General features: G+C 41.9%; 1 protein-coding gene across 3 annotated transcripts; it reads left to right on the forward strand.

The window, feature by feature from the left end:
• The first annotated feature begins 16,600 nt into the window (after window positions 1-16,600).
• ARHGAP11A (Rho GTPase activating protein 11A) lies at window positions 16,601-60,233 on the forward strand. Of its 3 annotated transcripts, none has more exons than XM_075844425.1 (12): window positions 16,601-17,289; window positions 24,222-24,292; window positions 26,987-27,083; window positions 31,029-31,285; window positions 39,307-39,467; window positions 41,070-41,213; window positions 44,083-44,157; window positions 45,059-45,229; window positions 46,281-46,389; window positions 46,500-46,608; window positions 55,587-55,719; window positions 57,486-60,233. In XM_075844425.1, exons 1-12 carry the CDS (start codon window positions 17,158-17,160, stop codon window positions 58,841-58,843), a joined length of 2,817 nt encoding a protein of 938 aa, XP_075700540.1. In that variant the 5' UTR covers window positions 16,601-17,157; the 3' UTR covers window positions 58,844-60,233. The 3 variants fall into 3 exon arrangements, with proteins under 3 accessions (XP_075700540.1, XP_075700541.1, XP_075700542.1); XM_075844426.1 differs by having other exon boundaries at window positions 46,320-46,389; XM_075844427.1 differs by lacking the exon at window positions 44,083-44,157.
• Window positions 60,234-64,980: the final 4,747 nt, after the last annotated feature.

Consider the following 64,980-nt stretch of genomic DNA (forward strand, 5'->3'; position numbering starts at 1 on the left):
AAACTCCTCTAAGGGTATGTTCACACGGCCAAATTTCAGACGTATACGAGGCGTATTATGCCTCGTTTTACGTCTGAAAATAGGGCTACAATACGTCGGCAAACATCTGCCCATTCATTTGAATGGGTTTGCCGACGTACTGTGCAGACGACCTGTTATTTACGCGTCGTCGTTTGACAGCTGTCAAACGACGACGCGTAAAAATACAGCCTCGTCAAAAGAAGTGCAGGACACTTCTTTGGACGTTTTTGGAGCTGTTTTCTCATAGACTCCAATGAAAACAGCTCCAAAAACGGACGTAAAAAACGCCGCGAAAACGGCGCGAAAAACGCAGCGAAAAATGCGAGTTGGTAAAAAAACGTCTGAAAAGCAGGGTCTGTTTTCCCTTGAAAACAGCTCTGGATTTTCAGACGTTTTTGTTGACTACGTGTGAACATACCCTAAGTGTAATGTGTAGGTGTACCAATACTTTTGTGCATGTAGTGTATATTGGATATTCATGAGATCATGCTGGCATCGAAGAGATCTGCCAACAATTATCTAATGTCTATATCCATAAATAATGTATCAAAGAGAAACCAATGACTACTGCCAATAACTACACTTTTCCCCTCATCTTGTCAGGATTCGAGCACATATACTCCGGTGTCCCAGGCAGCAACTCTTCTCATTGAGCTACTGTTGCTGTTTGACAGCACCACTCCTGAGTCTATTGTCTAGGTTCTTTTGATTCTTGACTCCTAAGATTCCTTGCCTTGATTTCCTGATTAGTCTCACCCTTTTGGCTTCCTATATAAGCCTGGCCCTTGCACGGCTATTGAGATTCCTATCTGTAGTCATGCCTCATGCTACCACCTGTTGCTGCTTATCTGTGTACTTGTAATGGCCACCGCCACTACCCGCCACCGTATACTTACCTCTTCACGGCATTCTCAGGCTCCTGGACACATTCCTGCCTCTTTCTTTGCTGTTTGTGGCCTTCCTCGCCACCGCTCTCCTCCTGTGTCTCGGGCACTTCCTAGTGCGTGCACTGAGTCCCCTGTTCTTAAAGGGCCAGAGCAAGCCTACTACCACATTTCCCAGGGTGTAAAAGGGACCATCCCCTGTCCACCATTGCCTGAGCAATTAGGGTTTCTCCTAGCTTGTCTAAAGGATCTGCCAGACACAGCTTCTGTGTCGACGCCCGTGGGTAATTTGTCTGTACCTGCTCCTAAGTCTGAGAGAGTGACTCCATCTTTTACCACTCAGGCTGGCAGGCTTAGGAGTGGGAGAGCCTATCACAGCCTGGCCAGACGGAGCTAGCTCCCGCCCTCTGTCTATTTATACCTGCATTTCCTGCTCCTCCTTTGCCTGTGATTCTGCCTGTTTCCTGGCTCTGCTGCTGCTGCTTGAACTATTTGTCCCTGCTTCATATTGACCCTGGCTTACTGACTACTCTCCTGCTCTGCGTTTGGTACCTCGTACACTCCTGGTTTGACTCTGCTCGTTCACTACTCTCCTGCTCTGCATTTGGTACCTCGTACACTCCTGGTTTGACTCGGCTCGTTCACTACTCTTGTTGTCACGGTGTTGCCGTGGGCAACTGCCTTTTCCCTTAGCTTCTGTGTACCCTTGTCTGTCGTGCACTTATTGAGCGTAGGGACCGTTGCCCAGTTGTACGCCGTCGCCTAGGACGGGCCGTTGCAAGTAGGCAGGGACTGAGTGGTGGGTAGATTAGGGCTCACCTGTCTGTCCCCGCCATTACAGCTTGCTAGTGATACCCTGCATTATACTTTGCCACGAGAGGGGGGCTCTGTGCAAGAGATGGAATAACAGAAAATAGCATAAACCAATGCTATTTGTATAAGTAGTCAGTAGAGCAAAAGAACAATATTCTTTGAAGAAGTTTTTCTACAAAGTTTAAAAATTGTTTGCTATTAAGTTTCAGCATGTATTTTATTGAAATTTGTGCTCGTGCCCTTCTCTCATGCAATGTAAAATGCTGTGTAATAGGTTTACCCTTATGAATAAAGGGTAATTATAATTAGAACAACTTGAAGCACATAATTGGCCGGTGTAAAAAGGCCTTATCGGGCAAACGAGCATTTACAGAACGCTCGTTCTTGAAAATTGCCCATTCGTAAATAGAGCAATAATCAGCCAATGAACGAGCAAACACTCGTTGATCTGCTGATCGTATCGTTTTAAATACTGAAAATATTATCGATGTCGGCAGAACATCTCCCTGTATAAACAGGTAGGTGTGCTGCCGACATGATAACGTATGGGGACGAGCGATAGGAGTAACTTGTGATCGTCCCCATACAAGCTCCTTGTGAAAGGAGCACACGAACGCTGATCAATGAGCTGTCTCGTTGATTAGCGCTCGTTCACACGGCCCAGGTCGGGCCGTGTAATAGGACCTTAATACATACATGATCTAGATTTCATTTAGTGTGCTCTGACAACCAAAGTTTATTTTACAAATGAGTAGTACTATTATCCTTAGTTTTCTAATTGCTTTTTTTAACAGATGGTAATTTAAAAAAAATGTATTGACTGATATTTTTTATTTCCAAGAATTTGGATTATGTTGGCATCTTGGTCACTATACTAGGCCTTTCTTTTAATTCAGCACCAGGGCTACTAAGAAAAAACTATTAACAGAGTGTCCAAGATGAAGAACCTGCAAAGAGAGTTGTATGCACCCCACATCTGTGGACAAAGACTGCCCATGTACAAAAAAAAAGTCTATTCATTTCAACAAACTCTTTTTGAACTTTATAGAAAAACTTCTTCAATGTGTATGTTTCTTCTGCTCTACTGACTACTTCTACAAATAGCAATGGTTTATGCTATGTTCTATTATTCCATCTCTTGCACTGACCCGCCCTCTGGTGGCATAGACATAAAGCCAAGAATTGTAAATATGGTAAATTTAAAATTTTGACGTTTTCCTTAATTTAACATTTCAGGTATGTTAATAGAGGCCCAATAGAAACGAAAATGTGTTTCACTCACGTTTACAGCAACTAGAATTTGTATTTGAGCATAAAAAGTGTTATTAGCGTTGAGCTACTGGAAAATCGGAAAAGGGTCTAGTCTCGGGAGAATAAAGGGTTAACCCACTTTACTTGTATAGCCTATGTTGGATTCTCAATTAGGTTCAATTTAAGTGGTTGTCTGGTTTAGAAAATATCTATCTACATGTCTATATGGGCATATGGATGTAATAGAGGGGGAAGTACCTGCTCGTGACTCCCTTCTATTACTTAGAGCACATCCCTCTAGTTATCGGACAGGAAAGTCTTCTGCCATTTGCCATTATGTTACTTTGTCTACAATCTTTTAACCCCTTGGCAAAATTTGACACAGGGTTACGTCATAGCCGACAAGGGAAGCACAGAGGGGCTCACTAGCTGAGTTGACTTCATACTCAGCGGGTGTCGACTGTATATTACAGACAACACCTCACTGCAACAGCCTGGATCAAAAATGATTCCGGCTGTTTAACCACTTCCGGTTGTTAGCTGTCTGCCATCCTTTTGATCCGGCAGGGCTTAATAGGAGCTGGTAAAAAACATAATACACTGCAACACATAAGTATTGCTGTATATTGTGCAAGCGATCCAACTATCGCTAGTTCAAATCCCCTAGGGGACTAATAAAAAAAAGTATAATAACGGGAAAAAAATAACAAAAACCTTTTCTCATTTACCCCCAAAAGTAATGTAAAAAAAATAAAAAAATCGTAATGGGATTCTCTACATCCGTAAAAGTTTGAACTATTACAATATAACATTATTTAACCCGCACACTGAATGCCAGAAAAATAAAAAATTTAAAGACGGCAGAATTGCTGTTTTTAGTCACCTCGTCTACAACAAAAAATGGAATACAAAGTGATCAAAATGTATGTACCAATCAATAAGGGTATGTGCACACACACCAATTACATCCGTAATTGACGGACGTATTTCGGCCGCAAGTACCGGACCGAACACAGTGCAGGGAGCCGGGCTCCTAGCATCATACTTATGTACGATGCTAGGAGTCCCTGCCTCGCTGCCGGACAACTGTCCCGTACTGTAAACATGATTACAGTACGGGACAGTTGTCCGGCAGCGAGGCAGGGACTCCTAGCATCGTACATAAGTATGATGCTAGGAGCCCGGCTCCCTGCACTGTGTTCGGTCCGGTACTTGCGGCCGAAATACGTCCGTCAATTACGGACGTAATTAGTGTGTGTGCACATACCCTAACAGCTACAGCTCGCCCGACAAAAAACAAGCCCTCACATTACTCAATTGATGAAAAAATAAAAAAGTTATGGTTCTCGGAATATTGCGACACAAAAAACTATTTTTTTAACAATTCGATTTTTCTTTGTAAAAGTCGTTAAACAGAAAAAAAATCAAATATATTTTTTATATTGCCCTAATTGTACTGACCCGTAGAATAAAGTTATCTTCTTTCTTTTTTACTGCATGGTGAACGCAGTAAAAACAAAACCCAAAAAACAGTGGCGTAAACCCAAAAGCTTTCAGAAAGTCAGAGGGGGCACTGTGGCACTATCTACAGGAGGGTGTGTGACAATACCTACAGGGGTGGGTATGGCACTATCTATAGGGGGATGTGTGCCACTATCTACAGGAGGGTGTAATACTACACACAAGGTGTGTGTGTGTGTGTGTGTGTGTGCCACAATCTGCAGGTGTGTGATTGGCGCTATCTACAAAGGGTGTGGCACTCTCTACATGGGGCACTGTCTACAGGCGGTGTGTGGCATTATCTACAGAGAGCACAGTATGGCACTATTTACAGGGGGCACAGTGTGGTACTATCTACAGGGGGTGTGTGGCACTATCTAAATCGGGTTGTGCGCCACTATCTACAGGGTGTCACACGGGGCGGTGTGTGGACCCACTGGGCCGTACCGCGTAGCGGGATGGCAGCTGGCCAAACAGGTATGGTACAAAGTCTATAGTCCAGAAAAGGGTACCTGAGGCAATGTAGACAGCAGCAAGGCAGGCTCGGCTGGGACCAGGCAGCAGGTAGACGTCAGGCGTGGAGCAGCAGAACAGGCGTGGAGATGAAGCACAACATGACAACAGCTCAGCACGGCAGTAGACCAGGATGGTACAGATAGCACGGGAAACAGGATACAGGTATGGGGAACACTGAGAAGCTGGAAGACACTTAGGAGACCTTTCGCAAGACAAACTAAGGGAAACAACAACACTCAGGCATAGAAGCAGGGGGCTGGACCCCTCTTATAGTCCAGGGTACTCACGGGTCAAAGTTCATCACAAGTTCCGGTGCGCGCACCCCTTTAAGAGCGGGCACGAGCGTGCGCCCTACTGGATCCGGCTGATGTGAGTGGACGCGAGCGCTGAGTTCTCCTGAGGAGGAGGCTGGGGCCAGCACTTGCCGACTCGTGGCTGCGGCTGTCAGGGGGAGGTTGGTGCTGGCGGCCAGCAGCCACAGACATTACACAGGGGGCACTGTGTGTGGCCCAATCTACAAAAGGATCTGTGTGTGGCACTATCTACAGGGGATGTGGCACTACCTACAGGAGGGTGTGTGACACTGACACTACCTACTGGGGTGGCAGGGCTTAACAGAAGTCGGTAAAAATGACAATATACTGCAATGCATTAGTATTGCAGTGTATTGTACCAGTGATCCAATGATCGCTGGTTCAAGTCCTTTAGGGGGACTAATAGATTGTATAAATAAAAGTTAAATAAAATAAAAATGAAGTTAAAAAAAAACAAAAACATTTTTCCTTTTAACCCCTTAATGACCGGGCATGTTTGTACCTTAAAGGGGTTGTCCCAAGTTGATAAATGGAGCTATAAAGCTCCCCCATGTAAAAATAAGAAGAATTCTAATTACCTGTCCGTCGTCCAGCGATGTCGTTTTCATGATATCGTTGATTGAAGTTGCGGTCGGTCCCTCTTTGTATCCTGCTCGTTGCCTAGGTTCCCGGCCACCGCTATTTACCTTTAGCGGTGGCCGCGCATGCGTAATGACATCCTCTGCGCCCTGAGCCGAGGATGTCATTTGCTCGTGAACGCGCATCTCGGCGCATGCGCAGAAGATGCAGTGGAAGGCACCCGTCGCAAGGAGAAGTCTGCGCTCCGCTAAAGGTAAGTGTGTATGTGTGTGTCTGTGTATATATGGGTGTGTTTGTGTATATGTGTTTGTGTGTTTATGTGTGAGTGTATATATGGGTGTATTTGTGTGTTTGTGTATATTTTTGTGTATATGTGTGTGTGTGTATATATGGGTGTGTTTGTGTATATGTTTGTGTGTATATGTTTGTGTGCGTGTGTGTGTTTTTGTATGTGTGGGTTTGTGTATATATGGGTGTGTTTGTGTACATGTTTGTGTGTATATATGTATATGTTTGTGTGTATATGTGTGTGTTTGTGTGTATATATGGGTGTGTTTGTGCATATGTGTATAGGTTTGTGTGTATGTTTGTGTGTGTTTTTGTATACGTGTGTGTTTGTGTATATGTGTTTGTGTATATGTGTGTTTGTGTATATGTGTTTGTGTATATATGGGTGTGTTTGTGTATATATGGGCGTGTTTGTGTATGTGTGTGTGTGTATATTTGGGTGTGTTTGTGTACATGTGTTTGTGTATATGTGTGTGTGTGTGTATATGTTTGTGTGTGTGTGTTTTAGTATATGTGTGGGTTTGCATTTGTGTATATATGGGTGTGTTTGTGTACATATGTTTGTGTGTATGTGTATATGCTTGCGTGTATATGTGTGTGTTTGTGTATATATGGGTGTGTTTGTGCATATGTGTATATGTTTGTGTGTGTGTGTTTTTGTATATGTGTGGGTTTGCGTTTGTGTATATATGGGTGTGTTTGTGTACATATGTTTGTGTGTATATGTGTATATGCTTGCGTGTATATGTGTGTGTTTGTGTATATATGGGTGTGTTTGTGCATATGTGTATAGGTTTGTGTGTATGTTTGTGTGTGTTTGTGTATATATGTGTGTGTTTGTGTATATATGGACGTGTTTGTGTATATATGGTTGTGTTTGTGTATATATGGGTGTGTTTGTGTATATGTTTGTGTGTGTGTGTGTTTGTGTATATTTGGGTGTGTTTGTGTACGTGTGTTTGTGTATATGTTTGTGTGTGTATGTGTTTGTGTGTGTGTGTGTGTATATGGGTGTGTTTGTGTATATGTTTGTGTGTATATGTTTGTGTATTTTTGTATATGTATATTTGTGTGTTTGTGTACATGTGTTTGTGTATAGGTTTGTGTGTATATGTGTTTTTTGGAGTTTATGTGTGTGTGTTTGTGTATATATGGGTGTGTTTGTGCATGTGTATATGTTTGTGTGTTTTTGTATATGTGTGTGTTTGTGTATATGTGTTTGTGTATATGTGTTTGTGTATGTGTTTGTGTATGTTTGTGTGTTTGTGTATATATGGGTGTTTGTGTACATGTGTTTGTGTGTATATGTGTGTGTGTTTGTGTATGTGTGTGTTTGTGTAATATATGGGTGTGTGTTTATATGTGTTTGTGTATATGTTTGTGTGTGGTTGTTTGTGTGTGTAGGTGAGTATAAGTATCGGTATTGTTAGGTTTGTGTGTATATGTGTGTTTTTTGGAGTTTATGTGTGTGTGTTTGTGTATATATGGGTGTGTTTGTGCATGTGTATATGTTTGTGTGTTTTTTTATGTGTGTGTTTGTGTATATATGGGTGTTTGTGTATATGTGTGTGTTTGTGTATATGTGTTTGTGTATATGTGTTTGTGTATGTGTGTGTGTGTTTGTGTATATGTTTGTGTGTTTGTGTATATATGGGTGTTTGTGTACATGTGTTTGTGTGTATATGTGTGTGTGTGTGTGTTTGTGTATATGTTTGTGTGTATGTGTGTGTTTGTGTAATATATGGGTGTGTGTTTATATGTGTTTGTGTATATGTTTGTGTGTGTGTGCGTGTATATATGTGTGTAGGTGAGTATAAGTATCGGTATTGTTCACATTGATAACTTTTTTTTAATGTTGTTGCAGATTTTGATGTACCAATTGGACTACGTCTTCGATTCGTTGGACTACTGCGTAGATCTACGTTTTTTGAAAATTTTAATAAAATGGTTAACGAGGGTTTTGTTGGGGATTTCTTATTTCAATAAAAAAAAATTGTCTTTGTGTTTTTTTTTCAAACTTTATTAGTGCCTAGATAATGGTAGTTGGCTGATTGACAGCGTCCATTATTAAGGCGGGGCTTAGTGTTAGCCGGTGCAGAGGCTAGCACTAACCACCCATTATTACCCCGGTACCCACCACCACCAGGGGTGCCGGGAAGAGCTTGGTACGATCCAGTACCCGACCATCTGTTGTGATGGTCGGGTACTGGGGCGGCCGTAGGCTGGTATTATGAGGCTGGGAAGGGCCAAAAACAGTGGACCTTCCCACCCTTGTAATGCTAGGCTGCTGCTGCTGTGTTGTATCGGGCTGGTTATAAAAATGTGGGGGACCCCCACGTCGTTTTTTTTTTAAATTTAACAATAGGCGTTGGGTCCCCCACATTTTTAATAACCAGCCATATACAAGGCCGCAGCAGCCTGGCATTACACGGGTGGGAGGGGCCACTGGTTTAGTACATTCCCAGGCTAATAACACTGTGTTGTTTGTGGCTGGTTATGATAAATTGGGTGGAACCCCATGTCTTTTTAATAAAAAGAATAAATAAATAATAAAAAAAAATGACGTGGGGTCCCCCCCATTTTTATAACCAGCCAGATACAACACAGCAGCAGCAGCCTAGCATTACAAGGGTGGGAAGGTCCACTGTTTTTGGCCCTTCCCAGCCTCATAATACCAGCCTGCGGCCGCCCCAGAGCCCGACCATCACAACAGATGGTCGGGTACTGGATCGTACCAAGCTCTTCCCGGCACCCCTGGTGGTGGTGGGTACCGGGGGTAATAATGGTGTTTAGTGTTAGCCTCTGTACCGGCTAACACTAAGCCTCCCCTTAGTAATGGACCTTGTCACTCAGACAGCAGCCATTACTAAAGTGGTAGTAATAAAACTTTAAAATAAAACACAAAGATATAGATAAAATATTTTATTGAAATAAAGCACCCCCAACACAACCCTCATTAACCATTTTATTGATGAAAAAAAAAGCGTTATCTAAGTAGTCCTCGAAACCGACGTAGTCCAAACACCAAACCTGTAAAAAATCAAAAATATATAAAAAAAAAATGAAATAAAACATGTCGTAGGCTTAGTTTCACTTTCATGTGTGATACTGACTGTTATACCATGTATAGAAGCCTGCGGCAAAGTTGGCTTAGATACAGGGCGCCAGCAGACAGTATCATACATGGCCATACAGACATTTATACAAACATACATACATGCAAACATACATGCACATATACACATACAAACATGACAACATACATACATACAAGCAAACATACATACATACAAGCATACATACATACATGCAAACATACATACATGCAAACATACATACATGCAAACATACATACATACATACAAGCAAACATACATACATACAAGCAAACATACATACCTACATGCAAACATGCCTACATGCAAACATACATACATGCAAACATACATACATGCAAACATACATACAAGCAAACATACATACAAGCAAACATACATACAAGCAAGCATACATACAAGCAAGCATACATACATGCAAACATACATACATGCAAACATACATACATGCATACATACAAGCAAACATACATACATACAAGCAAACATACATACAAGCAAGCATACATGCATACATACATGCAAACATACATACATGCAAACATGCATACATGCAAACATACATACAAGCAAACATACATACATTCAAACATACATACATACATGCATACATACATGCAAACATACATACATGAAAACATACATACATGCAAACATACATACATGCAAACATACATGCACATATACACATACAAACATGACAACATACATACATACAAGAAAACATACATACAAGCAAACATACATACATGCAAACATACATAAATGCAAACATACATGCATACATACATGAAAACATACATACATGCAAACATACATGCACATATACACATACATACAAACATGACAACATACATACAAGCAAACATACATACATACAAGCAAACATACATACAAGCAAACATACAAGCAAACATACATACAAGCAAACATACATGCAAACATACATGCACATATACACACATGCACATATACACATACAAACATGCTAACATACATACAAGAAAACATACATACAAGCAAACATACATACATGAAAACATAAATACATGCAAACATACATGCACATATACACATACAAACATGATAACATACATACAAGAAAACATACATACAAGCAAACATACATACATGAAAACATAAATACATGCAAACATACATGCACATATACACATACAAACATGACAACATACATAAAAGCAAACATACATACATACAAACAAACATACATGCAAACATACATTCAAGCAAACATACATGCATACATGCAAACATACATACATGCACATATTCACATACATGCACATATACACATACAAACATGTCAACATACATACAAAAATAAACTCACCTAAGACGTTCCCACGAAGAGCTGAACGGTCCCGTCACTTTTCTTCTCCCATTCACAATAACATAGCGGTGGGCGCAGATGACATAATCACATGGGCCTGATATGATTACGTCATCTGCGCCACAACGCATTGTTACTATGAATGCGAGCGGCGCCAAGAAGAAGGATGATGGCAAGTGACGGGACCGTTCAGAGCGCCGTTAGAACGTCTTAGGTGAGTTTATTTTTTTATATATATTTTTAGTTGTTCGCCGGGTGCTGATGCAGCACCGATGCGGCGGGTACAAACATTACATGTAGTGACAGGGTTGGGGGGGGAGAAGTTGTTTGCCGAAACGGGGTGAATGTAGTGTAGTGTAGTGTATCTACAATACAATACACTACACTACACTACACTACACTGTAAGTTCGTCTCAATCGGGCTTACCATGCCCGCTTGAGACGAACATTCTCCCGATGTTGCTAGAACTACAGTATCTAGCAACATCGGGAGCGCGCACACTGCAGAGCGGAGCGGCTTGATTGACATCGAGCCGCTCACGCCCCTTTTTAGAAAAGATAACCAGCACTTGCTGAGTTATCAAGTGTAAAAAAAAGGCACTTAGGAAATGAATTTGAATTTTTTTTTAACACCAAATGTTTTAAAATTCATTTCCTGCTTAGAATGTATAAAAAAAAAAATTTGAGTCAACTTGGGACAACCCCTTTAATGACCAAGCCAGATTTGTCAACTCTGGTATGTCTGACTTTATCAGAGAATAACTCTGTGAAAGTTTTGAATATCCAAGTAATTCTGACATTGTTTTTTCGTCACGTTGTACTTTATTTTAGTGGTAAAAGTAGACTGATACGATTTGCGGAAATTAATTAAAAAATAGAAAAATGGAAGAAATTTTGTAAAAATTACAATTTTCCCCTATTTTTAACTGCAATATGTCACATATATACACATATACTGTACAATTTTTTTAATTAAATATATATTTCTATCTCTTTACTCTATTTTGGCAGCACTTTTGAAAAAAATAAAATACATTTTCAGCAATTTAGAGGACTTACAAATTGAATAATAATTTTATAAATTTTGAAGTACATTTTGTTTTCCTGCACCAAGCCAGGTTTTCAGAGGCTCATAGGTCTCAGAGTGATGGAAACCCCCACAAATGACCCCATTTAGAAAACTAGACCCCTTAAGGTATTTATTTAGGGGTATAGTAAGTATTTTGACCCCACAGTTTTTTGCTAAATTGAATACATAGCAGGTGAAAAAAAAAAAATTTCACTTTTTTTCATAAAAGTATCAGTTTGAAGACCAATTTCTTTGTAAAGCGACCATGAGAATGAAGAAACACACCACAAAATCCATCACCCTGTTTCTCCTGTTTTCAAAAATACCAACATTGTGGCCCTAATGCGCTGCCTGGACACACGGCAGGACCCAAAAGGAAGGGAGCACCCGGAGGCTTTCAGGACTCATATTTTGCTTGAAAATGTTTTAGGCCCCACTGTACATTTGGAGAGGCTTTGAGCTGCCAGAACGATAGAAACTCCCCATAAACGACCCCATTTAGAAAACGAGACCCCATAACGTAATTATTTAGGTGTATAGTAAGTGTTTTGACCCCACAATTCTTTGCTAAATTTAATGCATATCAGGTGGAAAAAAAAATAATTTCACTTTTTTCATAAAAGTATTAGTTTGAAGACTGATTTCTTTGTAAAGCGAACATGAAAATGAAGAAACACACCCCAAAATCTATCACCCTCTTTCTCCTGTTTTCAAAAATACCCACATTGTGGCCCTAATGCGCTGCCTGGACACACGGCAGGACCCAAAAGGATGGGAACACCCGGAGGCTTTCAGGACTCCTATTTTGCTTGAAAATGTTTTAGGCCCCACTGTACATTTGGAGAGGCTTTGAGCTGCCAGAACGATAGAAACTCCCCATAAACGACCCCATTTTGAAAACTAGACCCCTTAAGGTATTTATCTAGGGGTATAGTTAGCATTTTGACAACACAGGTTTTTCGCTAAATATATTGGAATTAGTCTGTAAAAATTAAAATGTACTTTTTTTCTGAAACAACATAGAAATTTTTATTATTTACAAGGAATAACGAAGAAAATGCACCGCAACATTTGTAAAGCAATGTCTCCCGATTACGACAATACCCCATATGTGGTAATAAACTGCTGTTTGGACCCACAGCAGGGCTCAGAAGGGAAGGAGCGCCATTTGGATTTATGATTTTGCTGGAATGGTTATCGGTGCCATGTCGCATTTGCAATGCACTGGAGGGACCAAAACAGTGGAAACCCACCAAAGGTGACCCCATTTTGGAAAAACCTTCAAGGAATTTTTCTAGGGGTATAGTGAGCATTTACACCCCACGGGTCTTTTGCAGAGTTTATTGGAATTAGGGCGCGAAAATTAATATCAACATTTTTTCCACTAAAATGTTGCATTTTCTCATTTTCACAAGGGATAAAGGAGGAAAAAAACAACCATTTTTTATAAAGCAATTTCTTCCGAGTACGAAATACCCCACATGTGGTCAAAAGTTTTTTCATTAGAAATGAATTAACCCTTTCAGGACTGATCCATTTTTTGCTTTCATATTTTAGATTTTCACTCCCCGCCTTCCAAGAGCCATAACTTTTTTATTTTTCCATCAATAGAGTGGTGTGAGGGCTTATTTCTTGCGGGAGGAGCTGCAGTTTTTATTGGTGCCATTTTTTGGTACATACAAAGTGATTCAAAAGTTGTATTACATTTTTTTTTTAGAGCGAAGGTGACAAAAAAAAAAAAATAGCGATTTTGGCGGTTTCAATTATTAAATTTTTTTAAGGTGTTCACTGTGCAAATTAAATATTGGTATATTGTAATAGTTCTGACTGTTACGGACATAGCGATACCAATTTTGTTCATTGTTTTTACATTACTTTAGAAGAAAAATGCGAAAAGGTGTTTTGTTTTTTTAACTTTAAAAAAAAAAATTCTCACTACTAATAACTATAATTCTTCTACACATTTTATTAATCAATCCCCTTAGGGGACTTGATCCAGCGATCATTGGATCACTGGTACAATATACTGCAATACTAATGTATTGCAGTATATTGTTATTCTTACAGGCTCCTGTAACAGAGCGATCGCTGTTCCTGTCCGTTAGTACCAAGGGGACCTGCTGTAATACACAGCCGACACCCGCAGCGTATGGAGCGGGCTCAGCACGTGAGCCGGCTCCATACATCAACCACCGCACCATGACGGGCAATTAAGTCATAGTGCGCAAAGGGGTTAATGCACAGCGGATGGTTCAAAGTGAAAATTGCAATTTTCCACTGATACGCCATTTTAGTGCATAATATGTTGTGCCCAGTTTGTGCCACAGAAGACAAATACCTCATAAAACGTTAAGCGGGTTCTCTCAGGTATGGCGACGCCATATGTGTGGGCGCAAACTGCTGCTTGGGCACGCTGCAGGGCTCAGAAGGGAGGGACGCCATTTTGCTTTTGGAGCGCAGATTTTGCTTGGTAGGTTTCTGTTTTGGGTTTCGCTGGTATTTCAGTTTATAATGTGGGGGGCATATGTGAGCTGTGCGGGGTACATCAGGGTATATGTAATCTGTGCGGGGTACATCAGGGTATAATAAGAGGGTATAATAATGGGGTAAATAAATAATAATTCATAGATGTGTGGCCAGTGTCGCACTGATAAATGGCGCCCGATCTTATCCGCTTTTGGAACACTCTGCACATTTTGCGTCGCCATATTTTGAGAGCCAGAACTTCTTTATTTTTTCACCACCGGAGCTGTGTGAGGGCTTATTTGTTGCGGGACAATCTGTAGTTTTCATTGGTACCATTTTGGGGTACATGCAATTTTTTTGATCACTTTTTATTCAATTTTTTTGCAATCCTGAGCAAAAAACAGGAATTCTGACACCGTTTTTTAGGTTTTCTTTTTGCGGCGCTCACCGTACACTATAAATGACATTTTTACTTTATTCTGCGGGTTGGTACGGCTACGGCGATACCAGATGTATATAGGTGTGGTCCTTTTTTTTAGCGTTTGCGCAATAAAATGACTTATTTATAAAAAAAAAAAAAAATCTGTGTCACCATATTCTGAGAGCCGTAATTTTTTTGTCAAAAAAGCTGTGTAAGGGCTTGTTTTTTGCGGGACGGATAGAAGTTTTTATTGGTACTATTTTTGGGTACATGCGACTTTTTGATCACTTTTTATTCTTTATTTAGGGAGCGGTGGTGACCAAAAAAATTGCGATTCTGTCGTAGTTTTTTATTGATTTTTTTTGGGGTGTTCGTCGTGCGGGAAAAATAACATTATAGTTTTATAGTTGGGTTCTTTACGAACGCGGTGATACCAGATATGTGTACTTTTTTAACGTGTTCATTTTTTTTCTATAATAAAAGTCTTATTATAGGGAAAAAAGCATTTTGTGTTTATAGAACTTATAACTTTTATTTTTTAACACTTTTTTAAATACATTTTTATTACTTTAACTTGTCCCACTAGGGGACACTTAGTCTTGCAGCTTTGATCGCTGCTAGAGTACATTACACTACACACGTAGTGTAATGTACTCTAACTGTCATTGTGACGTGACTTTCACACTGACAGGAAGCAGAGGAGGAACGGCCGGAGGCTGTTCCTCCGAGGCTTCCGTACATGGCAACCCGGAGGTCATTATCTGACCTCCGATTGCCGTGACAAGCGTCGGTAGCCCCCACGATCACTTCGTGGGGGCTGCCGATGTGCTTCAAACCACTTAAATGCGGCGACGGCAATCCGTCGCCGCACTTAAGGGGTTAACTGCCGAAAGCAGCGGCGATGGTCCGCTGTCCGGCGAGACTAATGTCTCAGCTGTCTAGGACAGCTGTCAGCGCGGGTCTGTCACTCTGTGTTTACACAGAGTGACAGTGTGAAATGCGGACGAAAATGAACGTCATGGTGCGGGAACTAGCAGCCGACCATGACGTTCATTTTCGTCCTTGGTCGTTAAGGGGTTAAAGAGGCTCTGTCACCAGATTATAAGTGCCCTATATCCTACATAATGTGATCGGCGCTATAATGTAGATTACAGCAGTGGTTTTTATTTAGAAAAACGATCATTTTTGACCAAGTTATGACCTATTTTAGCTTTATGCTAATGACTTTCTTAATGGACAACTGGACGAGTTTTACTTTTTGACCAAGTGGGCGTTGTACAGAGGAGTGTATGACGCTGACCAATCAGCGTCATACACTTCTCTCCATTCATTTACACTGCACATAGTGTTCTTGCTGTAAATCACACACAAACGTTAGCGAAGTGTCGGGATTGTGAATAGACATGGCGTCCTGGTTGGTAGTGATGTGTGAGTATGTGGCTGCACATAGTAATCTAGCTAGATCACTATGTGCTGTGTAAATGAATGGAGAGAAGTGTATGACACTGATTGGTCAGCATCATACACTCCTCTGTACAACGCCCACTTGGCCATATAGTAAAACACGCCCAGTTGTCCATTGAGAAACTCATTAGCATAAAGCTATTATAGGTCATAACTCCAAAAAAATGATAGTTTTTCTAAATAAAAAACACTGCTGTAATCTACATTACAGTATAGGCCACTTATAATGTGGTGACAGAGTCTCTTTAACCCCTTAATGACCAGCTAAATGTTTCTGCTTTTACCTCTCTGCCTTTCAGCAGCCATAACTTTTTTATTTTTTCATTGATGTGGCTGTACGAGGCCTTGTCTCATGCGGGAGCGGAGCGACTTACGTGCAAATAATTTCCAGCAGCGTGCTTCAAACTGCCTCTCTGAGGGTACAAACTAACCAAAGGAAACGTTTTAGTACGTTTCACCCCCCTCCTCCCGGTATCACGCTCACGCGCACGCGCACCCGCCCTGGACTGACTGGCTGGCTGAACGACGCTTTTGCATTCTCTTTATACAGCGACACCGTGTCACGTGACATTACGACGTTGGAACGCCAATCACCTCCTTGAAAGGTTATTTTGTCCGATCAGGCGCTGGCGGGGGCAGCTCTGTTGCTACGGAAACCTGAGGGGCCTCAGATTTGAACTAGCGCTGACCAATGAAATCGAAGTAGTCGAGAGCGGGTAGAGAGGAAACGGAGCAGAGTGAGAACAAGGCAGAGAAGTGGATCAGAGGGCAAAGCAAGTGACATGGATGCGGGAAGTGAAGGGACGGACACGAGATTGTGACGCGCTGTAAATGGAGATTGAAACTAGACTGCGTGGAATGTCAGGGCAGCGGTGAGACCGGTCTATGTGTGGGGCACAGTGGAATGACGTGGGCATCGTGTGATTACAGGGTAGACATTGGGTAGTCTGTGTGTAGGTTGTAGGGCTGGATGTCATGTGCGGTATAAAGAGACTGGTGAACCTTGGAAGTGCGGTGTGAAGGGTTAATAGGTGGCATTACGGATAGGTGTGCCAGGCTGGCAGTGCCCCTTACTGTACACATCCTGTTAGTGAAGTGTTAATAATGAAGCAGACTCCTGACTATCATAACCTGGCACGGCTGGCAGTGATCCAACAGCTCCGCTCTTATGGCATCAAGATTAAACACTGGAACAGCAAGTCACGGACTGAGCCTGGGAAAGGAGGAATACTCCCTGTAAGTATGGGAGCTGTGCCCGAGAAATGCCTTGTTACCCGTCACACGGCAGCAAGTTATTATTCTACATGATTTTTTGCACGTGATGTATGCCCGCTGTAATATGAAGTGCCCAGTTCTGACTATATGTAATTATTTCATCTGTGGTGCCATTATATACAGTCATGTGCATAGTATACAGTATACATATATAGTATACAGCGGGAGAGGGCGGCAGGCGCTGCACTTTCTCAGTCTGTGATTACAAGAACGTGGTTTTTTTCGTTGTATACTGAGGAAAAGTGAAAAACTTGTCCCCAGGCGACGCGTGGTCCCCGGAATGTACAGCATGGAGTACAGTATATAGCGCTGACTCTACATCAGGCCTGGACACGCTGCATATAACTGATTGGTCAGCAATTTATACTGGAAACTATGAAAATTCAACTGTCGTTATTTCTACGTCACTTCAGAGACCTCCGGATGGCGCCGTTCACGAAGGACGTCTCTGGGATTTATAAGTTGCTGTAAAGTAACATTACACCAGGAATAGACTTCACCTGACCATAAACTTTACATAGGTCTCTGGTTTCACGTATAAAGAGCCTGTACTATGGAGCTGGTTACATCGCTATCACGTGTGTCCTCCCCTGGCAGTATACCTCTGTAGTAAAAAAAGAAATATATATATATATATATATATATATATATATATATATATCTCTCTCTCTGATGGTGCCTTCCACAATTTATTTTTTTGTTGTGTTCCGTAATAATCCTACAGAAAACATAGGTACATATAGCTATTTCGGCCACACAATCTTTCTGCTTTCTATAAGAAAAGGATTATTTCCATTACTGGGAAACTTGCCACCTCTTATAGATGACGGCTACTTGTTAGGCTATGTTCACACGGAGTATTTTGGGGGAGGAATATCTGCCTCAAAATTCCGTTTGGAACTTTGAGGCAGATATTCCTCTCCCTGCACGCCGATTTTCGCGGCAATTATCGCGCCGTTTTTCGCCCGCGGCCATTGAGCGCCGCGGGCATAAAACAGCGAGAAATACGCTTTCTCCTGCCTCCCATTGAAGTCAATGGGAGGTCGGAGGCGGAAGCGTCCGAAGATAGGGCATGTCGCTTCTTTTTCCCGCGAGGCAGTTTTACTGCTCGCGGGAAAAAGACGCCGACGCCTCCCATTGAAATCAATGGGAGGCGTTCTCGGGCCGTTTCTGCCGAGTTTTGCGACGCGGTTTCCGCGTCAAAAAACTCGGCAAAATACCCCGTGTGAACATAGCCTTAGGCTTTGTTCACATCTGTGTTTGGTGTTTCTGTTGCTCTGCTCAGTCATAAGAGCAGAACAACAGAAATGCCAGATCTGTTGCATGACCAACATCAACGGCGCTGACGTAACCCGTTGACTTTAATAGTTTCCGGCATGTGTCTGTCGTTTTACCAGACAAAAAGCAAAGCATGCCACGCTCTTTTGTCCAGCATTTTTGACCAGATCTGCGTTGGCGGCCTCTTACAAAGCCTCGGAAAAATATGTGAACGAAGCCGAAATATTGGGCTATGTGTGGTCAGATTAAGAGGGCTGCATAAGGTGATCAACAATTTGTCAGAAAGGGAACGACTTGATGAAGTTTGATTTATTTATAATCGAAATTCCCTTTAATGTGTCACCACTAAAGTTTATTTGTTCCTGCAGCGATGTACGCAATGTCCCCAATGGGGCTCCCAGTGTAATTCCCCTAGACCTACACACATTTGTCTCAGTGACATCTGCTCTGATGTAATGTCAGGCATTGATAACTTGCAGGATTGAAGGTCTTATTTTATCCGCCACTATAAGGCTGGGTTCACACGACCTATTTTCAGACGTAAACGAGGCGTATTATGCCTCGTTTTACGTCTGAAAATACGGCTCCAATACGTCGGCAAACATCTGCCCATTCATTTGAATGGGTGTGCCGACGACCTGTCATTTACGCGTCGTCGTTTGACAGCTGTCAAACGACGATGCGTAAATTGACTGCCTCGGCAAAGAAGTGCAGGACACTTCTTTGCAATGTAATTTGAGCCGTACTTCATTGAAGTCAATGAAGAGCAGCTCAAGATTTACGAGCGTCACAGACGCCTCGTATATTACGAGGAGGAGCATTTACGTGTGAAACGATGCAGCTGTTTTCTCCTGAAAACAGTCTGTCTTTTCAGACATAAAAGACAGTTCCCGTGTGCACATACCCTTACAGAAGTAAACTACCATACGCCTTGCACTTGCAGCTTTCCGCCAATCACAGACGATACTGGGGTGAAGCAGAACTGTTGCTATATTCCCCGTAAAGGTACCGACAAACTTGTGCAATACCAGGCGAGCGGGTGGTTTGCTTCTGCTATGAGGGCATACATGGCTTTACCGAGTTTTACAGGAGTAATGGCATGAGCAGTAATACTAAGCTAGAATAAAGATGCCGCAAGCGCTCAGTAGGTGTCGTGTCCACCAGGATGTATGGCACATCTCCTGTTACAGGAAGTGTCTGACGAAAGATCTCCGTGCATTGAATAGACAAAAGGTTGGAACACATGTTCCCTTTATTTGGATGAAAAATATTTCTGGGCATGTGCAGAACTTAATGGGGTTGTCTAGAATTAGAAAAAAGATTCTTTATTATAGAAAAAGAGCCGCTCTTCTCCGTGGGGTGTCTAGTATTGCATCAGACCAATTTATTTATGTTTATATCGATTTATTTTTTAAGACAAATGTCTCGTTTTCCATATTTTCACATAGGCACGCTACTAGGAGTCTGTCCGTGAACTTAAAGAGGCTCTGTCACCAGATTATCAAATCCCTATCTCCTATTGAATGTGATCGGCGCTGCAATGTAGATAACAGTAACATTGTTTTTTTTTTTTAAAAACAATCATTTTTGGCCAAGTTATGAGCTATTTTATATTTATGCAAATGAGCTTTTCAATGGACAACTGGTCGTGTGTTGTGTTTTTACCAACTGGGCGTTGTGAATAGAAGTGTATGACGCTGACAAATCAGCATCATACACTTCTCATCGATCCAACCCAGCTTCTTTCACTGCAGACACACAGCGTGACGTCACCCACAGGTCCTTCAACCTTGGCGTCTGAAGAGAGAAGACACATCAGCTCCAGGCGTCAGAGTACAGTTGAATCTGCAGCAGCATCACCGTGTGCAGGTAAGCATAGTAAACTCCCTAGAGACGAGCATATTACCCTTTCGGACGCCTGGAGCCCATGTATCTTCTCTGCCTGACGCCAAGGTTGAAGGACCTGTGGGTGACGTCACGCTGTGTGTATGCAGTGAAAGAAGCTGGGTGGGAACGATGAGAAGTGTATGATGCTGATTTGTCAGCGTCATACACTTCTATTCACAACGCCCAGTTGGTAAAACGAGAAAACACACCCAGTTGTCCATTGAAAAACTCATTTGCATAAATCTAAAATTGCTCATCACTTGGGCAAAAATGATCGTTTTTAAAAAAAACAAAAAACTTTGCTGTTATCTACATTGCAGCGCCAATCACATTCAATAGGAGATAGGGATTTGATAATCCGGTGACAGAGCCTCTTTAAGGTCCTTTTACACTGGTCGATTATCGGGCTAACGAGTGTTCATATAATGCTCGCTTCCGATAATTTCCCTGTTTAAACAGGGCAAAGATCAGCTGATGAACCTGCAAACGCTCGTGCGACTGATTGTATTGTTTTAAATACTGAAAATATCGTTGTCGGCAGCGCATCTCCCTGTGTAAACGGAGAGACGTGCTGCTGACATGATAGAAATGTATGGGGACGAACGATCAGAGTAACGAGCGCTCGACCCCATACATCTCTCCTTGTGAAAGGTGCAAACGAGCTGTCTCATTGATCTGCGCTCATTTACGTCGAGCCGTGTAAAAGTACCTTAAGTGAAAGCCAATGTAAACATGTAAATAAGAGGATGCTTTCTTTACCATTTGTAGATTATGTAAATGACGCTCTCTATGTGGCCTTTATTAACATTACAAAACAGAGCGGTGTAACGTGCTTGTCCTTTTGTCTATAATTGTGTCTTCCATTAGTTAGTGAGAGATCAGAGCTTGTGAATTGGTTTTGGGTACATCACTATATCCCCTTAGTGACCACCAATACGCCTTTTCACGTTCGTCACTAAGGGGCCTTAGGCTAGGCTGACGCCTTTTCATGTTCGCCTAGTCTAAGTCCTGCACGGGTCTCCCATGCAGGCTGAAGCCGGGGCTCAGCTGTCTGATGACAGCTGAGCTCCTGCTCCAACGCCCGCGATCGAAGTTTACTTAGATCGCGGGCGTTTAACCCGTTAAATGCCGCCGTCAATAGCGACCGCAGCATTTAACTTTGTTTACAGAGGGAGTGAGCTCGCGGGTCTCCGATGGGGTGTCATGGCAGCCGGGGGCTTGATAAAAGCCCCCAGGTCTGCCCTGGACATATGCCTGTTAGGACGCGCCAGAGGCACGTCCTAACAGATTGCCTGTCAGATTTACACTGACAGGCAATAATGCTCTGGTATACGAAGTATACCAAAGCATTATAGCAGCGATCTGAATATCGCACAGTAAAGTCCCCTAGTGGGACTTGTGAAATAAAGATTAAGGGTATGTGCACACGATGAGAGGCTTTTACGTCTGAAAAGACAGACTGTTTTCAGGAGAAAACAGCTGCGTCGTTTCAGACGTAAAAGCTCCTCGCATTATGCGCGGCGTCTGTGACCCACGTAAATCTTGAGCTGCTCTTCATTGACTTCAACGAAGAACGGCTCAAATTACGTTGCAAAGAAGTGTCCTGCACTTCTTTGCCGAGGCAGTCAATTTACGCGTCGTCGTTTGACAGCTGTCAAACGACGACGCGTAAATGACAGGTCGTCTGCACAGTACGTCGGCAAACCCATTCAAATGAATGGGCAGATGTTTGCCGACGTATTGGAGCCCTATTTTCAGACATAAATCGAGGCATAATACGCCTCGTTTACGTCTGAAAATAGGTCGTGTGAACCCAGCCTAATAATAAAAATTACAGTAAAAAAATAAAACCATTTTTTCCCATAAAAAGTGGTTTTATTTAGTAAAAGTGTAAAAAATAAATAAAAGTACACATGTGGTATCGCCGCGACCGTAATGACTCCATTAATAAAGTTAATATGTAATTTAAACCGCAAGGTGAACACCATTAAAAAAAAAAACGCAAAAAACAATGGCAAAATTGCAATTTTTTCCCATTGCCCCCCAAAAAAGTCATAATAAAAATGAATCAAGTCCCATGTACCCCAAAACAGTACCAATCAAAACTACATCTCGTCCCGCAGAAAACAAGCCCAAAAAATCACTACATTGATGAAAAAATAAAAAAAGTTACGGCTCTTGGAAAGCAACGATGCAAAAACAAATAATTTTAGTTCAAAAGTGTTTTTATTGTGCAAAAGTCGTAAAACATAAAAAACCTCTACATATGTGGTATCGCCGTAATCGTACCGACCCATAGAATAAAGGTAACATGTTATTTACGTCACATAGTGAACGGCGTCAATTTAAAAACGCATAGAACAATGGCGGAATTTCAGGTTTTTTTTTATAATCCCCCTCCCCCCCCAAAAGTTAATAAAAGTTAATAAAAAAAATTATATGTACCCTAAAATGGTGCTATTAAAAAGTACAACTAATCCCGCAAAAAACAAGTCCTTATACAGCTATGTAGATGAAAAAATAAAAAAAGTTAGAGCTCTTTGTATGCGACTATAGAAAAACGAATAAAATAGCTTCGTCATTAGGGCCTAAAATGGGCTGGTCACTAAGGGGTTAATTTTGCTGTGGAAAATAGTTTACAACTCAGGAGAAATGGAAATTTAGGTTGTCCAGGCTGAGGGCTGTTTTTTCTACTGATGACCTATCCACAGGACACCAGGACCCCGCATCGATCAGCAATTCCGGGCGCTGGAAGCTATGCAGTCTGGGCGTCAGACCCCGACCGATCATATACTGATGACCTATGCTGTGAATATTTCATCTGTATAAAAAAATGGCCCTCGCCCGGACAACCCCTTTAAACTTCCTTCTTATTTTTTTAAAGTGGTTGTCTGGGATTTAGTCAATCGGGCTGTCCTGTTCTAATCTGTGGTTTTGCTTTCAAAGATCATTGTGTACCATCAGCTCATCCAAGTAGGTGACTTTATGGATGGGATGTTTAGTATGTCCCTATAGAGCAGTATACATATTTAATACACCTGTAAAGACCAGCTGCATATAAACAAGCAATGGCCTCCGTCCTAAGGTAGAATAGGACATGTTTTGCTATTTTATCCCAGGTTTAGGAGCTGGCTCTAAAGCTTTATTCGGATAAGCGTGTGTGAAATTGGGCATTAAAAACTGCCGTTTTTCGCAGCCATTTTGCACCAATGCCGGACCTGTTTTCACGGTTCCCTCATAGGCTTGAGTCTATTGAGGGATACGTGAAAACGGAAAAAAATAGGACATGTCCTATTTTTTCACGGGCCCTTCACACGGTCCGTTAAAACAACGGCCGTGTGAATAGCCCCATAGAAATACATGCCGCCGTGTGGCGGCCGTTATAAACCCCCCAAAAAAACCACCGTCACACGGACTATTTACACGTTCATCTGAATACGGCTTAAAAGTTAGGGGTCCAGTTTCACATTGCAATTGGGTATGTGCAATTCTGGCATTATACGTCACAGCAGCCCCCCACGTCCCCAGTAGTTCCAGCCACGAAGAAAGAACAAGGTGAAATTACCTGCAATGGTTGTATGTGTGTCATTGGCTTGAACAATTTCAACTTTTAACATGTTTGTATCTCTCGTGTTAAAGTTCTTCTAAACATTTGGTAAGCACAACAGACCATTTTGTCCAGATATTTGTATTTAGTAAAATAAAAACTAATGCTATGTTTTATTTAGGGTAAGGTCTTTGGATCACCTCTTCATACCCTGCCGCAACTGAATATTCCAGTGTATGGAAATATACCGTCGTGAGTATGAATTATTTACTAATGCATAGATAAGTAGGGTCATTATTATTTACTTGTTTTTGCGATGTTCAGATTTTATCATTTGTGCTTTTTGGGGGATAAAGGTCTTCCTACACCGGTCAATTTTAGATGGTGCAATGGGCGCCGACAGGGTTGCCAACCTCCATTTCAGAAATTTCTGGACAACGGAGCTAAAATTCACGGACAGAGCAAAATGTTTACAGACACATTACAAAATCATTGCCTGTGCAGTGTTCTAGGAGTGACTCGCCAATCACAGCTCCGCTTGTAGCTTTTCCCCCGCTAACTTAGGTGATGTTTTCTCTGATTAGTCGTTCACTTTCTCTTTTTTTTTCTCAATCCGGCCCAGACCACTGACTACTTATTCCAGCCACGACTCGTCTCTGCAGAATTTGACACACAGACATGTTGGTTTCTCGCTTTTCCAGCACCCTCCACACCTATACCCCATCCTCTAAACAAACTCGTGATCCAGATGGTAATAATGATCCCTCAGTGCTCGATACAATAAGGGTATGTGCACACACACTAATTACGTCCGTAATTGACGGACGTATTTCGGCCGCAAGTCCCGGACCGAACACAGTGCAGGGAGCTGGGCTCCTAGCATCATACTTATGTACGATGCTAGGAGTCCCTGCCTCTCCGTGGAACTACTGTCCCGTACTGAAAACATGATTACAGTACGGGACAGTTGTCCTGCAGCGAGGCAGGGACTCCTAGCATCGTACATAAGTATGATGCTAGGAGCCCGGCTCCCTGCACTGTGTTCGGTCCACTACTTGCGGCCGAAATACGTCCGTCAATTACAGACGTAAATAGTGTGTGTGCACTTACCCTAAAAGTGCCCCATCAGTAACTGTGCCAACTGCAGATAACACCACACACAGCTCCCCCTTGTGGATAGCCACACAGCTCCCCCTTGTGGATAGCCACACAGCTCCCCCTTGTGGATAGCCACACAGCTCCCCCTTGTGGATAGCCACACAGCTCCCCCTTGTGGATAGCCACACAGCTCCCCCTTCCCCTACTTAGTGCAGAGAGCGTTATTCTATCGCTACCACTCCCTGCTCTGCCTGACACGACTTACCGTCAGGCGGAGGAGGTGGTCTTGAAGCGGCGCCGCTTAGGATCACTTTTGACTGGGCTCGGTGACGGCACAGGACTGGACCAGTCCAGTCACCTGACCTCATGTGGCTGGAGTGGTCCACTCCCGGCACCGACTTCACATGGCAGCAGCCGGCCTGTATATTTTCGGATTCTGCAGAATCTGAAAATATGCCCGGCCACAGCCTACTATTCCTTTGCACTGCGCTTGTATATTTTGGCGCATGCGCAGTGAAAAGTTCTGGGAGACTGCAGGAAAATCCCAGACGGTGTTTTTTTTTTTCCTGCCGGACGTTACGGACGGCACAAAAAAAACACCCATTTTTGCGCACTGTCCGTAAGTTTACGGATGGTTGGGAACCCTGAGCACCGATCAACGAGACAGCTCGTTAATCGATGCTTGTTTGCTCCTGTCACAAGGAGCTACGTATAGGGACAAACACTCATTACTCCGATCGCTCGTCCCCATACAGTGTTATCATGTCTGCAGAGCGTCTCTCAGTTTACACACGGAAATGTGCTGCTGGCAACGATATTTAACTTTTTTAAAGCGATACGATCCGCAGATGAACGGGCGTTTGCACAGGGCAATTATCGGCAACGAGTGTTCTATGAACGAGCGTTTTCTCGATAATTGGCCAGTGTAAACGGGCCTTTAGTTGGCATCTCCAATTGTATGTGACAGTCTGATTCTAGCTATCATCTTTTCCGTTGCAGTTCCCAAAATTGTAAAGCAATCGTGTGATTGGTTACTGCAGAAGGTAGCTCTATATCTGCTATAGTGTAAAATGTACCAAACAGACATTGCGCACGGACTCCTGTGGGTGGCGATTTATTCTTTGCATATTACCATCCGCACCGAAAATCCTCAACAAAGTACAGTGCGAGTAAATGGGGTTTTATAAAAAGAATAGATGCAGGCTGAAGGGCATGCTGCAAATTTTCAAATCCGAAGCATGCCCTGATGTCATGGATTTCATTTATTGCAATACAAAAGGTGAAATCCATATCAAAGATTGAAAGTAACACACAGATTAGTTGCAGGTTTAGACTAGGGCTATACTGAGGCGTTGACCACGTCTTTGGGCCAAGGATCGCTGTGTGACTCTGCGTGCATTGCAGGTAATGAGCCAATGTGGCTGTGTTGTGAACCACTGTTTGCCATGAGCATGAGCATGAGCTCAACTGTCGCAAAATCCAGCAGGTTTGGATTATTTGCGACTGTTGGGTTGCAATGCGGCCACGTTGACTTTAGCTACGTATGATGCATGTAGAGGCACACCGTGATCTTTGGATGCGTGACCAGTTTCCAGGACAAAATCGCTATGTAGCCCTAGCCAAAAAGGAGTTGTCGCAGCACAGACTTTTTTTTTTTTTTTTTTTTTTTTTTACATATTAGTCACCTGATTATTTCTCTTGCAGTGGCTGGAAAAGTAGTACTACTTGTCTGCCATTCAGATGAAAGGGAAGCATGTTGTTTTTTTGTGTTTTTCTTATTATTGTTTCTAAAGAGTTACTAAAACCTTGAAAAAAGTTTATTTATAATATACTTTGTATCTACACCAGGTTTCTTGTTGTTGCATGCAAGTACTTGGAGGATCATGTACAAACTGAAGGACTTTTCAGGAAGTCTGGATCTGTTGTGAGGCAGAAACTTTTAAAGGTAGGCACAGTTTCTCACTGTGAATGTGCAGTCTTAACCCCTTAGTGACCAGCCCATTTTAGGCCTTAATGACCAAGCTATTTTATTCGTTTTTCTATAGTCGCATTCAAAGAGCTATAACTTTTTTATTTTTTCGTCTACATAGCTGTATGAGGACTTGTTTTTTGCGGGATTAGTTGTGCTTTTTAATAGCACCATTTTTGAGTACATATAATTTTTATATTAACTTTTATTAACCTTTTTGGGGGGGGATTATAAAAAAAACCTGAAATTCCGCCATTGTTCTATGCGTTTTTAAATTGACGCCGTTCACTGTGTGACGTAAATAACATGTTACCTTTATTCTATGGGTCGGTACGATTACGGCGATACCACATATGTAGAGTTTTTTTTACGTTTTACGACTTTTGCACAATAAAAACACTTTTGAACTAAAATTATTTGTTTTTGCATCGTCGCTTTCCAAGAGCCGTAATTTTTTTATTTTTCCATCAATGTAGTGATTTTTTTGGGCTTGTTTTCTGCGGGACGAGACATAGTTTTGAATGGTACTGTTTTGGGGTGCATGGGACTTATTGATTCATTTTTATTATGACTTTTTTGGGGGGCAATGGAAAAAAATTGCAATTTCGCCATAGTTTTTTGCGTTTTTTTTTACGGTGTTCACTTTGCGGTTTAAATTGCATATTAGCTTTATTAATGGAGTCATTACGGTCGCGGCGATACCACATATGTGTACTTTTTTTTTTTTTTTTTTTTTTTTTTTTTTTTTTTTACACTTTTACTAAATAAAACCACTTTTTATGGAAAAAAATGGTTTTATTTTTTTACTGTAACTTTTTATTAATAATCTTTATTTCACTTTGATGACTTATTTTATTAGTCCCACTAGGGGACTTTACTGTGCGATGTTCCGATCGCTGCTATAATGCTCTGGTATACTTCGTATACCAGAGCATTATTGCCTGTCAGTGTAAATCTGACAGGCAATCTGTTAGGACGTGCCTCCGGCGCGTCCTAACAGGCATATGTCCAGGGCATACCTGGGGGCTTTTATCAGTCCCCCGGCTGCCATGACACCCCATCGGAGACCCGCGATTGCATTCGCGGGCCGCCGATGGGTGACAGAGGGAGCGCACTCCCTCTGTAAACAAAGTTAAATGCCGCGGTCGCTATTGATGGCGGCATTTAACGGGTTAAACGGCCGCGATCGAAGTAAACTTCGATCGCGGGCGTTGGAGCAGGAGCTCGGCTGTCATCAGACAGCAGAGCCCCGGCTCCTGCCTGCACGGGAGACCCGTGCAGGACTTGGACTAGGCTGACGTGAAAAGGCGTCAGCCTAGCCTAAAGCCCATTAGTGAATCACGTAAAAAGGCGTATTAGTGGTCACTAAGGGGTTAAAGAGGCTCTGTCCCCACATTATAAGTGGCCTATATTGTACATGATGTGATCGGCGCTGTAATATAGATTACAGCAGTGTTTTTTTATTTTGAAAAATGACATTTTTGACGGCGTTACGTCCTATTTTAGATTTATGCTAATGAGTTTCTTAATGGACAACTGGGCGTGTTTTAATTTTTGACCAAGTGGGCGTTGTACAGAGGAGTGTATGACGCTGACCAATCAGTGACCAATCAGCGTCATACACTTCTGTCCATTCATTTACACAGCACATAGCGATATAGCTATATCGCTATGTGCAGCCACAAATACATACTATAACGCTATTCATGTGTCCTGACAATGAATATACATTACCTCCAGCCGGGACGGGATGTGTATTCCCAATCCTGACACTTCACTTACATTTGTGAGAGATTTACAGCACAGTAGGCGTAGTCTCGCTGTAAATGACAGTTTACAGCGTGATCTTGCGAGACTATGCCTGCTGTGCTGTAAATCAACCACAAACGTTAGTGAAGTGTCAGGATTGTGAATACACATCCCGTCCCGGCTGGAGGTAATGTATATTCATTATCATGACACATGAATAGCGTTATAGTATGTATTTGTGGCTGCACATAGCGATATAGCTATATCGCTATGTGCTGTGTAAATGAATGGAGAGAAGTGTATGACGCTGATTGGTCACTGATTGGTCAGCGTCATACACTCCTCTGTACAACGCCCACTTGGTCAAAAAGTAAAACACGCCCAGTTGGGCATTAAGAAAGTCATTAGCATAAAGCTAATATAAGTCATAACTCCGTCAAAAATTATCGTTTTTCTAAATAAAAAACACTGCTGTGATCTACATTACAACGCCAATCATATCATGTACAAGATAGACCACTTATAATGTGGTGACAGAACCTCTTTAACCCCTTAGTGACCAGCCTATTTTAGGCCCTATTGACCAAGCTATTTATTCGTTTTTCTATAGTCGCATTCAGAGAGCTATAACCTTTTTTATTTTTCCGTCTACATAGCTGTATGAGGACGTGTTTTTTGCGGGATTAGTTGTACTTTTTAATAGCACCATTTTTGGGTACATATAATTTTTTTATTAACTTTTTTTTGGGGGGGGTTATAAAAAAAACCTGAAATTCCACCATTGTTTTATGCGTTTTTAAATTGACGGCGTTCACTGTGCGGCGTAAATAACATGTTACCTTTATTCTATGGGTCGGTACGATTACGGCGATACCACATATGTAGAGTTTTTTTTTATGTTTTACGACTTTTGCACAATAAAAACAGTTTTGAACTAAAATTATTTGTTTTTGCATAGTCTCTTTCCAAGAGCCGTAACTTTTTTATTGTTCCGTCAATGTAGTGATTTATTGGGCTTGTTTTTTGCGGGACGAGACGTAGTTTTGATTGGTACTGTTTTGAGGTGCATGGGACTTATTGATTCATTTTTATTATGACTTTTTTTGGGGGCCGATGGAAAAAAATTGCAATTTCGCCATTGTTTTTTGCGTTTTTGTTTTTTTTACGGTGTTCACCTTGCGGTTTAAATTCCATATTAACTTTATTACTGGAGTCATTACGGTCGCGGCGATACCATATATGTGTACTTTTATTTATTTTTTACACTTTTACTAAATAAAACCACTTTTTATGGAAAAAAATGTTGTTGTTTTTTTACTGTCATTTTTATTATTAATCTTTATTTCACATTTATTATTTATTTCACTAGTCCCACTAGGGGACTTTACTGTGCAATCTTCAGATCGCTGCTATAATGCTTTGGTATACTTCGTATACCAGAGCATTATTGCCTGTCAGTGTAAATCTGACAGGCAATCTGTTAGGACGTGCCTCTGGCGTGTCCTAATAGGCATATGTCCAGGGCAGACCTGGGGGCTTTTATCAAGCCTCCGGCTGCCATGACACCCCATCGGAGACCCGCGATTGCATTTGCGGGCCGCCGATGGGTAACAGGGGGAGCTCACTCCCTCTGTAAACAAGTTAAATGCCACGGTCGCTATTGGCGGCATTTAACAGGTTAAACGGCCGCGATCGAAGTAAACTTCCATCGTGGGTGTTGGAGCAGGAGCCCAGCTGTCACCAGACAGCAGAGCCCCGGCTCCAGCCTGCACGGGACACCCGTGCAGGACTTAGACTGGGCCAACGTAAAAAGGCATCGGCCTAGCCGAAGGCCCCTTAGTGAACAATGTGAAAAGGCGTATTGGTGGTCACTAAGGGGTTAAAGAGCAGCTACTAGTTGCATTATTATTCAAGGTGAGGACACCGATAGAAACTGGATTTCCATTAACCCCAAAAAATAATGATCTAGCTCCAATCTATTAATAAAGAATTGTTCATGGAAATTAAGGAAACCCTGTATGCAGGATCTCCCAGTTATATACCGGTTTGCATTCGAGCGGGGAAGGTGTCCTAGACGGTGCGATATCACTGAACAATTCATACAGAGAAACAAAATGACAAATTAGGAGGTAACCAATAAAACATATTTGTGCTTTTCTTCTCTTTCCATAGACTAAACTGGAAAAAGGAGAAGATGGTCTTTCGGAAGCCCCTCCTTGTGATGTTGCTAGCATCCTGAAGCAGTTTTTCAGGGAGTTACCAGATCCCATCCTGCCTGCAGATCTCCAGGATGCTCTGTACAAGGCCCAGAATTTGGGGAAGGAGGAGGAAAGGACTTCTGCAACAATGCTCATTTCCTGCCTAATGTCTGACCAGACACTATCCGTCTTGCGATACTTTTTCAACTTTTTGCATTCTGTATCTATAAGGTGAGATTGGTAAAGCAATGCATGAAATGAGGATGGCGGGGATGGTGCCATATGTCTTATTAGTGATAAGGCAAGAGGAGATTAACCCCTTCACGACAGGCATACGGCTATATCGATTCAACTGCCGATGCCCCGTGCAGTTGTCACTTATATAAACGTTGGCAGCCCGTAACTGGGTTTAACCCCTTTAGGACGCAGACTGTTAAGGCATTGTGGCACAGACGGTTTTAAAAAAAAAAAAATTACATTTTTTTTTTTTTTTCAAATCTGATGTGTTACTGTGTGGTAACTTTGGAGTGCTTTTACCTATCCATGCGATTCTGAGATTTTCTCGTGACCTATTGTACATTATGTTGGTGAAAAAATTTGGTCGATAAATTCAATAATAATTTGTGAAAAACAGCAAAATTTTTGGCCAATTTGCAAAAATTGGCTTTTTCTAAATTTAAATGTATCTGCTTGTAAGACAGATGGCAATACCACACAAAATAGTTACTATTTCACATATTCCATATTTCTACTTTATGTTTGCATCGTTTTTTGAACGTCCTTTCTTTTTTCTAGGACGTTACAAGGCTTAGAACTTTGGCAGCAACTTCTCACATTTTTAATAAAATGTCAAAAGGCAAATTTTGTCAGGGACCACGTCCGTTCTGAAGTGACTTTGAGGGACTCATATATATATTAGAAACCCCACAAGTCACCCCATTTTAAAAACCACCCCTCAAAGTACTTAAAATAGAATTTAGAAAGTTTGTTAACCCGTTAGGTGTTTCACAGACATTAAAGAAAAATAGAGGTGATATTTACAATGAATTTTTTTTGTGCCGAAATTCATTTGTAGTTTTACCAGAGAAACGCAACTCCATATTTATTACCCAGGTTCTTCAGTTTTTAGAAATATCCCACATGTGGCCCAAGTGTTCTAATGGACTGAAACACAGGCCTCAGAAGCAAAGGAGCACCTAGTGGATTTTCGTTCCTCCCTTCTTTTTTTTTATTTTTTATTTTTTTTTAGAATATTTTTTAGGCACCATGTCAGGTTTGAAGAGGTCTTGTGGTGCCAAAACAGTGGAAACCCCCAAAAGTTACCCCATTTTGGAAACCACACACACACACCACACCCCTCAAGGAATTTATCTAGGGGGATATCTAGCATTTTGCTAAATTTATTAGAATTAGTCTAAAAATGAATATCTACTCTGTTTTCTCAGAGAGAGAAAAAAAAAGACCTTTTTGCAAGGAATAAAGAAGAAAACTCACCCCGATATTTGTAAAGCAATTTCTCCTGACTACGGCAATATACCATATGTGGTAATAAACTGCTGTTTGGACCCATGGCAGGGCTCAGAAGGGAAGGAGCGTCATTTGGATTTTAAAGGGCAGATTTTGCAAAAAAGTAACCCCATTTGGAAACTACACCCCAGAAGGAATTTTTCTAGGGGTATAGTTTGTCATTTGGACCTCATAGGTTTTTTTGCAGAATTTAGTGGAATTACGCCATGAAAATGAATATCAACATTTTTTTCCACTAAAATGTTGAATTTTTTCATTTTCACAAGGGATAAAGGAGAAAAATCACCCCAACATTTGTAAAGCAATTTCTCCCGAGTACGGCAATACCCCACATGTGGTCATAAATGTTTGTTTCATTAGAAATTAATTAACCCATTCAGGACTGATCATTTTTTTTGCCTTTTCATTTTCACTCCCCACTTTCCAAGACCCATAACTTTTTTTTATTTTTCCGTCAATTAAATGGTTTGAGGGCTTATTTTTTTGCGGGAGGAGTTGTAGTTTCTGTTGACACCATTTGAAGTACCATATAATGTATTGGGAAACTGAAAAAAAACCGATTCCTCCATTGTTTTTTGGGTTTCGTTTTTACGGCTTTCACCGTGTGGTAAAAACGACAACTTAACTTTATTCTGCTTCTCAATACGATTACACTGATACCAAATTTATATGTTTTTTTTTTTTTTATATTTTACTATTTTTAAAAAGAAAAAACATTGTTAAAAAAAAAAATTTGTTTTGTTTCCCCACATTGAGTGATGTGAGGGCTTATTTTTTGCAGGACATACCATATATGGGCAGGCAGCCCAGGGTCCATTGAAGGACCCCAGGGCTCTCTGACCATACTTCCTGTTAGAGCATACTTAGGTATGTCCTAACAACTGCCTGTGTACACTATCAGTGTATAGATATATGCCAGTACATTAAAGTTCAAAAATAAAATAAAGTAATGTTAAATTAAAAAAACATTAAAACAAGTCTCAGTACATAAAATATACACGTATTCGCTATCGTCACGACCGTAATTTAGAGCGTCATTTATGATGTTTACGCTGTTATAAAATAAAAACTGCTTTCTTTCACTTATTAATGTGAGGTATTAGGCATTTTGAACCTCCATGTGCCTCACATTAATAGTAATTAACCCCATCATGTACCTCACACACTAACCCAATATTGTCTATTATGACTGACAAACCATGGTGGGGTTAATTACTATTAATGTGCGGCACATGGAGGTTCAAAATTCATAATACCACGTGCCTCACATCAGATAGTGGAAGAACTTTTTTTTAATTTTTATTATTGGCAAAAGTATCGTTTTGGTATCGAGTATCGCAATACTACACGAAGTATCGGTATCGAAGTCCAAATTTTGGTATCGTGACACCCCTATATGCTGTGCGGTGTACATCAGGGTATAATAATGTGCTAAATAAATTTCACAGATTTGTGGCTGGTGTAGCTGTAATGAATGGTGCCCAATCTTATCCGCTTTTGGAACACATGTTTTTCATCGCCATAGTCTGAGAGCCAGAACTTTTTTAATTTTTTTTTCTCCACCAGAGCGGTGTTAGGCTGGGTTCACACAGTTTTGTATTTTTTTTGGAGAAAATCTGCCTTAAAATTCAGTTTGCTCCGCCTGCGCGCCGATTCTTGCGGCGTTTTTCGACCGCGGCCATTGAGCGCCGCAGGCAAAAAAACGCAGCAGAATACGCTTTCTCTGCCTCCCATTGATGTCAATGGGAGGTCAGAGAGGTAAACTCCCGAGGCAAAAAACCGCAGCAGAATACGCTTTCTCCGCCTCCCATTGAAATCAATTGGAGGCATTTTCAGCCGTTTTTTGGCGCGGTTTCCGACGTGGTTTCTGTGTCAAAAAACTTTGTGTGAACTGACTCTTAGGGCTTATTTGTTTTGGAACAATCTGTTGTTTTCATTGATACCATTCAGGGGTACACACGATTTTTTTATCACTTTTTTTTATTCCATTTTTTGGCCAGCAGGGTGACCAAAAACCAGCAATCCTGACAATGATTTTTTTATTTTATTTTTTAAATGTTCATCGTGGGCTATAAATTAAAATTTTACTTTTATTCTGCGGGTCGATATGATTACAGCTATACCATATATATATATATATATATATATATATATATATATATATATATATATATAGTAGTGTGTGAACCTCCCTATTGTAAGTAGATTTTTTTTTATTTTTTTATTTGTGTGCTGTGTATTTGCAGTCACAGGCGTTCTTGCATCTGCATACACATTTTATATCATTTAGTTGGATGTGCTGTTCAAACTTTTGTGTTTATGTGATCCATATATGTGGGGTTAGTGACTGCCTCCACTTGTTGTTCTTGCACTCCTCCCATTCTGCCCTGGGTGATTTTAATCAGTTCAATGCTGGATCCTACCATCCCCAGGTATATATGTAGGCTTAGTCCCAGTTCTGGGTATATGTGCAGCGTAGGTTCCCACCTTACAGAGGTCGCCTTGTCGTGGCAGGTGGGCAAACACTTTTTGATCAAAATGTGCACTAAGAACCTCCCTATTGTAAGTAGATTTAGCAGTAATGCATATTTATTTATATTTAGCGGTTTAGGTGACCTTAGTGTTCGCAGTGTGCTGTTGTCATTTTTTTTTTTGCGCTGTGTGTGTATATAAAAGTGTGTTTTTTTGTTTTTTTTTGTGTTGCAGCGTTTGCACAATAAAATCCTTTTTTAAATACATTTCTCTGTCACCATATTCTGAGAGCCGCAAGGGCTTTTTTTCTGCGGAACGGGTTGTAGTTTTCATCAATACTATTTTGGGGTACATGCGACTGTTTGATCACTTTTCTATATTTTGGGAGGGCTGGTGACCAAAAAATAGTGATTCTGGCACTGTTTTTTATTTATATTTTTTGTAGTGTTCACCGTGCAGTAAAATGAACATAGTATTATAATCCATATGCAAACTCCAATAGCATTTATATCTAGGGCTAGGGAATATTCCGAAAAATAACCTCCCATCATAAGTCAATAGACCACTCCAGACATATACGAATAACATCAGGAAAAAAAGGAGCATATAGCCAATGTATATATAAAAATATAACCGATTTTTATTACACATTCAAGATGAAACAAAGTTTCAAAAAACTATCTCAAGGTGATACTCTAGTAAATGGTGTAGCAGGATAGACTATAAATGCTTATTAGTACAAGTTAACACATATGATGGAACATGTCCACTCATAGAAAAATAGCATTTAATACTTGGATGACTGTACAAAGTACATAAAACAACCATTGTTACTCTCCAAAAAGTGCCCCCACCTTAATAACTGTAACTCTGTAACTCAAGAGCAATCGCTACTGCAGATAAGTATTATTTAATATGTAATCAATGGCCTGTCTTACCCATCTCAGCAAAGTCTTCCTACGTAACCACCGTGTACCCCAACTCGTGTTTTCCGATGTATTGCTTCCTCAGAGGGTTTTATAATTTGGATCGTTACGAACGCGGTGATGACAAATGTGTACTTTTTTGTTTGTTTTTTAGCGTTTTCATGTTTTTTTCCTATAATTTTGCAGCCGCAATTCCCCCGAAAATCCACGGGAGAATTGCGGCCCCATTCATTTCTTTGGGGCCATGCACACGACCATAGTTTTTACGGTCCATGCATGGCCCGGGAGCCCGCACCGCAGAAAGAACGGACATGTCCTGGCTCATTGAAAATAATGGCCGCCGGCATGTGCATGGCCCGCGATTTGCGGGCGGCTCACGGCTGACAGTCCGCAGCCGGCCGACCTGAAAATCACGGCCGTGCACATGGCTACGGTCGTGTGCATGAGGCCTTACAGGAAAAAATAGTCTTTGTTTTTATTTTATAACTTTTTTATCTTTTACACTTTTTTTTTTATTTATAAAACATATTTTTCTTTTTCTTTGTACTTTTTGTCCCACTAGTGGATTTGAAGATCTGCAGCACTGATCAATTCTGTAATACGTTACACTACCTAATAGAGTGTAATGTATTATAATTGTAAGGCCGGATTCACACGAGCGTGTGCGTTTTGCGCACGCAAAAAAAGGCAGCATTTTACGTGCGCAAGAGGTCCGTCTGTCATCAACATATGATGCGCGGCTGCGTGATTTTCGCTCAGCCGGCATTATTATGACACTGTTTTGATGTTTGTAAACAGAAAAGCATGCGGTGCTTTTCTGTTTTCATTCATAGTTTTGACTTCTGTAGCGCGCGGCACACGGAAGTGCGTCCGTGTGCCGTGCACGGTTTTCTCGCACCCATTGACTTCAATGGATGCGTGAAAAATGGGCAAATATAGGACATGTCGTGAGTTTTACGCAGCGGACATAGCTGCGTGAAAATCTCTGACCGTCTGAACGGCTCCATTGACTAACATAGGTCCGTGCGACGCGCGTGAAAATCCTGCGCATAGCACGGACGTATTATACGTTAGTCTGAATAAGCCCTTATTGTGACGCTGGCAGTCACAGGAAGCCAAGCAGGACCAGAGCATTGTCTGGCAACCCCCGCGATCCCATCGTCGGGACTGCCGATCTGCTACAAACTCCCTAAATGCAGTGATCGCAACCTTATTTAAGGGGTTAATTGCCAAAATCAGTGGCGATGGACCACTGGCCGGCAAGAATGGAGTGTTAGCTGTCACCAACCGTGTGCACCGGGTACCGCTCTCTAACTACTGGTGTGCCTAGGGGTCAATGAGTACAGTTGCATCCTGGTGCGCCTAGGGGTTAATGAGTGCAGTGCTGCTTCAGTGTGAGCGGTGCTGCACTTTCATGTCTGCCGGAGTTTTAAGATACCCAGAATACACCCCCATCCCTGTAGATAGCGCCACACACAACCCCGCTGTGTATAGCGCCACCTAAGCTCCCTCTAGGCGCGGGATCCTCGGTCAGAGCTGTCTGGCTGCGGATTCCGCTCCTAGAGGGAGCCCCAACGTCTCTCCATCCCCCCTGAGTATAGCGCTACCCCCCCCCCCCCTTGCATATAGCATCACCTTTCCTGTAGATAGCGCCACCTAAACTCCATCTAGAAGCGGAATCCCCGGCCAGTGTGCTCTGACTGGTATTTCTGCTCCTAGAGGGAGCTTAGGTGGTGCCACCTACACGGAGAGAGCTGGTAGTAGCTACATGGACACTACCTACTGGGGACACTGGCGCTATCTACATGGGCACTGTGTGGCACTATGTGGGCACTATCTACAGTGTGAACTGTGGCACTATCTACAGGGCTATTGCGGCACTATCTACCTGGGCACTGGTGTCTTCAGGGGTTTGGGACAAAAAAAACCTAACTAATAAAATTCATCAATTTTTTTTTTTTTTTAACACCCATGAAAATCTGATGGTAAACGGCGGTTAAAAACTGATCAAAATTTTGAGACCCTGATGCAAAACAGCCATGAAAAACTGACTGTTGATCTGTTAACTTGCCTTTTTTTCACGTTGTGTGAATGTAGCCTTATAGCCCTCTTCACTCACAGCGATCCAGGCCGACAGAGAGAGAAGACCAATCGTTAGAGCTGTACAGTGTGTGGAGATAGAGATATATATATATATATATATATATATATATATATTTTACAAAAAAATGTAATTAAACTAATCTAGAAAAGGCAAGCCTCATAAGTGTTGTAAAAATAGTTGTGATATTCAAAGCGGTTGCAAAGATCTTGTTTGGAGAGAACCTTTCACCTGCCCATACATGTGCAGCATGTAATGGGCGCTGCTGCTCAAGCCTTGTCTTACTTTAAGATTTTTCTATCCTCCTCCGTTATTTAGATATCGGTGCCGTTATATCTGGCTCCCGATATGTAAACAACACCCTGAACTGTCAATGGGGCGTTTCTTTATTTCTAAATGGCTTTGGGGCGTGTAGATCCGCTACGGACAGCGTCACAGCGTCTCTTGCTGTGGGATCTCTCTCTCGATCACACAGTCTTGTCGCCCTTGCCTGCCGAGAGAGTGAGAGCGTGAGCGCGCACAGCTGCGACGCCGGCGGAGCCGTGTGGGTGTGTGCATGCTCTCCTCCCTCCAGCTCCTGTCAGACAGTGAAGGAAAGACTGAGACCAGGTTTGTGCAGCAGCGCCCATTATATGCTGCACGTATATGGGAAGAGGAAAGGTTCTCTTTGAAGAAATGCATATCGGAACTGGAAAATTTGACCTGGACACGGGCATCAATGACTCTTGGTCTTGAAAGGGTTAAAAAAAAAACATGTTGACTTGAAAAAAATTAAAGTCAACATGTATTTGAGTAAATGTTACCCTGAACTGGGTCTTGTGTGTAGTGTGCAATACATATATATATAATTTTTTTTCTTATTTACACCTATAGTCTCACGTTTTGAGAGGAAGATTATTTTGGCATTTACGGGCATTTTTGTTATATCTAAAAGCAGATACAACACTTTAAAAACCACGAACTATAATCAATCAAGAGTGGTGACAAATGTGGGTTACTGCTGTGTATTCGCGTTATTCTGGTCAGAACCGTTTTACTTGTAATGCAATGTGTATTTCCATTTTCTATATATTTTTCTGTTGCTTGTATAGTGCCAACCTATTCCGCAGCGCTGTACAACTAGTTGCCATCACTGTCCCCAGTGGAGCTCACAATCTAAATTCTCTGTTCTGTTTTGTTGCGTTTTTCTATCTAGTAACAAACGACTGTTCTTGCCTCTCCTGCAGATCTGACGCCAATCGAATGAACAGCAATAACTTGGCAGTAATCTTTGCTCCTAACCTACTGCATTCAGAAGATAGTGAGAAGATTTCTCCCAGCACTGAAAAGAAGCTGCGCATTCAGGCAGCAATTGTGAAAACTCTTATAGACCATCCAGCAGATATTGGTAAGATGCTACAATGAAAATGTGTAGGAGACTTTTGTGTGTTTTACAATGGTCTCTCAGCGGTGCACTGCCAACATATTCTGGGTACTTTGAGCTTCTACGGACCTTTGTGCCAAGTAGTCGCACTGGTAGGATTGCTATGACTATATGTTATCCTGAACTTGTGATTATGAGACCATCTGACATGGCTAGGTTGTGGGGTGGGGTAGCTCAGCTTGCTTTCAGCTTTGCACATTGGTAGATGCCTCTCACGGACTACTAGGGATGCACGATGCATGGAAACTTCGCTATTGTTTCCATACCGTGCACCCTGAAACGGTTCAATACAGTTATTTCATGTATTTCGATACTAAGCTGTGGCCGCACAGCTCCGTTTTGTAATACTTGAATGTAAGAACGGGGCTGCGGCTGTGTAATACTGTCATTGCCCCGCTCCTGACAATAAGTGCGTGCGCAGTCAGCATGAGGTGATGCGGCCGGCGCTGCACTAGTGAGCGGCGGCGCAGGCACTGAAGACAGAACATAGGGGTGTTTTGCAGTGCACCCGCCATGTTCGGTCTTCAGCGCATCACATCATGCTGACCGCGCATGCACTTATTGTCAGGAGCGGGGCAATGACTATTACACAGCCGCGGCCCCGTTGTAACGGCGGAGATCAGAGACATTTCTGATCTCTGCCACTATTCCCCTGAAAGCTGCGATCAAAGCTGACCACAGCATTCAAGGGGTAAATGAGGTGCCCTTTGGATCGGGTCACGGGGAAGCGCTGACGCGATCGAGGGACATACTATATATGGGTAGACAGCCAAAGCTCCATTGAAGAACCCCAGGGCTGTCTGACCTAATTTCCTGTTAGGGCATGTCCTAACAACGGCCTGTGTACTATCAGTATATAGATATATGCCAGTACATTAAAGTTTAAAAAAAAAAAGGTAATGTTAAATAAAAAAAAAAAACATTTTTTACAATAAACATAGTCTCACTACATAAAATCTACACATTCGGTATCCTCGCGGCCGTAATAACACATTTATAGCGTCATTCATCATTCATGTTTACGCTGTTATAAAATAAAAAAACTGCTTTCTTTCACTTATTAATGTGAGGCACGAGAGGTGTTATGAATTTTGAACCTCCATGTGCCTCACATTAAAAGTAATTAACCCCATCATGTACCTCACACATTAACCCAATGTTGTTAATTATGACTGAGGTACATGATGGGGTTAATTACTATTTATGTGAGGCACATGGAGGTTCAAAATTCATCACACCACGCTCCTCACATCAGAAAATGGAAGAACTTCTTTTTTATTTTTTTTTTATTTTTTTTAATATTATTATTATTGTTGGCCAAGTTTCGTTTTGGTATTGAGTCTCAAAATACTACACGAAGTCTCGGTATCGAAGCGCAAATTCTGGTATCGTGACATCCCTACTGACTACCTAGCCTTGGGAATCAGAACTGGGAAAAATCTTGCTATCTAGCTTATTTTGTGATTTTTGATAGTGGTATGTAGCACGGCTATTCTCCAGATGTACGCCACTGGGGTTTATCTGTGTTCATATGTTGCCATTTTGAGTCATTTTTTATTTTTCTAGGATGTGTGCCTGACTTCCTTCTGGAAAAGATTCCAGGCATGCTGGGAGTGGATGTGGGAGCTGATACTCCTGGTCCTGAGGCTTCTGAAGAAGATGTAGAGTCTCCTGGAGAGAAGAAGAGAAGGAGACGGAGGAGTGTTGGGGGTAATCTTTGCAGAGTAGATGTGCTTAATATCATGTGCCATTAAAATAGCCGAGCATTAAATCGTACCCCCTCCTATACCTACTGCTAAAATGTATTTGCTTGTGTTGTATATATTGTGTGGTATGTTGTATTTATCGTGGTTTTGTATAGTATAATTTTTTTTATTTTTTTGTTTTCGAATTTTAGATTTTTTTTCTGCCTGCATTTTTTAACATTGGTCTGAATTTATTTGAAAATACTTTGCGTCTAATAAATAAAAAGCTCTCTTATTGTTCATCACTATATGATCGGTGGGTTCTGACACCTGGATCCCACATGATAAGCTGTTTTCAGCTGCCTCCGTACACCGGATGATATGCAGTGTTCAGTGTCTGAAGCAGATGGCTCTGTACACTGTATAGGTCGTCAGCAGGATCCACCTGTTATCAATCACATCTTAGTTATGAACTTAGATGTGACCGATAACCGCTCAATCCGATCCGCTGTCACTGAACCAGTCAGTCCCGCTGAGCTGACGGATACAGGTTTCAGCGCTAGATACAGCTGCTGTTTATGAAGGATACAAAGCCGCTGTATCTGAAAAAGCAAAAATAATTTGTAATAAAAAGTAATTAGAAAATTGCACCAAACACACTGATACACATTTTTATGAAGAAAAAACAAAACAACTTTTCAAAAGGGGTACATAGCTTTTAAGGGGTTTTCCAAGTTGTTTAAAACATTGTCCACCATATTGACCTAGCTGCAGCGACATTGTGCTTGTATACCCACGTGATCGCTGCAGCCAATCGCTGTTCTCAGTAGGTATACGGCACAGGATCGTTGTAGCCAGTACTTGGCTGCAGCGATCACGTGGCTATACGGGCACATCATCGCTGCAGCTATGTCAATACACAGCGGTAGGGAGGAACGGAACCGCGGCACTGGAACGATGGGGATCTGTGAGGTAAATAATGCCTTTTTTTTTTTTTTTTTTTTTTTTTTTTTACATCCCTCCTACATTGGCCAATTTTTTAAGTAACTCGTAAAACCCCTTTAAGCTTTGTTTACCTAAAACCCTTTTAACCCGTTAGTGACCGCCAATATGGCTTTTTGCGGCGGCCACGAACTGGCTTTATTCTGATACATACGCCTTTTCACGGCGCTGCATCAGAATAAAGCAACGCCACCGGGGCCAGTAAAAGCTCCCTTCTCTCGGCTACCTCCAGTAGCTGAGGTCTTGGAGCAGCGCTGCTCGAGTGGGCGGATCGAAATCTGCCCGTTTAACCCCTTAGATGCGTCGCTCCATAGCGAGCGCTGCATCTGAGTGGTTATGAAGGTAGGGTGTTCCCTCTCTCACCCCACCGGCACGATGTGATGGATTGCAGGGTGAAGATGACTTCTATGGCAACCTGGGGCCTAACAAAAACGACCCAGGTCTGCCTCTAGTTAATGACTGTTAGGCCATGCGAGAGGCAAAAAAAAAGTTACATGTATTTGGTATTGCCGTGTCCATAACGACCCCAACTATAAAACTATTACGTTATTTAAGTCGCTTGGCGGACGCCGCAAATAATAAAATAAAAAAAACATGCCAGACAGCTGTTTTCTGCTTCCTTCAAAAAAATTTGCTAAAAAGTTGCATGTACTTCAAAATGGTACCAATAAAAACTACAAGTCGTCCCGCAAAAATGAAAAAAGCCCTCAACAGCTGCATTGGTGGAAAAATAGTCTCTTCAAATATGGAGACGATTGGTATCGTCGCAATCGTAACAACCCGCTGAATAAAGTTATTTATACCGCACCGTAAACGGTGCAAGTTAAGGACAGAAAAAAAGGGGCGAAATTGCTGTTTTTTTCTATTACCCCCCCTCCCCAAAAAAAGTTAATAAAAGTTAATCAATAAATTATATGTACCCCAAAATGGTGCTATTAAAAAAAAAAAATACAACTTGTCCTGCAGAAAAAACAAGACCTTATACAGTTATGTAAAATAAAAAAGTTATAGCTCTTTGAATGAGGCTTAAAATAGGCTTGTCATTAAATAGGCGTTGTAAACCTTTTTTGTAGCCTTTTTTTAAATGTTTTTATATAATTTTTTGCATGTGACATTTATTTAAAAAAATGTATGTATTTTTTGCGCTGCTGCTTCCATGCATGCACCCGCAACAGAAGCTGCATAGTGCCGCTGTAAAGCGAATCAGTCGGGCAGCTGGCCTGACTGCTTGGCTGACAGCAGCACCTGTGTGCCTCTAGCATTGAATATAACCCAAACCAATGGAATAATCAACTTGGATTTGCTCGGTATTCGGGATACATCAAATGTTAGAGACACACAGGAGCCGCTTTCAGCTGCGCCGTCCGTCCAGCTGACCAATGGATTCGGCTTACGGCGGCGCTATGCAGGGTCTACTCTGTACTTGGACTCTGCAGCGCAAAAACTAAATCCATTTTAATGTCAACCACAAAAGTGTATGTATGTGTGTGGATAGATAGATAGAGCGATCTATATATGTGTGTGTGTGTGTGTGTGTGTGTATATATATATATATCTCTCCTTTAAGTCCATAGTAATGAAGTGGTAGATCAAGTCATGCTGCAGATTCAAAAAATTATGAATTCATTCATTGGGACTTAGGCACTCGTCCTACTGCAGTGACATATTAGTGGCCTGACAACTTCCTGAGCTTGAAGTGCCATATAATGGTCTGTACTTTTTTTTGTATTCCGTAGTTGATCTGTATTCGTGAGCGCGTCTGTGCGCTTGTGTCTTGCCCAGTTTTACGTATATGCTTAGTCAAACTTTGCGCACTTCCTGAGGGGTGCAAAGACTTTCTGTGCAGCGCCTTCATTTATGAAAGAATACTTAGTTTATGTCTTGCATTTCAGATTTTGTTAGTGGAGCATTGAATAAACTTAAAACTAATAGAACACCTTCCTCTACTCCTCAGACAGACAGGACCGGTAGGTAACTGGTGGGAACCCACACTTCATAGGATGGAGGCTGCTGGCATTGTATATCTTGCTATAAGAAATAAAGGGTTTCAAATACATTTCCTATATCAAAATACGTCTAGTTAACGAAATAACCTCACAGGGAAGTCATGCATGTTTGGCTGGGTTTAGTAAGCATGCCGCCTGTACACGAAGTGTAATTATACCATTCATGCAAACAAACACTTGAAGGGAACCGGTCATGCACACTTTCCACACACTAAGGGCAGCAAAATGTTGTGATGGACATGTTGATTTCAGTGGACAGTCACTTATCTGCTAATGTTCACCAATTTCTGAGGAACTTACACGAAGAGCCCGGGCAGCATCGGCAGAGATGAATCGGTAGGTCCACCTACTTCTCGCTAGCTCCACCCAGTTTCGTCATTGACAGATGTCTCCCTATTACTATTCGGGAGACATCTGTGAATCAGTGGAATAGGCAGAGCTAGCAGAACGTGTATGGCGCTAGTGGCCACTTACTAAATACTCCAGACTCCTCATGTAAGTTCCTCACAAATTAACCCTGAAATCTGCGCGTCTGTCACTACATTACGCCGCATTCATTGAGTTTATTTACTCAAATAAACATTTCAATGTATGTGAAACCTTTTCAAGTTTTTGCCGTTCACCCATTAAAACACTCTTTGACCGCATGGTGATAGAATGAGCGCGTTTTGCCTTGAGCTTGAGCTCCTTGCATAGAAAGGCTTTGTGTTTTTTTTTCTGTTTAATTTCTAACCGCTTTTCAAATTTCCAAGATTAATGCTGGCTTCTAACATGGCTAATGTGGAATATTTCTAGAATGCGCAAATGTTCCCAAACTTACAGATTACATATCTGAAAACCATGTGTATTCTTTTCCTCCCAGTACTGAGTTCCATGGTAACGCCATTCATTCTTACACCAAGCGCCAAAAGAAAACTGCCCATGGACTCCGCGCAGGGAGTTTCTACTAAGAAGAGGAAATCCATTAAACAGAATCTGACTTCTGAACTGTTGCCGAGCAGTCTTTTCGGTGAACGTTCAACACCAGCTTCTGGTAAATGTTGCTTTTTTTTTCCTGTTACGTATTTTTGGTAATTACAAAAAAAAAATTGAATTGGTATTCAAAAATCCACTTTGATAAAGTGTTCGTATCCGTTCTTGATCAATGTTGCCTATAGTAAGCAATCAGACTCAATCTGGCATTTTTCCCAGTGCCATTGTGTGCCCACCTATGTATATTATAATCTAGGAGTGTGTGGAAGCAACATGTGCTGTATGTACAGCATTTCTGTAGTATCTGTCCTGCATGTGTTTTTCTATGTAACTTATATTGGTGATTCCGCTTCTAACTACAGCATGGACTGCGTATAGTCTGTGCTGCTGGCGGCCCATACTCTGCAGTAGGAGAGAGTTAGTCTCCTAGACTTCCGTCTCCAGAACAGCCCCTGACGCTGTAGTATCACATTAGAACAGCTGCCAGTGCTATAGCATGTAGATACCGGAGCAATGGAGACTAGCCGGACGCTCTGTCTCCTACGTCAATTATGAGCCGCCGGCAGCACAAACGATTCACAAACTGAAAATACTCTTTCCAGGTTTTATTTTTTTCCACTGGTGCCCGGTCAGCAACATTGTGACTCCTGTGCCTCACCAGTGGTCAGTCCATGTCCAAATTCTAAATATTTCTTATATGTTCATAAAATCTTTATCTTAAACTCTATATAACGTGTAAAATAAGGACAAAATCACCATTATTTTGACTTATTGGATACTGAGGCGGCCAGAGTGAGGCCTGTGCAGTAGGAGTAGCATTGGATCACTCAACAAAACGGACCTCACAGTTTGAGAAGTATTGGATTAGAGGATACGCTGTAAAATCTTGAGGTTGGTTTAGACATTGGGGGAAATTTTATTAAAAATTAGACAGATGTGCATAACTAACGTTTTTCAGAGGCCCATTGAAAAAAACAAAAAAAACAGGGACGTTGTTGGATTCTATGGTGAACTTCACAGTTTTTCTCTTGCCCTATTTTTAAAGGAATCTCCCTCTTTTGCATTTGAAGCAAGGCCTATACATTTTGACTTTTTCTATTCCTCCTGTTTAGCTCTGGCTGATGGAAGCCCTTGTGTTTTTATTGAATCAGACCCTTCTTTCTCACCATCGGTCAGCAATTTAAGACGCAGCAAAAGACGAGACAACAGAAAAGTGCAAAGGTAAATCCTTTTTAATAGCTATGTTGTCACTTGTCATCCTCCTGGGTTTAGCAAACTCCTCATATTAATGTACTTGCTGTTTTATGTTCTTATAAAAAAAAAAAAATCAGAGTGGAATCTGGAAAAACAGGCTGCTTCTCTCCTAAAATAAGCCGGACCGAGATGGTGCGCCGATCACTTCGTCTAAGATTCAGTCTAGGAAAAAGTAGCAAGGATGTGGTAAGTTTACAATGAAAACCTAATGCTAGCCGAATATATCGCTAATCTTTTACTTAAGTTACGTTTTTGTGTGGAGAATGCAGCTGATGTTATGTTTATAAAACTTTATTATTTTACACTTCATTGTAAATGTAAAAAAAAAGCTTTCGATCGTCTCATTGGGGGGACGCCTACCATGGGTATATGCGGTTGCTACTAGGAGGCTTGACACCGAGAATAAAAAGGGTTGACGACTCCTACAAGTATGTACCCCTACTACAGGCACTGAGATAGTCCGTCTTAGCTTATTGTCCGTAGGAGGCAGACACCGCTGCTGATACAGCAGGCTGTATTGCTTTTCTGTTAGTTTATTGTTTTTTTTTTTTTCTTTCTCTCCTTTTAGTGGGGTAAAGGGTGACGCTGTTCCAACTTTCCATAACTTCTGGCGGGTGCTCAGTGTTATGTCACACTATTGTCCCCCTGCCATGCTGAAGGTAAGAGGGACAAGAGCACAAGCTCTTCTGTCGCCCACCAGCCAAAGGATCGTGCCGCATCACATAGTAGCTGGCATACAGAGGGGGGACTTCCCTACTGGTTCTACATACTGGGGATCAAGTTGACTTCAGGACAGGCGAGTAGTGCACACCACTGCCCTGCCATGGCCTCCTGCAAAGCTTCTCCCCCACAACCTTGCCATGCTAATGGGAGACACTTGACCTCAAGTTGGGCGCTGTTTCTCAGTGCACTACTCTCCCTGGCACTCCATCTGGAGGTACTACAATGTCGCTCCCAGTGGTCCATAGTCTCTTCTCTGAGGGTTTTCTTCGGTGGTACATGATCACTCCTGTCGCCAGACCGCCATTTTTCCTTTGCGGGCCGGCATCCTTTTCGGCTCCCCATGGGGGAGGGACTCGCGCCCTGCAACTGGCCAGTGATTTATGCACAATCTCAGCAGGGAGAAGGGGCAGGTCATCTTCTCCTGCTCTCTTTCTCTCAGATGAGTGGAGACAAAGCATCACAGGACCTCGCCAGGGCGGTTGGTGCTGGGACTGCGTTGTTCATTCTCCAAAGGAGTAGGATCTGCCTTTGACAACCCCTCCTTCATTCCTAAGCTCCCCGACAGTGAAGCAGTAATTTACAGTCGGGGAGCATATACCTAGAACACTCTCGGTAACCTTATGTGGCCTACACACCATTTTAGGGAGTTACAGCCCTGCCTATTGCAGTATTTTGTGTGAACTCAGTCACTAGTTTTTTTCCCAGTTGCAACTGAGGAACGCAGTGACCCCCTATATTGCCATGACAGACACCATAGGGGAGTACTCCCGAAGAGCATCTTATGTAGCTTACTCTGCCTTTTCCACATGTGGCTAAATATTCTCATGTCGTCCACCTACTCCTCTGTGTGATGCATTCCAGCCTAGCGTATTGGGACGCTCACCCTTCTTCTCAATCTCAGCCTTCCCCATCCATAACCATGCTTCGTGCTGACGCTGAACTGCTATGGGCCAACTCCATTTTTCCAGGGTCATTGGTGATCTCTCAAATGCCACCCAGTCCATGTTGGGCGTTTTGGCTCACCTTGCCGACCAACTCTCTGGGGGCTCTTCTTCTCACAGGTAGCCTTTGTCCGAGGGTGATCTCTCGGATTCCAACTGGTAGCTGGATGAGGAGCATTCCTCCAAGCTGTCCACTTAAAGGAATCATCTCATCTCTGCAGTCAGTGACACCTTACATGTTACTGATGGGGACTCATCTACCTCATCAATCACCTTCTGTCGCCCCAGATGACCTCATATGCCCTTCCACTCCGAGCTGGTAAAGACAGTCACCAAGGAATGGGTACATCTTAATAAGCAATTCGCCCAGACCCTTCATCTGGACCTCATGTGCCCAGAAGATGTTTTTTTCAAATAGGCTACTTCTCCAGTGGTGGATCCTCTCGCCTCCCATCTAGGAAAAGTCCACAACGCCCTATGGCAGACTCCGCCACCTGTTGCAATACTTTTCTATCGCCGCATTGACTCTTTCTCCAAAGTGTCTTTTGAGGCCGCCGGCTCAGCTTTGCGTCCAATGTTAATTTTTATTTTATTTTTTTGCTTGGGTTAGCAGAGCCTCTACTAAATGGCTTTGCCAACTCTGCCATAGCCACCTCTCAGGACCTACTTAAGATCTAGTGAATCTTTCTTAGTAGCTGTCAGAGGCTACCAGGTATCTCTGCGAAGCTTCTCTTGATGCGGCTCGGCTTGAGGCCTGGGCGTCCTCTTCCCTAGTTTGACAACGTGGCTAAAGTGTTGGTCTACCGACACTGCTTCTAATCGCTCCTTTACAGCTCTACCTTTTCCTGGCTCCCGTCTTTGTGGTCTGGCTGGATGACCTCTCGGCACCACCGGTAAAAGAGCGCTCGCCTGCCTCAAACTAAGGCGCACCCATCTCTTACCCCAGGCAGGTACGTTTGCGTTCTTTTCGCAGATTCCTCCGACCACGGTCAGCAGTCTCACTAGGACTCCAAGATCAGGCCTCCTGCTAAGCCTGCAGCAGAATGTGCCCCACTCGGGTAGGGGGGCAGACTTCTATTCTTCAAGGTTGTCGGGCTTTCTCACATTTCGGACGCCGGGGTGCGAGTAGTAGTCTCCTCAGGGTACAATATAGAGTTTGTACACCTTCCTCCTGACAGACTCTTCTCTTTTTCATGCACTAAAAACTTTCTCGGGTTCTTTCTTCCACTCTAATGGCAGGTAAACTCAATGCACACTGCTCAGGGCTTGTTGCAGCGGGTGATCCAAACCATTTTGAGGGCCCGAGAGCCCTCTTCGTCACATACAGTGAAGGAAATAAGTATTTGATCCCTTGCTGATTTTGTAAGTTTGCCCACTGTCAAAATCATGAACAGTCTAGAATTTTTAGGCTAGGTTAATTTTACCAGTGAGAGATAGATTATATTTAAAAAAAAAACAGAAAATCACATTGTCAAAATGATATTTATTTGCATTGTGCACAGAGAAATAAGTATTTGATCCCCTACCAACCATTAAGAGTTCAGCCTCCTCCAGACCAGTTACACGCTCCAAATCAACTTGGTGCCTGCATTAAAGACAGCTGTCTTACATGGTCACCTGTATAAAAGACTCCTGTCCACAGACTCAATGAATCAGTCTGACTCTAACCTCTACAACATGGGCAAGACCAAAGAGCTTTCTAAGGATGTCAGGGACAAGATCATAGACCTGCAAAAGGCTGGAATGGGCTACAAAACCATAAGTAAGACGCTGGGTGAGAAGGAGACAACTGTTGGTGCAATAGTAAGAAAATGAAAGACATACAAAATGACTGTTAATCGATATCGATCTGTGGCTCCATGCAAAATCTCACCTCGTGGGGTATCCTTGATCCTGAGGAAGGTGAGAGCTCAGCTGAAAACTACATGGGGGGAACTTTAATGATCTCAAGGCAGCTGGGACCACAGTCACCAAGAAAACCATTGGTAACACATTACGCCGTAATGGATCAAAATCCTGCAGTGCCCGCAAGGTCCCCCTGCTCAAGAAGGCACATGTACAGGCCCGTCTGAAGTTTGCAAATGAACATCTGGATGATTCTGAGAGTGATTGGGAGAAGGTGCTGTGGTCAGATGAGACTAAAATTGAGCTCTTTGGCATTAACTCAACTCGCCGTGTTTGGAGGAAGAGAAATGCTGCCTATGACCCAAAGAACACCATCCCCACTGTCAAGCATGGAGGTGGAAACATTATGTTTTGGGGGTGTTTCTCTGCAAAGGGCACAGGACTTCTTGACCGCATCAATGGGTGAATGGATGGAGCCATGTACCGTCAAATCCTGAGTGACAACCTCCTTCCCTCTACCAGGACATTAAAAATGGCTCGTGGCTGGGTCTTCCAGCACGACAATGACCTGAAACATACAGCCAAGGCAACAAAGGAGTGGCTCAAAAAGCACAGTAAGGTCATGGAGTGGCCTAGCCAGTCTCCAGACCTTAATCCCATCGAAAACTTATGGAGGAAGCTGACGATCCGAGTTGCCAAGCGACAGCCTCGAAATCTTAATGATTTACAGATGATCTGCAAAGAGCAGTGGGCCAAAATTCCATCTAACATGTGTGCAAACCTCATCATCAACTACAAAAAATGTCTGACTGCTGTGCTTGCCAACAAGGGTTTTGCCACCAAGTATTAAGTCTTGTTTGCCAAAGGGATCAAATACTTATTTCTCTGTGCACAATGCAAATAAATATATATAATTTTGACAATGTGATTTTCTTTTTCTTTTTTTTTTTTATATATAATCTATCTCTCACTGGTAAAATTAACCTAGCCTAAAAATTCTAGACTGTTCATGACTTTGACAGTGGGCAAACTTACAAAATCAGCAAGGGATCAAATACTTATTTCCTTCACTGTATTTAACACAGCACTTGGGAGATGTATCTAAAAATTATGAGGGTCCACCTTTTTTTCCTTGCTCCAGCTCCTTGCATTACTTTAGAAGGGGTCAGATATTGGATTTGCCTTCTGATTTCCTAAAAGTCAGAATTCCGCTTTACTTTTTGTAGGCCACTAAGCTTACAAACACTCTTTGACTATTCGCAAGGTCTACTGACTCAGGGAAGGAACCCCTGTTCCGGGTTATGGCCCATTTCACTAGGGTGCTTAATGTACTGTGTGCCATCAGGTTTTGGCTCTTTAGCTCTACAAGTCGCCTGACTCCCTTGTTGTCTTTGCACACTTTAACCAAATTCTACAGGATCAAACCGCGTAGATAGTTTCCTTGGTCGCAAGGTGTTGCACTCATCTGTGGAGTAGACTACGTCCTTTTCTGTCGGTTCCAACCCATCTGCACTGCTTTGGAATGTCCCATGGTCTGTGTCCCCAAATAAACAAACAAGAAAACAGGATTTTTTTGAGTACTCGCCGTAAAATCCTTCTCTCGTCCACTCCAACTTTTTTTTTTTGGGGTTAGGACATTGATATGGTTGTACATTAGACATGGTTTTATTATCTGGTTCTGATATTGTTCTATTTACCTTGTGTACTGCTTCTGTTCAGACTGACTAACTCTGTGCCTGTAGAAAGGGTTTATACCGTAGGAGTCGTCAACACTTTATTTTATTTTTGGTGTCACACCTCCTAGTGGCTAAAGCATATACTAATGGACTAGTTGAGAAAAGGATTTTACATAAAACATCAACTATACAAATGATCAAAATGATTGATCGAAGTTGAAGTTGTTCCTGATTTTAAATATACACTACCGTTCAAAAATTTTGAGTCGCCCAGACAATTTTGTGTTTTCCATGAAAACTCACACTTCTAATTATAAAATGAGTTGAAAAATGACTAGAAAATATAGTCAAGACATTGACAAGGTTAGAAATAATGATTTTTATTTGAAATAATAATTTTCTCCTTCAAACTTTGGTTTCGTCAAAGAATTCTCCATTTACAGCATTGCAGACCTTTAGCATTCTAGCTGTTAATTTGCTGAGGTAATCGGGAGAAATTTCACCCCATGCTTCCAGAAGCCCCTCCCACAACTTGGATTGGCTTGATGGGCACTTCTTGCGTACCATACGGTCAAGCTGCTCCCGCAACAGCTCTATGGGGTTGAGATCTGGTGACTGCGCTGGCCACTCCATTACAGATAGAATACCAGCTGCCTTCTTCGTCCCTAAATAGTTCTTGCATAATTTGGAGGTGTGCTTTGGGTCATTGTCCTGTTATAGGATGAAATTGGCTCCAATCAAGAGGTGTCCACAGGGTATGGCATGGCGTTGCAAAATGAAGTGATAGCCTTCCTCATTCAAAATCCCTTTTACCTTGTACAAATCTCCCACTTTACCAGCACCAAAGCAACCCCAGACCATCACATTACCTCCACCATGCTTGACAGACGGCGTCAGGCACTCTTCCAGCATCTTTTCAGTTGTTCTGCGTCTCACAAATGTTCTTCTGTGTGATCCAAGCACCTCAAACTTCGATTCGTCTGTCCATAACACTTTTTTCCAATCTTCCTCTGTCCAATGTCTGTGTGCTTTTGCCCATATTAATCTTTTCCTTTTATTAGCCAGTCTCAGATATGGCTTTTTCTTTGCCACTCTGCCCTGAAGTCCAGCATCCCGGAGTCGCCTCTTCACTGTAGACATTGACACTGGCGTTTTGCGGGTACTATTTAATGAAGCTGCCAGTTGAGGACCTGTGAGGCGTCTATTTCTCAAACTAGAGACTCTAATGTACTTGTCTTGTTGCTCAGTTGTGCAGCGGGGCCTCCCACTTCTCTTTCTACTCTGGTTAGAGCCTGTTTGTGCTGTCCTCTGAAGGGAGTAGTACACACCGTTGTAGGAAATCTTGAGTTTCTTGGCAATTTCTCGCATGGAATAGCCTTCATTTCTAAGAACAAGAATAGACTGTCGAGTTTCACATGAAAGCTCTCTTTTTCTAGCCATTTTGAGAGTTTAATCGAACCCACAAATGTAATGCTCCAGATTCTCAACTAGCTCAAAGGAAGGTCAGTTATATAGCTCCTCTAAACAGCAAAACTGTTTACAGCGGTGCTAACATAATTGCTCAAGGGTTTTCAAGTGTTTTCTAATCATCCATTAGCGTTATGGCGTATAAAAATATACACATACTCCTTTTTTTATTTTTTTGTTTACCCCCAGTGCCGATCGTTCCGTGGTATCTGGTCTTTGTTGGTATTATTACATATCATCTCTTCCATTTGATTAAACTGCTGTTGTAGACCACTAAGTCCATCAACTGTTTTATTGCATTAACTCTTTACCGACGTTTGACATTACTGTACATCATAGTGGGTAGGGGGAGGGGGTATAGAACGGACCAAACCCGCTTTATACCCAGCGTGTGTCTGCTGTATGTTACAGCCAACACCTCCACTGTAACAGCCGGGATCGGAGATCACTACGATCCCAGCCGTTTAAACAATTAGATGCTGCGGTCAATACCGTCGCAGCATCGAAGTAGTTCGAAAGTGGAGAGAGCCCACATTGTCACTCCACTGGCCCCCCACGATTTGTGTTTGGGTTGCCAATGGTTGTCATGCAGCCCTGGGGTCTTGTGAAGATCCTGAAGTCTGCCATCTTGCGGTCTATTTAACGATCGCTTGCTTTAATATAAAAAAATATTTTTACTTCTGTACAAAAAAGAAAACTATTTAACCCCTTGGAGACACGGCCAATTTCCGTTTTTTTTTAATTTTCGTTTTTGCATTCCAAAAGCCGTAACGTCTTTGTTTTTTGTTGACGTAGCTGTATGAGGGCTTGTTTTTTGCGGGACAAGTTGTAGTTTGTCATGACACCAATTATTGTACCGCATAATGTACTGGGAAGCTGAAAAAAATATTTGTGAGGTGAAATAGGGGAAAAAAACTGTGATTATGCCATTTTTACGGCGTCCATTGAGCGGTACAAACTACATGTGCGCCTTATTCTACAGGTTGATAAGATTATGGCGATACCAAGTTTATGTATTTTATGTTTTACCACTTTAAAAAAACAAAACTATTTTCTAAAAAAAAATAAATTCTGAGCCGTAACTTATTTTTCCGTCAATTTAGCGGTCATGGCTTAATTTTTGTGAGAGCTGTAGTTTTCACCGATAACATTTTGTGGTATATGCGACTTTTTGATCACTTTTTATTTAATTTTTTATTTAATTTTTTTTAGTGCCAAGGAGACAAACTGAAATTTGCGTGTTTTTAGAATTTTACTTTTTACGGCGTTCACCGAGCGGTTTAAACAACGCTATATTGTGATAGTTCGGTCTGTTACGGACGCGGCGATGCCAACTTAACTTGTTTTATTTTTTGGAACCTTACTTTAGGGCAAAACGGGTTTTGTATCTTTTAAGATTGTAATACACGCTTTTTTTTTTTTTTTGTTTGTTTTTTTAAACTTAAAAAAAACACCCTCATTTAACAGTTTTTTACTTTTAGTCCCCCTAGGACACTTGAACCAGCAATCGTTGGATCGCTCGCATGATTTACCGTCGTACTAATCTATAGCATTGTAAACGGCCCATCGCGCCGCAGGGGTGGGGGCGCGATCACTTGTTTGAGGGGGCACCCCCCTGATTCTAACATTTTAAATGTCGCGGTCATGATTCACCGCGGCATTAAAGGTGTTAAACGGGCGGAATCAAAGTGAACTTTGATTCTGCCCGCTGGAGTAACGTGTTGGCTGTATAACACAGCTGTCCCCTGCCGAGCATGGAGTGCCCGTGAGCTCACTCCATACTTTCCCTTGGTGAAAGCAACTTAATAGTACGTGGCATGTTGCCAAGGGGTTAAAAGATCAAAAAAAGTACCCTTTTATCTCTTTTTAATTAAAAAAAATTAACATATTTGATATAGCTGCAATTGTAAAAGTGTGAACTCTTACAATCTAACATTATCCCACAGGGTGAACGCCGTAAAAAAGATAAAAAACACCAGAATCGCTGTTTATTGATCATCTTAGCTCCCAAAAAATGGAATAGAAAGTAGTCAAAAAATCGTGTGTACCCCAAAATAATGACAATAAAAATTCAAGCTGCGCCTAAAATGAGCCCTCACACCGCTCCCATAAAAAAAAAAAAATAATGTATGGCTGTCAGAATAATGATAATTTTTTTGACAAATTAGTTTTTCTTTGTAATAGTGGCACATCATGAAAAAAAAAAAAATTGGTATCTCTGTAATAGTACTGACTGTCAGAAGAAAATTAACATCGTGTTTTTACCGCACTGTGAACGCCGTAAAACAAAACCCAAATTCTTTTTAATTTTATAATGGTGCAATAAATGGTTTTGTGAAAAAACAAGCCTAGAACAGACAGTATATGCGTTACTTGTAATTGATGAGCATCCTTCCTTCCATATGGAGGTTTACTCTGTAGAAAGACTCTCTTTGACCTCTTACTAAACGGGTCTCTCTGTTTTGGACAGATTTATAAAACCTTTTAAACGGTCTCCATGGATTTTTTTCAGAGCACTGGATTTTCATCCAGAATTCGGTCCCAAAACATTGGCTGGCGACTTGCAAACTCACAAGAACTTCCTAGTTCTGGAAGCCAGACTGATGTGGTTTCTTCACCAGTTGACAGTCCATTTGTAAGTACAGGTAAGAGACGGGCTCCTACATCCAGCTTTAGAATGAGGAGGATGTGTAGTATGGACACTTGACTCGGAGATGGACTAGTCATAACTAAGGAAATAAATTGTAAGTCTTCATTTTACATGTCAATACAAAATTGCTATAAATTCTTATAGCAATAGTTGTGGGAGGAGAGAAGAGCGATTACTTGTACAACAACTTTAGCCGTTTCTTAGGTGCACTCGGATACTTCACCTCTTATGACCTTTTCAACAGCTTAATTTATTGAAATCTTCAATGTACCCGACCGAGAATACGTATTTCACTGTGGAATAACATCGCTGCTGGAAAGTACATTTTTTTTTTTTTACCAACTGATGCTAATTAAACTTAGTGGACAGATTTGCTAATACGGTGTCAGAAGATACGCCAATTTTATCATGCTGTATAATTAATGGTGGTGCATGCTGTATAATTAATGGTGGTGCATGCTGTATAATTAATTTGGCACATCTTGCTAGACATGTTGGACACAAGCGAGGCACAAAGTTTCTAAAACGGTTAATAAATGTGACACGGCATGTGCACCAGAATTCTGGCACGTTTAGTATATCTGCCCCGTTTTGTGGGCCTGGAATTTTAGTTTGACTTGGCCAATGGGGCTTTTCATTTTCTTGCTGAATTTATGGCTTGGATAAACCGCACATAAATGGAAGAGCCTTGGTGGCAATGGTATGTTTGGTGCTGTATTGTGTTCATAGGTGTCACTATAGATATATTGGTTGGACCTGCAAGTGGACTGAGCACATTCCCTACACTATTTCACTAGTGGAGCAATCCATATTACTCTGTTGGACAATGTGACGTGGTTGTCTCCTGTTGTAGCTCACCAAGGGATGATAAATGGTGGATGCTGGTAACACCACCGTTTTTAGCGGTTATGCTCGCAACAAGGCTGATCTCCAAGTATTGGGTCATATGGGCAGTGTATCTCAACCTGTGGCATGATACCCAAGTGTGTACCTGCCACAGGCTCAGGGGATTTTCTTGCTTGTTGCTTGGTCACTGAGGTGCAAGCTAACATGCTTTAAAGAGTAGGCACATCCGCTCTTAAAGCCAGACCAGTACAAGAAGCCCGCTCCCGTCCCGCTGCTGGCTCTTCTGTGATGGCTCTGCCGCTGGCTCCTTATCCTTTTCATTTCAGTCTTCTGATTAGAATCGCGTGACGCAGTGCTGGTTCGGTCAGGCAACAGATACCAAGGACTTCTGAGGGGCCCCATTTACTTGTAGTGGGGTCTGGCAGGGGTTTGTCAATGTGTTTATCAATTTGATTAGGAGAACAGTTCTGCATACTGCACTATTCTTCCCATCAAATCTGGAGGGATCTGCAGAGTGACCAGAGTCTTATAACCTATTGCTTTCTTGGGGGTACTTGGATGGAACTTCTTGGCACTACGGGGGTCCATGGCTTAAAAAGGTTGAAAAACTAATAGAGGACATATGTAATGCTTCCAGTTGTAGTGCATATATTCCAACGGTTCTTCCCACCATTTGTAATAGTAAAAAAAAAAGAAGACCTATAACATTTTTTGTCGATTCTTTCATTAACCAGCCATGTTAGTGCCAATAACTACATGTTACCGGATGTTTTAAGTAAAATATTTCCTCTCCATGTCCTCTACATAAATCCCAAAACTGTTACATTAGGACTATACGTTTAATTATATACGAAAAGTAAAATCTTCTAGCTCTTTCCACAATTGTTAATGGCATTTTTTCTGATTTCTTCACAGGCTCAAAAAAGATAAGCAAATCGGAAGAAAACTTATTAACCCCCAAAAAATCTGACTCCAGTCAACGCCTGTCTTGGACTGGGCCTCATCTCATTAGTGAGTTGTGTGACACGGGGACTCCTGTAAGTGGCTACTATTATGCTGAAAACTACTATTCTGAGCCTGCTCTTGTGACTAGGAAACCCCCAGCCATGCCCAAACAGCTGATATCTCTTGCAGCAAACTCTGAAGTGCATCAGAATTCTTCCCTTTATGATGAAGGGGAGTCACAAATACAGAACACTGTACAGAGGATCACAAAGGCGTTTACAGAATCGGGGAGCGATCTTCATCTGGTTGTTGAACGTTCAAAGTCTGCAAAAGTAGACGACCGTCCTGAACTTATCACGGAGTCCCTTGTAAATGCTGATATTCAGGGTTCCGGTATAGACAATGAGCATATTGCTGTCCAAGAGGAGGAGTGCATATCCAAAAGTGAGTTCTATACAGAGGAGAGATGCCTTCTTGAGAGAGAATCCAGTACACGATACAGTAGCTTGGACAGCATCACACAAGCGTCTGACATTTTATTGAAGATTGTGGAGGAAAATGACTGCATCAGTGACCAAGTATTTGCACAACAGAAAGTGGAATGCAGCATGGAAGAACTTGGGGACTCGAGTAAGACATTCTGTCCAGTTACTAGCCATGAACGGGACACATTGGCCGTATCGGAGCCTAAGCTGCAAAAGGGAGTGTCTATTCCAACTATGTTTAAGGGCGATCAAGACCCTCTTCCTAAGCCTCATCGTAGAACCAGCAGGGTGTCTGACCACATACAGCACTTCAATAAACTCTGCATAAATGATCAAAGTGCCGTCCAGAAACTGAAGTCTCCCATTAAATTTGAACGCACTCCTGTACGCCAGTCCGTTCGTCGCATTAATTCAATGTCTGGGATAAAAAGACAAGTGAGCAACGGTCACAAGAAGGAAAGCGCTGCCGGCTCCCCAATGGTAAAAGCAGTTAGCTTTGACGGATCACTGTCATCTGAAATGTTTTTAACCAATAGCAGTAGACTGGAATCCTCCGTGGATCATTCTTTTCGAGGAAACTTTAGGATTCCAAAGCAGCCTTTACAGAATACACCCAGCACTGTCAGTCACACTGGAAACCCTCAAAATACTGCCTTGGAGGATCTGACCAATCAGAATATATCTCGAGCCATCTGCAAGAAATCTGGTCTTTCTTTAAATACCCCGAATAAAAACGCAAAGCGCATTTTGTCTGGTAGGGAGCAGAATCGCTACCGAGGATCACCAAAGAACCCAATAGCAAGAGTAACTTTCCTGCCGGCCACCAAGCCTTTAGACTTGTAAGACTGGGTCAAGCTTTGTTTACATGCAAGCCGATGGACCAGGACTATGTTCTTTTTTACGTTTGTCAGGAGCACCTTGCACGCTTGGAATGACGCCTTTTGGAACGGATGTCTCCTGGTCTATTCAGGAGTTGGTAAAAGCTGTTATTGACTTTCTATTCTATTTTGGTCACGGATAACGTTGAACTAATTGACCACAGATTAAAACCTACGGCCTGAATTTTTCCACGCTTCTGAGCGGGAGGCCTAATCTTTTTTTCTCGTAGGTTGTTGTGTATGACTGGACCATCTGTCTGCTGTTTTGAGAACCTACAAAAAAGAAAAAAACTTGAACGTTTGATTATTTTTTTTCATACTGTACACACGGGTAATGCGGCTTGTATTCTACCTTTTGGGAGACCGTTCTTCTCAGTATTGAACTGAATCTTTCATTTGTTCCATATATAGCTAATGTGAGGTTTCATTTTATTCTTTCAATGGTTCGATTCAAGTCTTAGGATTTTTATTTTTTTTTAAGCTAAATTTTAATTATTGCTTGCCAGAAAAGAATACACCAAATTGTGTCTTAATCTCTGGTGTTTTATTCGTCGGACTGACCCTGGAGGTGTTTACGTTTTTGATGCTTCGAAAGTTTTAACTGTAAATTGAAAACTATTTAATAGAAGTAGGTCTAAACTGAAATGAATGCTGGGTTAATACAGTTTATAGTAAGATTGTATAGTTACTTATTTATTGCTTATTGAAGTTCGTTTTTTTTTTTGTTTTTTTTAACCCGCAAAGCAGCTTTTAAATTGGGAATTTTGTGGTTTGAAAGATCTATCCGATCTGTGATTTTTACGCTGCGAAATTGTTTGGGGCATGTGATCTCGACCATCTTAAATACACACCGCTTGGCGGCGGTAACACATCTCACACTCGTGTAATTACTTAGTGCGTCTGATGTTTGTAACTACTGATAATTTCATGATGTCGTAGAATATTGCACAAGATTTTACATTTTGTCACGGTTTTAGAGGACACAGACCTAGAACAGTTACTTCCCAGTCATATGTGATGGGGCAGCTCCCTCCATCTGTATGGGCTCAGTGCTGATGGCAGCATTTATTTCAGCCGTCGCTGGCAGCACATGGTGTGATCTATTTTGATGTTTTGTCTTACGTGATTTCAGTTATTTTATTTTTCTGTGATCTGGTGCAAGCTTATAACTCAGGATGTCTGACTTCTAACTCAACAAGAAATTTATTCACATGCTTTGTACCAGGAAAAGATATAACGTTTCTGATCATAGACTGTACAATGGTTGAATTTTCAGTCTTTAACTGGTACTGATGGTGATGTCATGTTATACTTGTCAGCTGTAACTGAGACTGATGACAAAATAAATATTCTGCAGAGGACCTTTTCTTTGCTTTGCTTGCAGGACCACACCTGCTTAGGTGGGAAGGTCTAGGCTAGGTAATTTTGGGCTAGCTAGTGCCAAAAGTTTGGAGTCAGTAATGACATTGTGCAGGGACAAGTCCACGCTGGAATGGGGATGTATGAGACTGGTTTTACACATCTTTGCACCCCCAGTAATCTCCGAACTCCCCTTGATAGTTACAGCAGTGTCCACCTTCACTATTCCAGTAGTATACATTGTCCCAGAGACATTTCCTCTTCCCCACAAATCACAGCAGGGTCCTGCCCCCCCCCCTTAAGTTACGACTTGAAGAGCAAGACTATGCCCAGTACACCCCTTTACCCCATGTAATTCCCACACATTCCCATGGTGTGCCCTCTGCTGGATGTAAGCTACATACGGGCAGCCTATTGCTAGCTGCTATATGTACCTTCCTTCATCTGTCTCTGCTAATGGACTGATGTAGGGAAGCCAACAGAGCGGGCACTATAGGATGCTGTGAACGGTCTCTGCCCGCTGGAGGAGGAATGGCGCGTGATACTTTCAGCGACTTCATCCCGCTCCATGCGTTCTGCACTGGTGAAAACACAAATCAGAATAGTTTTACTCTTACAAATCATAAGCATTGTATATGTGCAGCAAACGCGGGTTAGACGTGATCTGCCCTGAGTAGGTTGAAGACTTGGATTGTATCTACAAAATTCAGTTGTGAATGAGTGAGAAGAAAGGAGCGCTGACGTGAGCCGCCTCAACTTTATGAAGAGGTAAGCAGAAGCCTAGACAGAGGGGCCGCTGTGGATTTAGTGTTTTTGGACTTTGCAAAGGCATTTGACACTGTCCCCCATAGACGCCTAATGGGTAAATTAAGGACTATAGGTTTAGAAAATATAGTTTGTAATTGGATAGAGAATTGGCTCAAGGACCGTATCCAGAGAGTTGTGGTCAATGATTCCTTCTCTGAATGGTCCCCGGTTATAAGTGGTGTACCCCAGGGTTCAGTGCTGGGACCACTATTATTCAACATATTTATTAATGAGATAGAGGATGGGATTAATAGCACTATTTCTATTTTTGCAGATGACACCAAGCTATGTAATATAGACAAATTATGTAATTAAACAAACTAAGTGTTTGGGCATCCACTTGGCAGATGAAGTTTAATGTAGATAAATGTAAAGTTATGCATCTGGGTACCAACAACCTGCATGCATCATATGTCCTAGGGGGAGCTACACTGGCGGATTCACTTGTTGAGAAGGATCTGGGTGTAATTGTAAATCATAAACTCAATAACAGCATGCAGTGTCAATCAGCTGCTTCAAAGGCCAGCAGGATATTGTCGTGTATTAAAAGAGGCATGGACTCACGGGACAGGGATGTAATATTACCACTTTACAAAGCATTAGTGAGACCTCATCTAGAATATGCAGTTCAGTTCTGGGCTCCAGTTCATAGAAAGGATGCCCTGGAGTTGGAAAAAATACAAAGAAGAGCAACGAAGCTAATTAGGGGCATGGAGAATCTAAGTTATGAGGAAAGATTAAAAGAATTAAACCTATTTAGTCTTGAAAAAAGACGACTAAGGGGGGACATGATTAACTTATATAAATATATGAATGGCACATACAAAAAATATGGTGAAATCCTGTTCCTTGTAAAACCCCCTCAAAAAACAAGGGGGCACTCCCTCCGTCTGGAGAAAAAAAGGTTCAACCTGCAGAGACGACAAGCCTTCTTTACCGTGAGAACTGTGAATCTATGGAATAGTCACCGCAGGAGCTGGTCACAGCAGGGACAGTAGATGGCTTTAAAAAAGGGTTAGATAATTTCCTAGAACAAAAAAATATTAGCTCCTATGTGTAGAAATTTTTCCTTCCCTTTTCCCGTCCCTTGGTTGAACTTGATGGACATGTGTCTTTTTTCAGCCGTACTAACTATGTAACTATGTATCTTGCATGCCACGCAGAATGGTTGTTCCACGGACAGCTGGTACCAGGAAGATACCGGCTTTGAACACCATCGTCATCGTTTTACTCATTGGGACTCGGAACAAAAATACAGCAAATTCCTCTGACATGGAGGGAGTTTTAGGTCTTCCTTAAATGTTACTTCAATAGGTTTTATTGGTTTTCAAAAAGTAACAAGTGATCGCAAAATCTACACAAACTAAAGTGATGGTAAAATGATGTTTGTACAGGCAGAGCTTTCAATGCATTTCAGCTGCAACCGCAAACAAGAAACAAAAAGGAAAGGGAAACGGTTCTGTCCTTTGCCTCATTAGTCGCAGCAGCTGGTCCACGGCAAGTACTGCACCCAGGAGTCATGACCCAATGCTGGAACAGGGGAGCCTGGTCCTCCAAGCCCCATGAACGCTGGGCTCGGCGGTGTACATGTCTGACTGCCGCTCCATTTAAACTAGTTGCTATTGCCATGTGGATAAATAGTAGTGGCTGGAATACCCCTTTTAAGAATACGCAGCAATTTAGGTTTAATAAGTTAAAAGGTGTATGGTGAATGATTTTCGTGACCTAGCAATTACATTTTTTCCAGGAAGTAAAATCGAATAAGCTTTTGAGTATATCTGGTTGGGATGTTAATCAGAGTTGTCTTTTAGGTCTTGAGCTGAACTAAAACCTGTATGTTTGGACATTCCCACTGTATGCAATACATGAAACCCTCAGCTCCACAGTCTTGGGCTGGATTCACACGAGTGTGTCTGGTCCGTGATATACGGTCCGCATGTCGGCTGCATTTCCCGGACCGAACACACTGCATGGAGCCGGACCGAACACTCTCGTGTGAATCCGGCCTTAGAAGCAGAACTAGGACCACGTACCGCCGCAGGAACATCTTAAAGTGAATGTCCACCCTGAACACCTTTTTTTTGTTTTTTTTAATGTAATTTTAGAATTTTGTTAAATTATGTTTAGATCAACTTCTTAGCATGTCTTTATAGCGGTCAGAGCTTTGTTACTTTAATACAGAGCCTCCAAACCTGACTATAGGCATAGATGATAAACGAACATTGTGGCTGCCTCTAGCCACCACTAGAGGGAGTGTAGGAGTTGCCTGCATACTGTTCATATATTGAACTCCATAATAAATAAGCATTCAGTGAGCTTTCAGCCTGAAAGATATACAGTATATTTACTTATTATTTTATGTCTATGCAGGGGATTTGGAGTTCTATCAGAAAAAGGGAGCTCCAACTGCTATAAACTTATATTAAAAAAAACGTAATTGGCCCCGAATTTTGGACCACAGGGTTTCATATGTATTTATTATAGTGTTTTGATTGACTTGGCTACTGATCAATCCTGTTAAGCCGAGCTCATACTAAACCAGTCTTATGATACACTCCCCCTCCCTAATCTTGCTGGTTTTCTTTGGTGACCACTTTATATGTATTGGTTTCCTCCAGTGAGCATGTTGCCATTGTACACGTCTAGATGCTAAAATTGTGAAAGAAAGAAACTTGGAAGATGAAGAAATGCAAAGGATAAGATATTAAATGTGCCATCCGTGAGCTGGGCCTTCCAGAAGAATAGGCGCGGTTTGTAGTGGCTTTCCAGTCTTGCTAAACTCCCCTCAATGCCCTTTATAGTGGATTTGATTTTTTTTCAAAAGTGGGAACACATGAATGAAAGAGAACCTGTCCAAAGGGAATGAGCTTGCGTAAACCATCTCTTAAGATGGACAATCGTCACATGATAGGAACTATTGAAAGTGAAGCAATACAAATACCGTATTTTGCAGTGCATTTATGAGACTTTTTTACTTTTTTTTTATTTATTTTTTTTATATCCATTTCTAATTTTCTGAGCTTTGCCCAGTTGCTAAACTTTAGATGTCCACAAAAAACAAATCCTAGTGGTAACTTTACTTATTCGGATGTGATTTTTGGACTTTTAGAATTTTCCTCAAATCTTATAAAGTGGCAGATTAACCGCTTAAAGCTCCATGACCTACTAGAGCGTTGGCGCTCAGTCACCTAATAGTAGGTCATGGAGTAAATGCAGCGCCATTTTCCGCCAGCACGTTCGCGAGCCGTGACAGCTGCTGTTTCAGACAGCAGCTTATCACAGCTCAATGTGCAGGGACCGATCGCGGAGGTCCCGGCCGATTAACTCCTTAGAAGCCGCGTTCAATAGCGATCGCGGATTCTTAAGGGTTAAGCCACAATCGACGGCCTGATCCATGATAGCGGGCGGCGATGGCTTCTATGGCAACCAGAATCCTAACAATGAACTCTGGCTACGCCATCGACGGAAGCCTAGTGGGTCCGGACAAAGTCAGGAGCCACTATGCTTGCTGTCAGTGAGTAGCTGACAGCTCTAATACACTGCACTACGCATGTAGTGCAGTGTATTAGAATAGCGATCAGGGCCTCCTGCCCTCAAGTCCCCTAGTGGGACAAAGTAAAAAAGTAAAAAAAAAGTTGTGTGAAAATAAACATTTTAAAAGTGATAAAAGTTCAGTCCTTTATTATTAATAAATATAAATAAATAAACTATATATAATTGTTATCGCCGCGTCCGTAACAGCCTGAACTACAAAATTATGACGTTTTTTATCCCGCGCAGTGAACGCCATAAAAGAAAATAATAAACCGTACAACAATCACAATTGTTTGGTCACTTCACCTCCCAAAAAATGGAATAGAATGAGATCAAAAAGTCGTACGTACCTAAAAATTGTGCTGATCAAAACTGCAGTTCGTTACTCAAAAAACAAGTCCC

This window comes from Rhinoderma darwinii, chromosome 12 (genome assembly GCF_050947455.1).
Source record: "Rhinoderma darwinii isolate aRhiDar2 chromosome 12, aRhiDar2.hap1, whole genome shotgun sequence".
In the NCBI taxonomy this organism is placed as follows: Eukaryota; Metazoa; Chordata; class Amphibia; order Anura; family Rhinodermatidae; genus Rhinoderma; species Rhinoderma darwinii.

Coding starts and splice junctions, on each gene's coding strand:
- ARHGAP11A (XM_075844425.1), top strand. CDS start 17,158: ATGAAGCAGACTCCTGACTATCATAACCTGGCACGGCTGGCAGTGATC. Junction 39,468..41,069: donor AGACCATCCAGCAGATATTG/GTAAGATGCTAC, acceptor TTATTTTTCTAG/GATGTGTGCCTGACTTCCTT. Junction 55,720..57,485: donor CAGTCCATTTGTAAGTACAG/GTAAGAGACGGG, acceptor ATTTCTTCACAG/GCTCAAAAAAGATAAGCAAA.